Raw genomic sequence first — 72089 nt, forward strand, 5'->3', positions numbered from 1 at the left:
GGATAGACTATAGGCCTGTAAGGTAGTTCGGATAGACTGTAGGCCTGCAAGGCGGTCCGGATAGACTACAAACCTACAAGGCGGTCCAGTCATGCTGAAGGCCCGAAGAGCGATCCATATAGGTTGTAGGCCTACGAGGCGGTCCAGTCAGGCTAAAGGCTCATATATGCATGTTGTTATATGTTTGGTTGTGTGTGGTACTTTGGGGTAACTCACTTAGTTTTGGCTTACATTTTGATTATTATGGTTTCAGTTACCTCAGAGGACAAGGTCAAGGCGAAGGCTTGATGGTGCACATCATCTTGGAATTTATGAGATTATGATTTTGGGAATACTTTGATTCTTGTTTTATGACTTTTGAAAACTACGATTTCGTGATATTTGTGGTTTTTGGATTGGTTTAAAAATTAAGAAAATTGCCTTGATTTTGGGATGTTACAAGTTGGTATCAAAGCCCTAGTTTGAGAAAATTGGATGAGCATTCTTGTGAATACATACTCAAACTAAGGATTTGTAAAAGTTTTCAAATTTGTTTTCAAAAGTATCCAAGGAAGGATGAGATGTTTATGATCAACCAGATCAGGAAAGTATACTCCAAGATACCCACACTGTTATTTGCTTATGATGATTATTATAGAATTTCATGCTAGTTTGTATGCTAGGGATCCTCAGAAATTGCATGATAGAATTGCAAGTCGTATGATGCTTGATAGCCTAGAAGAATATCTTGTATGCTAGATGGAATTTACATAATTATTATTTAAATGCTTGAGGATATGTTGCGTTCTTGTATCATTGACTTTGGTGGGAGCTGGGACTTCTATCTCCCGTTGGCTGAATTTTCTTATAACAACATCCATCATACAGGTATTGTCATGCCTCCCTTTGAGTTGTTGTATAGGAGGAGGTGTCGGACTCCTATTTGTTGGGGCGAGGTCGGCCAGAGAGTCATGGGGAGCATGGAGGTAGTGCTCAAGATGACCAAGCTTATACAACAAGTCAGACATAAATTGTTGATGACCTAGAGCCGCCAGAAGAGTTATTCGGATCGGCGACGCTCTGAGCTAAAGTTCTAGGTGGGGGATTTGGTGCTTCTAAAGGTGTCACCCTGGAAGGGTTTTATCAGCTTCAGGAAGCAGGGCAATCTGGGCCCCAGGTTTATCGGCACGTTCAGAGTGTTGGCCGGTGTGGGCAAGGTGGATTGCCGGTTGGAGATATCGAAGGAGTTGAGATAGATTCATGATACTTTCCATGTTTCCTAGTTAAGGAGTGTATAGCTGACGAGACAATTGTGGTTCCTTTGGAGGATATTTAGGTTGATGATCACCTGAATTACATCGAGAAGCCTGTGGTAATTCTGGATAGGATCGTGAAGACCTTGAGAAACAAGGTAGTGAAGTTGGTCAAAGTTTAGTGGCAACACTAAAAAGACTCGGAGTAGACGTGGAGGACCAAGTCTGAGATGCATGAACATTACCCTGATCTATTTCCCGAGGAGGACTTCGAGGGCGAAGTTTGATTCTTGTGGGGGAGAATTGTAACATTCGATTATTAGGTACTTTCATTTTTAGCCCTTGTTATACTCTAAAGTTTGCATATTTTATCCCTTGTGGTTTAAGTTCCACATTTTAGCCCATGGATGAGTTTTATGAGCTTTTTGTCCCAAAGATTGGACCTTTATTAGTATGGAAGACTACATAATATATTAGTTGTCCTTTCATGCGTTTTAGGCCTTGTAGATTCATAAAAATGGGTGATTGATGGTCCCTTTCTAGCCATGCAAGATTTTAGTAGTGTTAAGTATGGATTAAGTTAGAGTTTTAAGGTTTAATCCCTTTTCAGCGATTGAAAGGCTTAAAGTTGTATACTTTATGGATTAAGACGTTCTAGGAATGTTAGATTTGTGTTTGGAGGCATGTCTTAATGATGAAAACCATTTTGGAGCGGTATTTGGGGTCAGTAAGAGTACCCCCTGCATATTAATGGATGCGCCCAACGTAGCCAGGTGAGATCCTAATACTGCCTGATTATCGAGTACGCCCTGCGTAGAAGGAGAGTACCCCCAACATACGCGTTGGGCAGTTGACTTTTGCTGAATTTTGACCTTTGGTCAATATTTTGGGTTTTGGACCATAGGAGGGGCAAAATGGTCTTTTTGCCTTTAAGAGGCTTAGTATGGGGTTTGGACTGGTGAATTGAGTTGAGGACCTTGATTATTAATTACAGTTAATTGTTGTGTTATTAGGTGGAGTCTAGTTCTGACAGTTCGAGTGTGTGATTCATCTTTCATCAGTATAGAGTGAGTCTCCTCACTTATTTTTACCTGTATGTTATAATAACTGTATTTGTGATGACCAGTTGGGTCTAACTATTATTTTGTATTATGATGTTTATGTGTGAATGAGACTGTGGATAGCCTCCAGGGTTACTTATAACCCATAGGGCGTGTTGTTGCCCACTGGGACTGTTGATAGTCCTCAAGGTTGCTGATAACCCATAGTTGTTTATTTATGTTGTGTTGTATGTGGTATCTTGTGGAAGTCACTAAGCTTCGCGCTTACAGTTTTTGATATATGTGTTTTAGGTACCTATGAGGATCGCGGGAAGGCGAAGGTCTGATTGCACACACTCACTGAGAGATTTACTACTGGGCAGTCTGTGACAATCTAATATTTTATGATGATAACTTGTATTTGACACTTATGTTTTCGGGTGACTTGGTTCATGAAAAATATTTTAATTTAAAAATGAAATTTTGGTTTAAAATTTGAGGTGTTACAGTAAAAGATCATTTTACCCCTTCCTTACTTGGCCTAATAATCGAGGCCCAATCCAATGGCTCCAAAAACCCAATATGGCCCAAAATCATAAATGATGACAAAATCCGATGGTAGGCCCAAATCCAGGAAGGCTTAAAGCCTAACAATGGCCCAAACTCAGAAATACTAGTGGCCCAACAAGGCCTAAAACCCTAATAGTCAAAAAATGGCCCAAAACTCAAAAGTCAACGATCGTTGAGTACGCCCGACGTACTCAGACTTACCCCAACGTATGCCATCTTTGGCCAGTACGCACTGTGTACAAGCTGGGTACATTGAACGTACTGTTGGATTAGTGTCTAAGTCCATAACTATTTTGGTATGTACTTGACCCGATGGTGCATGGTCCTTTTGGGTTGCCTTCACCAAAGCAACTTGATAGGATGAATTACGAAGAGAAAGGATTAAATATGATTTATTAATATATTATGAGAATAATATATTAAAGGAGAAATCATATTGTTTAATTAATATTAGTCAAGAATTAATTGGTAATTAGTTTTGTGACTAAAAGAGATTAATTAAACTTAAGGGACTGGAATTGTAATTATAAGATAATTGCAATTTGGGCCATGGAATGCCTTTTATTATAAGGTGGACGAATTCTATGGGGGAAGCCCATATGAAATCGTCCAAGGCCTTAAGGAAAGGGCTCCATGGGTTGCTTAGGGCTTAAGCATCCAAATCAGGGTTTCCTTGTTAGATAACCCTAATAGCCTCCTATATATAGATCCCTTAAGGACCAAAAACTTGGACGAGACTCCTCTAGGGTTTGTAGACGTTTTTGGGCAGCCTCCATCCTCTCTCCTCTTCATCCTCTTGCTTATGGTGTTTGTGAATCATTAGAGGAGTGACACTTGTGACTCTAAGCCTTCCAAAGTCAATACAAGGAGATTTGGGATTGTTATTGCTACATAACAATTAAGGTAATATCTTAAACCCATTCTCATTTTAATATGATTACTTGAATGCTAGAATTAGGGTTTATAGTCTTGGATAACTTGCATGTACAATAGAGAAACCTAGATCCAAGCATTAGGGTTTGTATGAGTACATAGGATGTCTTATGACCAAAACCCATCAGTGGTATCAGAGCCTAGATTTGTTTCTATTGTATTGATGTTTTGTATGTTGAAAAAATTCGATTTTTGTGCTTCAGGGGTCAAAAGTCGTCGAGTTTTTTAGATGAACTCGCCGAGTTCATGATGAACTCGATGAGTCCATGTCTGACTCGACGAGTCGGCTGGTCAGTGAGAGGGAAAACCAGGATTTCTTGCTGTTTTTGCTTAAGGATAGTTGCCTTATCATATTAGATCAATATAAATCCAATTTTATGATATATTTGACTATATTCTTGATCTAATTGAAGATATTTATCAATTAATAAAATATTTGTTTCCTTATGTGATAATTGATTAATTATTTTGATTAAATTGGTAAATTGTTTTGCAAGAAATCATTAAATAAATCAAACATGGATAATTATGTGATTAATTGTTAATTTAGATTATTTGTTGTTTGATCCTTGTGTTATGAAATGTTTCATATTTTCCCCTTTAGGTTTTATAGTTTAAATTTGAACCCAAAAGTTTTGTTGTTTTGAAATTTAAATAGTTTAAACCCTAATGTTTTGAAATGTTTCAAAACTTGCCCTCAAGTTTTGGAATTTAAAAGTTGATTAAAAGTTTAATTAGGAATGTTAAATTCTAAAACCCTAGTAATGTTTGAAAAGTTCAAATCACTCCCTTATGGTTTTATTAATTAATTAAGGTGTATAATTAAAAGAGGTTTGATAAATCCATAAAAGTTTAGGTTAACAATTTAATTGAATTAAAAGTATAATTGTTAAATTAAACCACCTAGCATTTTAAAAGTGTAAAATACACCCTATACTATATATAACATTAAAAGTCTAACATTATATATATGTATGAGTAAAAGTCAGTCTTACCGTTAGTAGGCCTCATTCACGAAGCTGGTCTATAAGGGGTGTTTAAGGAAATTGCCTATAAAATGGCGATTGAATGGGTATCCACTCTTACCCACCGCACTCTTGACTAGTGGAGGGTCGTTAGCCGAATGGGTAGGATAGGACGAAACCTTCCATTATAAGTATAATGAATTATTAAAGTAGCTAAATGTTTTCATAAAATTCCCAATCTTAGTTACTTAGGCAAAAGTGAATTGATGCAATTCCATGAAATTACACTTTGTGCCCTTGCAAAGACGTTAGTGGAGCGTGTGTGGTTTACCGACACACTATATGGTTCTAAGCAAAGGTAGCAAAGGGTGACTCAATGTTTGTCATAGTTTGGTGGAGTGTGTGTGGTTTACCGGCACATCGAATAGGTGACTGTAACATGTGAGGGCACCATGTAAGTTTGCATGGTTATTCACACCCACTTTGTGATCCTCGGCATCCCAGTCACAAACAAAAGGGGCATATCGAGAGGGGCATCTTTTTCGTTTTTCATGGTGGAAATTAGTGAATTGTCATTCACTTATCTTCAAATGTTCTACAATTTGGGTTACGACATCCCTCTCCCGAGTTGTAGAATATTGTGTTGGGTCCTAGCCTTAGTATTTCATTTGGGTGATTTACTAAGGACTCAATCAATCAACTAACTTGAATTCGTTTTCTCCCATTTTGTAGATGTCAAAGTTCGACAACTATGGTCTTCCCAAATCCCGTGGAACAAGCTTTCACATGAAGATGATATTCCACGATTCGATCGAGGAACAAGAAATCATGCTTCACCTCCTCCACCTCCTCCAATTATTCTCCCTAACCCACAAGTTCAAAGGCTTGAAAAGTTCAAGATCACTCAAGCCCTTTTGGCAAGTAAACATAAAGAAGGAAAGTCGGTGTGTGCACACGTCCTAAAGATGAAGTCACACATTGATAGGTTAAGAATGTCAGGATCCGTTGTCTGTGAGGAAATGGTTGTTGATTGGGTTCTTCAGTCACTTCCTAACTCATATAGTGAGTTCGTAATAGAGTACGATATGATGAACCACGACGTGACCCTTATAGATCTCACCTATATGCTTATTGCTGCTGAATCAGAAATGTTTTGGCGCAATAGAAAAGCAAAGTTGATTGGTGAATCTGCCTTCAAGACCTCTATGGATATAGACAATGGCAACGAAAGACATGCTATGATCGAAAAGTTTGATCATAAGAGAAAGGCAATGTCTGAAGTAGTTCCATGTGTTGTTCCAAAAGAGTCGATTTGCTTTTATTGCCAAGAGAAGGGGCATTGGAGACGAAGCTGCCCTATTTACCTAAGAGATCTAAGAGATGGGAGAGTCAAAACGTATGGCTCTACTTTAGGTAAAATCCATTAACTAGCTCTTTTAAGCTTCTATTCTAGATTCTTAATACATAATGTGATAAGATTACAATTGATGTTTTGTAGGATCGAAGAAAAGAAAGGAAGCGTAAGGGAAGAAGTGAGCAGAATCTAACCGTGAAAGAATGGATTTCGATTGCATTTCTCGAAGATTAGATTCTTGAACTACTACTTAGAGTTAGAATTGAATTGCTAAGAGATATGTATTAGTATAGTTTTTCAATGAATTGCATTGTAAGGACAGATTTTTCCGCAATAAAATAAATTTTGATTTTATTTATTTATTTATCGTTGCAATGGCGTGTATGAAAAATTGATGTTTGAATGGTTCTAATATTAGCAATAATGGATTTGTTTCTTAATTATGTTGTTTGTGGAAATGTCGAAAATTTACCAAATAGGGAGAGTTTCTCATCGCCCAAGTTTCAATTGGACAGAAACTTGGAATCATGCAACTTGGTTGCACGATGAATGAGAAATTTCATATTTGGAAATTAGACTAATTCATTGACAAAGTGTCAAGTGAAGGACTAGGAGATTGAGTACACAAAGTTGTGTGTTGATCAAGTCCACCATAAGAATAACAAAATATTCGTCATGATTTACTAAAGGCTTAGTAAATATGATTATACTTACAAGATTAAGTGTAATTGTGAATTGATTAAAAGGGTTTAAATCAATAGCAAAACGAATAAGAAGAATCAAGTAGGCAGAAAGATAAGAGTTTCTCCATTCTAAGAAGAAGGGAGAGTAGTTTTTATGCTTTATGATAGGTCTTAATGATTAATAACCATATCTCAATTGATCCTTTAAGTGAGTCTTAGTACAATTGTATGTTTAAGAAGAGGAATCAAGGAATGAAGAAATGGTTAAATCAAGAAGTCAATCATACTTCGTTCCAATAACAAGTCTTAAAGTTAAGATTGTGATATTGAGTGAAAAGTATTAAGAAGGTTTATAACATTCATCAAATGTGGAAAGTTGTGATGTCTTGGATAAGACAAAGAACAACTAGGACCAATTTATGAAGTGTTTTGATAAAAGCTACACTAACTCTTGAATATTTGTTTGTCAAGAAATGGCTATTGACAAAAGAATCTTATATGTCAAAGAGTCAGTGGGAGTCTTAATGGTCTTGAAAGGTTTCAAGAACAAATCAAATAGACCTTATCGGTCATCACTAGCACACGAGTTGAGGTTTACAACCCATCATGTTGACATTATTTTGTTTCTGTGTCGATCCAATCGAGTTAATTATGCATGTGAGTCCTATGAGTTCTCATTTGAATGCATAAAAGGCAAGGACCTTGATCAATGAAAAGTACATTGATAAGAAAAGGTGAGCTACTTAACTACTTGGAAAACGTGGTGGGCAGCTGTGTTGCCATAAGGCAAGAAATCGAGATTAAGAAAGTTCGGTCCATATGAGTTTGAATTTGTCGTAAACTTTGGTTTTGACAAATCCACATGGATAGGAACGCATACACCATTAAAATCTAAGTGTCATAAGATTTCCTCCTTCATGAAAATGATTGTGAGGAAATACTTTCACTAAGAAAGATTTTAAGAAGATAGTAATTGTAAAAAATTGCATTCTCGAATTCGATTATGGTTACGGTATCCCTTTCCATAATTTGAATTGTGAGGTTTGGCAATTAGTCTTAATTGTTTAGACACACATATGAACTATCTAAGGCAAAGGTGTATATGTTCAAAAAGCCTTGATAAAAGGTTATCAAAGCATTAAGTATTAGAAACATGGACTTAAGAAATTCAATAGGTATTGTTTTTCTGAAAGTTAAGATGTTTATGAATACATGTCGAAGCTAGTGGGAGCATAAGTATTATGTTTATAATAATCATCATGATAGTGGGAGCATAAATTTTATGATTGTATGATTATTAAGGCACGTATTGCAAATTAGCAATATTAATTATAGAAAACAAGAGTTATACCTTGCAAAGTCGTAAGGGTTGTAAAGTTGTTTTGCTATAATTAAGGGAGAGAATATTATGCTTCATTTCAAATCTAAAGGATTAGGTTGAGAAATGTTAACAAATTTAGTCAAGGGTACATAGTGTGTTCTTAAAATTTCGATTATGATTACGGCATTCCTCTTCACAATTTGAATTTTGAGAACATAGCAAATAAAACATTATGTGTCGTGTCCCATACGCTTCGGGTATAGGATCGATTGCAAATGCTTTAATGTTTGACCATTCTACAATTTTCCAAATTTCGAGCGCATTTAGAGGGAAAAGGGACTAGAATTGGTTTTGACTAAAATAATTAAACAACTATCAAAGGACAGTCCAAAGTTTGACGAGGATTGGTCGCTTGTGATTAGTTGGAAGCATGGTATTGAATGAACCATATCGTCATTATTATGAATAGAAAAGATTCTATTAAGAATGAGTTGTCATATGGAAATTATGGAAATGTTTCCATATTGGATGGACCATATCGACATCATTACGAATAGATAAGATTCTATTAAGAATGAGTTGTCATATGGAAAATATGGAAACGTGTCCATATTGAGAATTGGATATTGAAAATCTATGACTAGATTAGAAACTTTTATGCAAAAGGATGTTCAAAGGAATGTACTTTGAGTGAGAGACATCATATCTAAGGAATTGTCTTGTAACAATCTCCGTTAGAGGACTTTGTAATATCATTGACAATAGTCTTTGTGACTTGGTGCAGTGACATTACGAAAGGATCGTTGCATAGAATGTTAGAATCTAGCATATTCTATAAGTAGCAAGAATTTGATACTCTTTCACCTATGAAAAAGGATTTGGGGTTGTGAGATGAGAATGATTGGAAATGTGCTCAATTTGGTCTATTTCACAAAGTAAGAACCATAGGTTAACATTGTGTGCATGCTAAGAGCATGGGACAAGTGTAATAATTCAAGTAAGAAGTTGATTACCCGAAACGACAAATAATGAGTAATCGATATGGTGATAAATAAAAGGAGTTTTATTTATACTCAAAGGTTTGAGGCCATATGGGATTAGTATTATTCTTGTGTTTCACATTTGCATGTTTTGACTTCCAGAATAATTGAATTTATTAAGAATAATCGAATTATTCGAACGGGCCACAGTCGTTCATATGTTGGAAGTAGGTATGAATAAAAGATTGTTGTGAATTGGTGTGTGGATTGTCTAAATAGCATTAGACATAATCAAATGTTTGCTGCAATGTTCACGAGTGCTTATGAATATGAATTTGAGCATTGGACTAAACCCACGCTCACTTGGATCATTCCATGAATTGTATCACGAATGATTGGTGAGACGATAACATCTTATATTCTTGAAACCGAGATGTGTGAGTTGTATCTTGTAAATCGGTTGCACATTGATAATATGTAAACGCACTAGTAACTTGGTGTTATAAAACATATTGTTGTGTGTGATTCGGTGAGTAAGTGCAAGCAAGCATTGTATCAAAGTTTATCCGTTCCTTTTATCCAAGGTAGGATAAAAGCGATATCTTTGGGCCCCTTGATGGTTTAGTGATGACAAACGTAAATGCTCGGCCGGGCTAGGGCTAATTTGATTTGTTCAATTAGTCAGTCGTCATAAATCGGGAATCGAGATATAGTACAAAGAGAATGATTTGAAATCATATCTCATATGATATCTAAAATGGAGGAATATATGATCCCTTATCTAAGGACACGCGTATCTGATATGATCAGAGTTGACAGCGGCTTTGGAAAGCTACGATTGCAGATCAGGATCTGAAGTCATACGCATAATAGTTATTAGACTTATCCAAGTGGGAGACTGTTGGATTAGTGTCTAAGTCCATAACTATTTTGGTATGTACTTGACCCGATGGTGCATGGTCCTTTTGGGTTGCCTTCACCAAAGCAACTTGATAGGATGAATTACGAAGAGAAAGGATTAAATATGATTTATTAATATATTATGAGAATAATATATTAAAGGAGAAATCATATTGCTTAATTAATATTAGTCAAGAATTAATTGGTAATTAGTTTTGTGACTAAAAGAGATTAATTAAACTTAAGGGACTGGAATTGTAATTATAAGATAATTGCAATTTGGGCCATGGATTGCCTTTTATTATAAGGTGGACGAATTCTATGGGGGAATCCCATATGAAATCGTCCAAGGCCTTAAGGAAAGGGCTCCATGGGTTGCTTAGGGCTTAAGCATCCAAATTAGGGTTTCCTTGTTAGATAACCCTAATAGCCTCCTATATATAGATCCCTTAAGGACCAAAAACTTGGACGAGACTCCTCTAGGGTTTGTAGACGTTTTTGGGCAACCTCCATCCTCTCTCCTCTTCATCCTCTTGCTTATGGTGTTTGGTAACCATTAGAGGAGTGACACTTGTGACTCTAAGCCTTCCAAAGTCAATACAAGGAGATTTGGGATTGTTATTGCTACATAACAATTAAGGTAATATCTTAAACCCATTCTCATGTTAATATGATTACTTGAATGCTAGAATTAGGGTTTATAGTCTTGGATAACTTGCATGTACAATAGAGAAACCTAGACCCAAGCATTAGGGTTTGTATGAGCACATAGGATGTCTTATGACCAAAACCCATCACGTACTCCACAACCAACCCGTACCATAATTAAGTGCTTAATAAGTTAAGTCACCATGGTTAATTCGCAGATCTGATCCTAAATAATGTATTAACATGTAAAGTTGGAAACTTTACTCCTTTGCATGTCTTAATGGGGCCTAATACTCAATAAAATCCATAATAAGAACCTTAACTCATGCATGGTCCAATATAACTCATTAAGATTGCGTTTTTATGAACAAAGGACTTCAAAAATGCTAAGATCTATCATCCTTATCTTCTGGAGTAGCTCATACTCTCATGCATAACTTAAAGGACCATAAAAAGCACAAAAACATGCCATAACTAGATCTAACAAAATGAACCATCAAGTTTCGAGCTTTATACCTCAAAAAACTTTCCAGGTTGATGATGATTCTCGATCCACAAGCTCTAGCCATAAAAACGCGATCTTGGTCCCTTTCTTCCCTCCATATAAGAGTTATGAATTTTGGGTTGGTGTAATAAGTTAGGGTTTTGGTTTTTGGACTACTTCTAGCCATGAAAAGTCATAAAGTTGGAAACTTTATGCCTTAGAATGATATTTAGGACTAGATCTGAGTTTTGGATGTAAGGTCTTAATGGATTAAGCACTTAAAGAAGAATGTGCTATGGACGCAAGTACGTTGGGCGTACCTTAGGGTACGCAACGTGTACTGGTGGAGAGTCTCGTTTTCTGGGAAGGCATATCTATGTCACATGTATTGATTAAGTATGCAAGAGGTACTCAGTATGTGTTGACCTTTGATGTTGACCAAGTTTGACTTAGGGGCATTTTGGGTAATTTGAATAATAGTTTGATATTAGGTCCATGTTTATTGTATAGGTGACCGGTAGAGCAACATTTAGAGCAGTGATATATTCAACTATCTTTTCAGACTGTGAAGTGAGTTTACCTGTGGGTTGAAGGTACTAATGTCGGTCCACTGGATTATGTATCTTGGTATATTGGATAATGTTATGCTTGTTATGTGTTAGGGTGGTAGATTTGTATGATTACATATACTTGTTGGTTATTGATTGCTACCGTATATGTCGACATGTTATCGTTTGTTGGGTTGAGGCGGTCCTGATTTGTGCTAAAGGCCAAGATACCCTGGGTAGTCCGGATAGATTGTAGGTATGCGAGGCGGTCCAGTTAGGCCGAAGGCCCAGGGAGCGGTCCAGATAAGTCGTAGGCTTGCGAGACGGTCTAGTCAGGATAAAGGCTTGTATATGCATGTTGTTAGCTGTTTGGCTGTGTGTGGTACTTTGGGGAAATTCACTAAGTTTTGGCTTACAATTTGATTGTGATGGTTTCAGGTACCTCAAAGGACAGGGGCAATGCGAAAGCTTGATCGTTCACATCATCTTGGATTTTATGAGATTATGATTTTGGGAATACTCTGATTCTTGTCGTATGACTTTTGAAAACTATGATTTTGTGATATTTGTGGATTGGTTTAAAAATGAAAAATTTTTGCTTTGATTTTCGGATGTTACAAAATCAGTTTCGGTCCGATACCAACTTCATTGCGAAATCATTTTTGGTCAAATACCAATTCCATTCCAAAATCAGTTTCGGTCCGATACCAACTTCATTTTGAAATCATTTTTGGTCCGATATCATTTGCCCTTACTTTAAATGTTGAATAAACTTAAACAAGCGTGTAGCCCACACCTTACTTACTTGTTTAATATTCATCAATATATATTTTGGTCAACTAGTAAATCCATTACAATTAAATACAATTGCTAAAACAATTCACCAACATATTAGACGCTCAATATGATCTTTTGTTTTGGGGTTTCGTTGCTATTGGAGATCAGAATATGACTCTGTTACAATTTCAAAACAATAGCAATCCGATCAAAGAAAATATGGATGGCAAAAATAGATGATGACAAGTCTCTCTCTCTCTCTCTCTCTCTCTCTCTCTTTCTAGTTTCCTTGAAAGTAGTTCATATAAAAAGAAGAAGTCTAAGGCCTCATTTGTTTTTCTACAAAAGTACTTTTTGAGCACTTTTTCCTTCTGGTGGGTAGACGTTTCTCAAGTACACGTCTTCTTCCGCAAACATGAAAAAAGACAAAGAAACATTTAACCACTTTCAAAACAAACACCACCTAAGAATTTTTCCAACAATCGTTGGATCTTAAGATCTGACTAAGATTAAGGTCCGAGCTTAACAATGATATATATTAAAACTAGTTGTGATACTCATGTATTACATGAGTTAATTTAAGAAAAATTTAAATATAAATGTCTAAATATTTAAGAAGTTTGAATTTATATGAAAATAAGAAAAACAATGAATTATTATAATAGAAATATTTCTTATCTTTTAAATTTAAACAAATAATTTAAATAAATAAACAAAAAAAACTAATAAACTTTAATTTTGAGAATTTTAAAATTAAAATGTAAATTTATTAATGAAATTGATATTAATTTATTACTATATTTATTGCCATTATTACATTAAAATATTATGTAAAATTAAAAAAAAATAAAAAACTTATAAAATAACATGTAGAAAAAATATTAATTCAAAATAACCATAAATTTTATTAAAATAGAATAGGATTATATAAATTATAAAATAATTAAGTAAAAAAATATCAATTTTATTTCCTGTAAATTAAATAACTGATAATTTGTAACGGTCTAAAAACAACCCCCGGAGCAAAGATTTCAGACAGTGAAAACCCTATTCACGTGAAAACGAATGGGTTGAAATTTTAGGGCTCAGTTTCCCCCCTAAAACACACATTCGATTATCCCAAAATTCACTACTTTCCCCAAATTTCCCTCCAAAGAACGCTGATACCGCTCCCTCATCCCATCTCTTTCGCTAGACACGACTGAACAACTTTTCTGAGTCCAGGTAAGATAATATGGGTGATGATGCTAAGGGCGACAGTAAATCATCCGAATCGGATAGTAGTACTTGGGATTTCGGAGGAGAGGAGACTCAGATCGTTGATACTCAGTGTTTTGATTCTCCAACTTCATCGCCTGGTACGGAATGTATTTAAGTTAAATTGAACCCTTAATGCATATTTTTCGATTCTTTTTGGATGTGTAGATCATCATCCTCTATTGAATTAAAAATAAGGGTTTCTTAGAGTGCAGATATTTGATTAATGTTCAAGTGCGATTGTATTGTAAAAAACATTTAATTGGCTAGTCTGTTCATTCAATCTTGTAACATCCATTTCTTTGTGCATTTTGCTATATAGTATTTGGCGGTTATGAAATGTCGTTAGTTATCAAATCTACGGTGTGTAATGATATTTTCTAGTTTTTAGTCGAAATATTTTCATGACTGCTTTCTTTTTCTTGAACTAGGTAATAAGTGTAATGGTGATGATACTGAGCAGATGCACATTCTACAAAGTACTATTCCCTTTGATGACACCGCGGTTTTGGAAGATGATTTAGCAACCCAGTTGATGGACCCTGATGATGAAACCCAAGTGGTCAACTTCTATGATGATACCCAAGTGGTGAACTTAGAGACTGAAATTGAAGAGATGGATATTCTTGATTCTCTTGAAAGGAATGCAACTCAGTTATTCAATGATTCTGATACAGAAGAACTTGTAGATACTGATCTTGAAGATACTGAAAAGATTGAAGTAGTGGATGACTCTGATGAAGATTCAAGTAGGAGAGACTGCAAACATACTCAACATACTTCAGGTACTTGGTGCAAATACTGGATATCTTTTCTACATTTTGTCCCACAAGGATAAAAAGTGAGAATTGTGAGCTCCTTATAAGCCTTAAGTTGTGAGCTACCAATAACTTCTACCTTGGCTTTTAAGTTGAATCAAAGGTTATTGATGTTTTTCTCACATAGTTTACTGTAATTTAACATGACAGGAAGTAATTTCAGGAATTTTACCTCAATTCGTGCAGCATCTATTAGGGCCTCTGGCCTTGCAGCCCGCAACAAGGCTTCTCAAAGAAAGAAGTTGAATGATCAACCAGAAACTGGGAGTAGGTGTGGATTTGGTAGGTCAACTGCAAGGAAACTTTTTGCTGAGGAGACACTTCCTGAAACTAAAGAGGGAAATGACAATAATGACCTTTGTGGGAAAGCTAACTTGCCTTTGGAGACTGATTTGGCAGGGTTAAACTATCTTGATTCTCAAGAACCTGGAGAGGCATCACAACAAAACGCACTTGACTTTGTTGACAACTTTCTCAAAGTTAATATTGAGTGTAGTGATAAATGTGAAACTAACAAGTCCAGTGAACGCAAATCAAAACCTGTTTTAAGTGCTAAAGGGATTCAGACTTTGGCCAAAAGTTCTAATCTTATCAATGCAGTTGGTGAAATAGAGATTTTTGAATGGGATAACACTCGTGAAGATGAAGCAGGAGGAGAATTTATCAAAAGAAAAAGGGAATCATTGTTTACTTATGGAGGTCGAAAGCTGAAATCTTCCTCTTTTTCCAAAGGTGGAAGGAAATTGGAAGAGTCAAAAGGCAAAAAGCAAATGCATAGCCATGCGATAGTATCAGGGTTAGCTTCCTCTGACTCAAAATTGGTTTTGACTAATCGTAAACTAACTGATGTTCAAGAAACAACTGATGTAAGATTTGACACTCAAATGGCTGCTGAAGCCATGGAAGATCTATGCTTTGGATTGCATACAAACAGTGATGATTCCACTAAAGAGGGTGAAAATGGAACCAATAAGCAAAAGGGTTCTCATAAAAGTCATAAAGCTCCACCTTTGACTAATGGAGTTAGAACAAGACAGTCTAAGTTAAAGAGGAGTGATGAAAATGAAAGAGAAACACATGACACAGTGCCACTTAAAGAACCGAAGAGGGCTAAATCAGCTGCTAAAAAGAATGTTTCATCTGATGTTGGGAAAAGAGGAAAGTTGACTTTAAAAAGAAAAGAAGTTGATACAGAAGAAGGTCAACTTACATCTGTTGACCAAATCCCAGTCAAGAAACAATGCATTCAAAGTGTTATACCTGTAGCTCGTAGGACTAGGCAGTCAATGAGTGATAACAAGTCAGAAAAAGTCAAAGATGCTTCAAATAATCTCACAGAGGAGATAAATATATTCCATCCGAAAGGCAAACGGACTTCCCGAAACTTGTCATCTGTTTCTAGATTAACAAGGTCAACAGCTGCTGAAGGAGGAAAAGAAAGTCCAGGGGTAGAAGGGTCAGAAAGAGAAACAATTGAACCAATTGCTACAACATGTACTACTCCTGTAAATCATGCAACACCTTTAAAGGAATCATCTCCAATCTGCATGGGAGATGAATATCTTAAACAATCATGGAAGAAGAGCAGTTTAAGATCTTCAATTATCCAAGAACCTGATAGCTTAACACCTACAAGAGTGGAATTTTCATCTCCAATGAAAGATTTGAGAAAGAGGAGAGATTTGTCTATGATTCATGTTCTTTTTAGTCGCCACTTAGATGCAGACATAGTCAAGCAGCAAAAGAAGGTTACATATCTTTTTTGTCTCTTCTTTACTTAGAGTATCCACAAAGCTCCTATTATAAAATGCTCATAATCTTTTACATACATGGAGATGGAGTCCTTGATTTATCTTTCTAAACAATCATGATTTTTTTTATACAGATTTTATCACGTATTCATGCTTCAGAAGCATCTTCAATGTCAGAAGCAACACATTTTATAGCAGATGAATTTACACGTACAAGAAATATGTTGGAAGCAATTGCCCTTGGGAAACCAGTTGTTACACATTTATGGCTTGAGAGTTGCAGACAATCTCATTCTCATATTCATGAGAAAAATTTCATTTTGAGAGATTTTAAAAAGGAGACAGAATTAGGGTTTAATCTCCCATCTTCATTAACACGTGCACGAAAACATCCTCTTTTCAAGGTCATAACAACATATTATTATACTTTCATTCTTTTTCTTATTAAATTAATCTATTCAACTTTCTGTTATTAGGACATTATACTTTTACAAAATTATTCAATTTTTTATTTTTTATGCAGGGTCATAGAGTCTTGATTACCCCAAATACAAAGCCTGGGAAAGAGATATTAGCAAGCTTGGTCAAAGCAGTTGGTGGTGTGGTGCGTGATTTTTTTATCACATGGTTTTAGAATATCTTAAAAGAAATATTAAAAAAATTAATAATATCTTCAAAGGCAAAATGCTACTAGCCTACTAAACACCGACTTTGAAAGTCAAGTATATCCATGTTGACTGGTTTCTTTTCAGGTGGTTGAACGGTTGGGTAGAACTGCAGTGAAGGATGATAAAGTTCCTGAAGGATTGATTCTATCATGTGAAGAAGATTATGCACTCTGTTTGCCTTTCTTAGAAAAAGGTAATTTAATCTTTATTAGTTATATCAAATTGTTTTCTTCATCAAAAAAAAAAAATATAAAGTTATGTTGAACCTTCTTCCTATGTCCTACATTTATGCAGGAGCAGCAGTTTATAGCTCAGAGCTTCTACTCAATGGAATTGTTACCCAAAGATTGGAATACGAAAGGTTAGCTCTTGAGTCTTGATTGATTTGGTATGTGGATTTAGAAAGGAATGGAATGGTTCATTCCGTTGGAATTTAAAAAAAATAAAAAAAACTGTTTGTTTTGGACCTCATGGGATGGAATGAACCGTTCTTGATTTTGTATGATGAAAGTAGAGAAGGAATGGAATTGCTCGTTCCATTGAAAAGTATATCCAATTATAGCAGTGAAACGTGCTTTATATATTTGGATGGCATTTCTGTAATTTGGTAGATTTGTCAAAGAACAGTGTTATTTCTGGATTTGGTATGATGGAAGTGAGATGCTTTAACAAACTAATAATTGAAAGTGCATTGCTATTTCTTGCATTTAACCATTTCTCTATTTCTTGCAGACATCGCCTCTTTTTGGATAACATGAAGAGAACCCGTTCAAAAAATTGGCTGAATAAGCCCGTTAGTGAAGTGAAATAGATGTTAGTCTGAATAACACTTGTCACTTGGCTTTTTGACCTCTTTTTTTTGTATGTAGTTTTAGCATGTAAATGTGTGAAAAGAGTAGTTTTTTTTTTTTTTTTTTTTTATAGAAATGTGAGTTTGTTTATTGTTTTGGACTTCATGATGCCATGTTATTTGGAAGAATCAAAGAGGTAGTTTGAATGGAGCCTTAATACCTTTAAAATATTGACCAAATGGCTTTTTGACTTTATGACATCAATTAAGTTTTACATCCTTAGGCCTTGTTTGACATATATAGAAATAGAACACAGATTGATGTAAAAAAATGCATTTGTTGTAAATGTTTGTTGAAAAGACATAAATGCCCTATTTTTTAGCAAACAAAACCTTGTTGGCCAAATTGACCAACAATAGCATGGGCCAATTCTTTGATATGTTTTACAATTTAAATGATTTTGGTTGATTCGTTGTATAATTTTGATGGTTTGGTGTATTTTGTTTTTTTGTATTAGTTTAATAATCGAACATAAATGTTCAGCCAATATTAGTAGTGTATTTAAACTATTTCTAACTATATTTAAACTAGCGACATGCCTTTAGTGTCTGGTATTTTAGTGTATTGAAATGTCAAAGTAATGTATTTCTCTTTGTACGTAAAAACAGGCAAGTTTCTTTATTTTTTCTAGCTAAATAGCAATGTACTTTGTTTTTTTTTTTTTTGTGATCTGATTCAAAAAATGACAAGTTTGTTTTTTCTTGTGTTACATAGCAACGTACTTTACTATGTCTATTTTTGTGATTACAAAAAAAGCCAAATCCTTTTTTTTCATGCGAAATTGCAACGTACGTTCCTTTTTCTATTATTTTGTATCCGGTGCAAAAAAGGTTTTATTTTTTATTTTTATTTTTTTTTCTATATGTAATGGTATACATGCTATAAGGCTGTAAGTTGTCTAAAGTATATTTAGAAAATGTGCATGCATCACTAAGTTTTAATGTACATGAGGATGACATGTTAAGGTTATATAGCATAAATACTTATATTAGAAAAAAAATATTAAGGCTGTGTCTGGCGCGCCACAGCTAGCTGATAAGCTAGCTTATTTTTCGAGTTTTTTATGTTGTCGTGTTTGATAAGCTAAAATGTGGTTTATAAGCTAGCTTTTTAAAAAACTACTTAGACTAGCTTTTTAGGAGTTTTTTTTAAAATTTTCCAACTACACCCCTTAATTAATTATAGAAACACATTCTCTTACATGTCCTTTTATGTAATTTTATATATTTCAGCTAGTTTTGCCAAACGTTATTTTTTATCAGTTAGCTTTTCAGCTATCAACTAGCTTTTTATTTAACAACTAGCTTTTTAGCTAGTACGCCAAACATAGCCTAAATACACTGAAATAAAAATTTGATGCTATTGCATATTTACATCAATCTTTCAAAATGAAAAAGCCGTATATGCATTTAATTTAATTTTAGTCGGTGAGAATATGGTAAGTAAAAATGAAACATCTACTATAATAAATGAATGTTTTTGTTGCCACATGCACATTCTCATTCAATTTGCCAAATGTTATTTTTTTTGTTATTTTGAATTAATTTTTTTTCCACATGTTATTTTATGGGTTTATTTTATTTTATTAAATTCCACATAATATTTTAATGTAGTAATTACAATAAATGTAGTAATAAATAAATATCAATTTCATTATGGAATTATCTTCTAATTTCAAACTTTCTAAATTAAAGCTTATTAATTTCTTTTGTTTATTTATTTAATTTATTTGTTTAAATTTAAAATATAAAAAAATTTCAATTTTAATAATTTATTATTTTTCTTATTTTTTTTATAAATTTAAAGTTCTCAAATATTTAGACTTTTATATCTAACTTCTTTTAGATAAACCCATATAATACATGAGTCTTACAACTAGTATATTAAAAGGAGATGAGAAATAATTATGTTGGTTGTGCAACATTTAAAAATTACACAAATTGTTTAAATTTTAAACATAAAACTAATAAGTGGGTAATATTTCATGTAAAATGTCCGTATCAAAGCAAACGAAATTTCATTGCATATATGTAAATATAGTAGCCCTATTACTGCTGCCACAATGATTTTAATTTAAAAATTACACAAATTTATTGCAACATTTAAAAAGTACACAAATTGTTTCAATTTAAAACATAAAACTAATAAGTGGGCAATATTTTATGTAAAATGTGCATATCAAAGCAAATGAAATTTCTTTACATGTATGTAAATATAGTGGAATGGAAGAACTCAATAGCCCTATTACTGCTATCACAATGATCCAGAAAAAGTTAGAATAACTAAAATATACTCCATTTTAGATTTCCTTAAAACATCATTTTTTAATCTTCGTTTAAACAGATTTGTTCTAGATTTGCATCCACACGTCCCTTTATTTTATTTTTTTGTTCCAGCAGCAACCTACGAAAATTAATAGAATGAGTGACGATGATTGTTAGAACTTTATTTTGACAAAAGTTTAATAAAATATTTTGACAAAAGTTTAATCATATATTTTGGGCTCATCATATTTAATTTTTTATTTATTTATTTATAAAATTCATAAAAATATAATTAAAAAAGTGTTGGAATTGTTGGGTATTAATATTCAATCTCGATAAAATTAAGAACCATGGTATACACGATTATGCTATGTTGGATCAAGCCCTCTCTACTGCTATAAGTCTGCACACAAACCAAACAAAGAAATATAGGAAGGAAAAATGTATCTGTAAAAGTTACTCTTGTTATTCCTCAAGCATTCATGCGTAGGTGGCTATTTATAGCCAACATATGAGAAATTAATAAATTACTAATTCTTCCTAAAGACTAGGTGAATGGCTGACACCTTCTACCCAACTAGCTCCTAAAATTCGGTGATATTTTTTACCTAGTTTTATACTATTCAAAAAACTAAAAACGTGACAACCCAATTTAATCAAGATTACCCAACATGCTATTGAAGATTAAACAAAGAATACAAAAACATTTAACTTGGTTCATTTGATCGATGTGATCAAGCTATGTTAGAAAGATTCTTTTACTGATTTCAAAAGGATAGCCAAATACTATATATTTACTGCACTCACGATTATGCTATTGAAGATTAAACAAAGAACACAAGAAGATTTAATGTGGTTCACTTGATCGATGTGATCAAGCTACGTTGGAAAGATTCTTTTTATTTATTTCAAAAGGCTATACAAAAACTATGTATTTACTACACTCATGATGTCAACTCACATACACTTGTGTATCATTCTTATCACACCTCAGGCTTACAACAAAATGAGATGTGTTTATAAAGGCGTTAGCCTAGATTTCAGGGTTGGGCCAATGGGCCTTCTATAGGCTGGCATAAAGTCAAAACTTGATATCCAAGATTGTATAAATAGTACCGAAGCTTCGAGTTGCTTCGTTTACGCTTCAGACAAAAGCTTCTAGGAATACCGAAACATCACTACTCAAAAATTGGCTATAGAGTACACCCCCATCTAATACGGTTGTAAAAAAAACCCGTATTATAAAGGGATAAATAAATATAATACATACAATTGCAACATCTAATACGGTTAATTGGTTAATGAGATTTACTAGAAACAAAATCAAATAACTAAAAATACGCCCCCATTTTGATTAAGTACGACTAATACCTAAATTGAATACGCCTCCTCCTCCTCACATACTTAGCTTTCTCCTCCCACACTAATCGGTCCTTCATCTCCATCTCCCCTGTCGCAACATCATCATCATCGGCCAACCTCGCCTCGCCTGGCACCTCCAATAATTCAACCAACCTGAAAATCCCACCACTGGACCTGCGGTTCAAATTTAAAGGGTAAGAGCTTTGATTTCTGTTTTTGCAATAGACAAACACAGGTAGCGGTTCAAATTTAAAGGTAAGAGATTTGATTTCTGTTTTCGCAACAGAAAAACAAGAGCAGAAATACAAATACAAAGGAACTACAACTGTTCACGAAGGACAAGGAAGCGTTTTGGCTTTGATGGAGATGCAAAGTTTTCCTAGTGTGATGCCACTAATGGATTTATTTAAAATGTCTTGAGTTGAATGTTGATCAAATGACCAAAATGCCCTTTCATTCATGGTTTGGTTTGCTCACTTTCTTTCAGGTACATCAAAGAAGGATTAGAGAATTAAAAAGGACAATATGGTCATTTTGGCATATCTTCCTCTGAGGATTCCTGATCAACAGTCTCAAAAAATTCTTATAGTAATTGTTGATAGAATTTTGAGTCATGGAGTAGTTAAGCATCACAAACTGTTGGGATAACAATTCTTTTCTCAAACAGTAATTGGCTTTGCAGTTGTTAGATAGATGTGTTAATTGCTTTGCTTATTATATGTGTTGTGTTATTTGTTTCTGTTAGATGTTGTTATCTATACATAAAGAAACAACAAGCAAGGGCTATAGAAATTTCAACATATTCCTCTTCGGTCTTCATTTTGATATTGGGCTCTGTCAAAGTCGGTCAAAAAGTCAACAAATGGAAAGTCGGATGTTTTTTATTTATTTATTTATTTTTTATTTATGATCGGTGACTTAAATAATTAAACAATTGAATGTCTAAAGTATAAAAAGCTTATATTGTAAATGTAAAAACTTGAAAATCAAATGACTAGAAAATTAAAATTAACACTGCTGAGTGGAATCCATTTGCATTGTCCAGAAACACAAAATGACTGATTATTCACAAAACCATTATTCACAAAGGAATGGAATTGATAGGCGAATGGAATGACTGATTCCATTCCTGTCATAGAAAAGAAAAGAGAGGTACATAACAAAAGCATATAGAGATGTGCATCAAAAAAGTGTCCAGGTTTGTATGATGATATAAAAGTACAATTTTACCCTTGGGGTAATATATTTTTAATTTGACCATTTTGCCCCTTTATAGGCCATGAAAGCACGAATGGGCGATCTTGGACAGAGCTTAGGAATTACCCAAGGTTTAGGTAACCAATTCAAGCAATAATCGAATTCCCATTTTGCCCTCATCCTTTAGAAAGCTGCAGTTTTGTAGACTAACTGTGCCAAAAGGTCAATATTACCCCTCAATTTTTAATAATAATAATTGTAGTAGTTCTTGTTCAGTCACTTGACTATTTTCTGTATTTTATCCTTTTTTGTATTTTCATCCTAATTTTTATTTTTTATGATTTGTTTCATGTAAGAAGAATTGTGGGGTAACACAAGTGACTTTTTTTTATTTTTATTTTTATTTTTTATCATTTTAGGTTTGTTATCGGTTTTCAGATAAAAAAAAGCAGTTTGTTGAATGAAGAAAAGAAATCACAGGGACTACAGTTAGAAAAAAAACACTAAAATTTCATATTTAATCTTATCCAAGTCATGTTACTATACTAATGCTTTGATATATTCCATGTCGAGTACAAGGGAAGAAAATACCATGAGACAATTAAATTCAATAGGAGATTGTTATGAGTAAAAATACTTGAAATAAAAAATTAAATAACAAAGTTGTTCATTACGTTTATTTTAAAACTTAGACGGATGTTCGCAGGTACGTAAGAAATAGAGATTTTGACTTTCTTCAACGATGAATAAAATTCTCCAGCCCTATTACTTAGAGTTGTTTATACGAAACCTTAGCCTTCGGCCGACGACGCCTCCGCCTCTGGCCAATGACGCCTCTGCCTCCGGTCTCCGGTCGACGAGACAGACGAAGTCTCCTACTCCGACCTACAGCCGCTTCTGCCTCCTTCTTTCACGTTGTTTACAGGTACGCTCGGACTTTGGGTGTAGTTGATTTATTCGTTGATTAATGTTGTGTTTATGACAATGTCTTCTCTGTGTACGACATATTACTTCATATTTCTGGTTGATAACCCTAGAAAGCATCATCGACTCTATTTTGAACTTCATCTGCTGTTGCTCCAAAAAGAAAAAAATTGTCCTCTCCAACTTCCTTCCTGATTTCAACATTAGCCCCATCTAATGTTCCTATAATCAGGCATCCATTGAGTGCAAATTTCATATTACTTGTCCCATTAGCTTCCATTCCAGCTGTACTTATATGCCGTGACACCTCACTTCCTGGTATAAGAGGAACTGTATACACCAGTAGTGCTATAGTTATTCTGTAAATCCCATTATGCTAAGTTGTTGGATATAAATATAAAACTACTTCATCTATTATTAATGATTCAGTTCTTGGTTGCCAAACTTTCTAATTCTGTTCCAATCGAGTTAGTTGATAAGTTGTTAACTGATTTCAAGGTTACCACAATTTTGCCACTTATTGACACAAAATCACTATTTGCTGTGAAATTAGCTTTTTGTATGAAGGTTTGAAATTGAATAAGGAAATTTGAAATTGTTCAAGGTTGAACTTAAGCTACATTTTGCAAAGGATATAGTTGATTGCTGAAATTATTCTACTTGCAACATTTTCTTTATAAATTTACATAATTATTGTAAATATAAACACATTAGAATATTAGATACCCTTTCAAAAGAGTGTACTATGCATGCAATGAAAAGAGTGTAATATTTGATTTAGTCCAAGCCAGGGTGTGTTTGAAAACTTGTAAAAGGATATGACAGTTTTAATGCACTCTCAAACAGATGTCAACGCATATGAACACGTTACAAGGAATGAAAGTAAATGAAAGGGAATTATGATAGACCCTTGTTGAATCTATCATATACCCCAAGCATTCTAACAGATTCACACGAACAAAACCACTTAATAATACCAGAAAATTAAAGATAGATTTCCATTCATTCGAGAGGAATGGTCTCTCCAAGAAGAACAAAGTTCTTTACAGATTAATTCTTAGCTACCGACTCTCTAAAACAAAAGGACTATATATACTACCACTAGAGACAAGACAAAAGGGTATAACAGCCAACCCAATCAGGTGTTGTTCCCACTAACAAAACAGCCAATAACAACCATAATACCAAAAGGACCAAACTACCCCTACAGCCAAAAAGATAACAAAAATAACTCTACTAAAGCCAATCAACTAAAAGCACTCTAGGATTAGTTGGGCTTATCAAATTAGAAGTTTGGCAGCATCTTATTTTGTTCATTCTCTCTAACCTCTTTGGTGGAAAACCATCCATAGCATCATAAAACTTCAAACCTTCTTCAAGTTCTCCTATATTAAGTCCAAAAGGTAGGTGGTTTTGCTTCCATACTTTTATCTCTTTAATCTACAAGGTTTGAAATCACCATTCATGGTGAAAATCAACACACCTCCAAAAACCTTAGTTTCTTATTTGAAATTTTTTGGTTAGGGTTAAAGATTAAGCTTAGGGAAGAGCAGGTTGTGAGACAATCTAACTGCACTTAAACTAGTTACTTGTACCTCCTGCAGACCCACAAGTAGTTACTAGATACCTATTTTCTGCAGATGGAATTAATGCGTTTTACTTGTCTATTTTTAACCATTTTGTTATGATCTGATTAAGTTCAGGACTACAAAATCTGAGCCAACGTCTAGGAGTAATGCCCAAATTTCTTGTTTGGTCATATTGACACATAATCTACAAATCACTCTGCCTTTAAGACGTCACTGTGCAATTGTGCTACACCATTAACCTGTCAAAATAGATAAAAACAAATGGGCTGAATTGATGGGAGCCTAAACCTCACACAAATATTATATAAAATTAGTTGTCTTTCCTACATTTATAGCATTCAAACATCTTACTGTATGCCCAAAAACCTCACACAAATTTGCCATGCAGACAACTGCCTTTATTTGACAATTCTTGCAGTACCCATCAATATGGGCTGAATATAAATTGCATCATATTTGTTTTTTTCCATCAAATGTAATTCTTTTTTGCTGTATTTGATTATAAATTGCATCATATTTCTTTTGAGAGTGCCAATGGTAGCTATCTTGGTCCTTAAAAGCTTTCTCTTACAGTTTTGGTCCTTATTTTTATGTTATATAACCATCAAGGTCTCTATCACATTTTTTTGGTATGATTTTTTTTAATGTTTTGATCTACTATAAAAAACGTGTCATAATCTTCTCATTAGTTGGATTAAGTCATAATCTTTAACATATCTTTACCCTCATCATTTTCTATCATCATTTTTATGCTCATTTTCTTATAACCAGGTCTGAGGTTATACATCGGAAATTTTCCATTACATATGGATGAGGTACTAGTGAAAACAACCAAGAGCAGGAGGATCCGTATGGTAGAAAGAAAAACCAGAAAAAGAAGTGTTGGTAAACCCAAAACAAAACATCTTGAAGCCAGGTATAAACTTACCTTGGGTATCTTCAATTTTATATAAAATTTTGGTTTTTTTTGGTGTTCGAGACTCTTAGAATTAATTATACGAGTGTTTATGATTTTGTAGGAATACAATGGAACGCCCAGAAAAGAAAAAGAGAAGTGTGACATTGATCAGAGATCACTCCAAAGAATATCTATCAAATTTAACAGTTGAGTTCGATCACTTTGGTAGAGCTATTGGACCTAACCGCTTTAAGTTCACCAGTTATCGTGGAGTGACTACGAGGAAGATGATTTCTATCCTGATAGATAGGTTGGATTTAGTGGATCAATGTGACAAAGATCAATTGTGGTTAAACATAAAGGTAAAACTCAATTCAGCACACTTTTGATATCATTTAATACTAGCAATCACAATTTCCTGCCATGTTATTCTCTTCTATCATACAAGTTGTATCATATCATATACCTAAAAGTTGTTATCTTCTTTTTTTATTTAAAAAAGCAGAATTATTGGCATATACGAGATGATGATCATAAAGCACAAGTACTTAGAGATTGCAACACGCATTGGAAGGCCTACAAGTCGGAGCTTCTTAAGTTGTGGGACAATGGTGTCAATCCAATAAAAAAATACCCGTACCTTGACAAAGCAATGTGGAAAAATTTCCTTGTTCTAAAATCGACGGAAGAATTTGAGGTATGTTTGAGTTTATTCTTATTTATAATATTATTATGTTTTACTATTTCTAATGTTAGATATTTTTTTTTCATTTTTGTTTATTGTAATAAAGGCTCACCTTTGTTAAATAACAAATTTTTTATCTTAATTTGTTTGTAGAACATTTGGAAGGACAAAAAACTATTTTCTAGTGAGGAATTGGAGGAATGTGTTAAAACATGGATGAGAACTTTTGGTGATAAAGTGAAGCCTTTTTTGTAAGGTACACAAATTGTATTTCATGTTGTATTTGCTCATATTTTTTATGTTCTGGAGAAGTTTTCACCCTTGCATTGCTATAGATGAAGTTGTTAATGGCAGGAAGGTCCTATAATTTGAGTTTTCTTCGTTAAAAGTTATTTGAGATTTTGAATCCTAAGTTTTCTTGTTAATTTTTGTAGGCATACAATGAATCAACCACAAATGGGAAAGAGAGGTTAGAGGTGACAAAGGGGAAAGAGAGGTTAGAGATGTGACATAACAAATTTTTTTTCTGTTTAATGAACTAAGTTCATTGTAATTTTTTTTTTCTATTTCTGAAAATGAAAACATGATCAGTGATGTCCCACTTCTTATGGTTGGAATGGAATCATATAGTAGGTTTGTATTTTGTAGAGATTGATCCTTCGGTTACAATTCACATGGTAATCATATAGTAGCTTTGCAGAAATTGAAAAGTTTGTTTCAGTTGGAATGGTGATCCATGTGTTCCACAACATCCATGGACTGGAATTGGCTGTTTAATAAGGCTGGAGTGGAATTGTCTGTTTAATAAGGCTCTGGAATGCAAAGGGGATGTGAGACATCAAGTACGGTTGTTTATTGGTGTATTAAATGTGTTTATTGGTGTATTAGATGTGTATATATGGCGTATTAGATGATTGTATGCGATGGTTGTAAAAAGTAGATAGGATAATATAATACGGTCAAATAGCCGTACTCTATTATGCATGTAATCTAATACATCCCTCTACTAATACGCCCTTTATGTACGTACTATATTTACAATTTCAACCGTACTCTATTAACCTTTTTCTAGTAGTGCATGGACTATGCTTCAGAACTTGTGACTAAGACTACACTTCTGCTTGTACTTCACTTTTACCTATCATCTCTAATATTTACCAATACCAACTTTGAACTTCACTCTAAATTGAAGCCGTGACTGTGTTACAGGAAGAAGGCTAGACTGTATTATTCATTCTTAGTCTGCATCCCTTATCTTGATGTAAGAGACACATCCGAAGATCTTTAGATGAGCAAGGGATATCTCTCAACCTTGTCATTCCTCTTTTGAGATCTCGAACCATACGGGGATTGAAGGTCCTCTATTGATTAAGCGGGTTACAGTATTGACGACACCTTCCCATAACATCTTTAGTAATCTCGCTTGTAGTCTCATGCTCTTTGCCCTTTTGTTTAATGTCCTGTTCATTCTATCCACAAATGTAATATCTGATTTTATAAATTAGTAATAGTAATATAAGGGTGTTATTGTCTTCTGAAAAGAAATGGTTGTATGCTAATGACTCATGTAAATGCTAGTATGGTAGAGTAACGAGAAAGTTATGCTATTTTGAAAAAGGACATGTTAGTTTTGAAAGTTTTATCACCCGACAACCTATGTTTGAGGTTATGTAAGTTGGGCATAACTGCATCAAATGAATTAATTTTGAACCTAGAATGTAGTGAAGCTGATAAGGAACATAAAGAAAGATAAATCAGGCCAAATGGAGTATGTATGAGGAACTTATGGTCATTTGATGTTTAGGAAAAATGATGCTTGAGCTGTTGAAAGTGCACTGTCCAAATGGGCAGATCGGGAGGAAAACATGGACCATGTTTTTTAACACAGACAATTTAAGGTGGAAAACACAAAATATATAAATGTTTTGAAGTGAAATAAATCAAATAAAAGTTTAAGTCGTCTAATTATTATCTCAAAAAACATCTCAACCACTTTCAAAATGTTTTGAAGTTAGGGGAGAATGATCCTTTGAAGGGTCTTGAGCTTAAATTAGAGAAAACTAAGGAGAATCAAAGACAAAACACAATACTTGATTATTACCTATTTGAATTAAAGGCAAGATTCCTCTCTCTCATGCTAATTCCATGTTTTGGTGGATGAATTATAAGGAAACTCAAGAACACTAGTTTCTTCATATTATTGTATGTTGGAATATTTGACAGATAAGAATAATTAGTGTTAACAACTTGTTTACAAGATTAGAACACCAAAGTTAAAGCATGAAATCCATGGTATTATGGATTGAGAAGTGGTGGCTTAAACACTAAAATTTGTTAAATTGCTAGATACTTGAAAGTAAAAATGTATCTTCATAAATTAATGTATATTAAAAGTTCTGATGGATAAAAATGGATGAGATGAACTTAAATTTCAAACTCAAGCCTCGTAAGGATGAACTATTGATGAAGGTGGCTAGGGAGAATTATGAAGTTAAATAAGTATTAGAAGGATAGTTATAATGTTAAATTTTAATGCTCAAACATACTTTTTTGTTCTAACAAATTTGGGGAAATAAAATGGTGAAGAAGTACAAGAATTAGGAGATAATTTTCATGTAACTCCTGAAGGCGAGTAACTATGTTCCTTCCTTTATATTTAATAGTTGCTTATGTGTTTTTTTTTCCTGGAATTTGGTGGAACACGTTGATGGGACATAAATGGTGGGTTGTAGTAAGCCTTAGTGGCTAAGAACCATGACATGTATGAATCAATGTCATGGAAAGCCTCGGTGACTAAGAACCATGCTTATTAGGGTCTTAGTAAGCCTTGGGGGCTGAGAACCATGATCGAAAATTAGGTCTCGCTAAGTCCCATGGCTGAGAACCATGCTTGAAATCCTTTGATGGACTTGGTAAACCTTGGTGGCTAAGAATCATAGCCTTTATTTGTCGAAAATTTACGGTAAGCCTTAGTGGCTAAGAATCTTGTAGGTTGTAATAATAGGAAGGATTGTTGAGAACTGAACCATCTTAAAAGGCTTAATATGACTATATACATGATTATATTAGAAATAGTGTCCACAATCATTAACACTTTGATAATATTTTTAATAATAACATGATCCTTTTGAGTTGACCTCATAACACAATTAGCTATAAGGAAACATATAAAAATAAGTTATCATTTTATTAAGTAATTAATAAATTAACTAGAAATTATTTTGGAATTAATTAAATAGTTTTAATTAATAAAAGTGCTTAAATATAAATTAACTCTTAGAGATTAATTGTGTAACGTCCCAAAAATTAAGACTAAGAGTTTCGATTTTTAAATTGATAAAACCATTATCCAAAAAAACATCATGAAAACCATAATAAATCAGTGTTCAATAAAATTCCCAATACATCAGAGTAATATAAAATACAGAACAATATGGTGTGCGCACTGCAATCATCTCAAGCTCTTCCCCTTCGAACCAGAAGTACCTGAAACATAAACTGAAAACCGTAAGCACAAAGTTTAGCGAGTTCCCCAAAATACCACATACCATACATATTAAACATATAATGGGCCCCACCCGTCATCGGGCCCCGCTCATCTGTCAGTCATCAGGCCCCTCCCGATATACATACAGACATATAAACACATGCAAAAATCACAAAGATAAATAGCATACTATATAATCATCAGGCCCCGCCCGACTCTGGGGATCCATAAAGTTGGCAACTTTATGGAATTCCAACACTCCATTAAGTCCCAACATGAAGAATAAGGCTTAGAAACCTTGATCTATGCACAAAGAACTAAAAAGCATGGAACTTTAGGACTTACAAAAGTCTAGAAGATGCACAACAAGAAGATGAGAAGAGTCCCTTGCTAAATCCAAGCCCAAATGTCGCCTTCTTCTTCTTCTAATACCTAAAAATCAACACCAAAGGCTCAAAAGGAAAGTTGGAGGTTATGGTTTATTTAGAGGCTGAGAGTGTGACAACCGGCAAGCTTTTGATCAAGTCAAAGTCGAGTCAAGGTCAACGAGTCAACTTGGTCAACTCAACTAGTGTTATATGTTATGGATTTCCTTATGTTTACTAATGTACAACTATAAATCCTAATGCAAAGTAACACTTGAAAGTCCCAAATGTTTGAAATTTAAAACCCTAATTTGATTTAGGGAAGTATCAGCTCTATAAAGTACTATTGGGTACCCTTCGGGGGTGTATAACACTCAAAATGGGATGTAACTAAGTCTAACGTCCTTGCTCTATGAAGAAAAACATTAATAAGGGCTCCCAGCAAAGTCTCCCTCAATCTCTCCCACTATGACTTTATCTCTCCCAAATCTCTCCAAATATGTGAAATCTCTCCCAAATCTCTCCAAGTATGTGAAACCTCTCCCAAATCTCTCCAAGTATGTGAAATCTCTCCCAAATCTCTCCAAGTATGTGAAACCTCTCCCAAATCTCTCAAAGTATGTGAAACCTCTCCCAAATTCTCCAAGTATGTGAAACCTCTCCTAAATCTCTCCAAGTATGTGAAATCTCTCCCAAATCTCTCTAAGTATGTGAAATCCCTCCCAAATCTCTCCAAGTATGTGAAATCTTTCCCAAATCTCTCTATGAACATTCCTCAGTCGAAAACAGTCCAAAACCGAAGGAGAAAACCCAAAAGGACCCTCTTGGTTCGGAACCCTTTTGGTCCTGAACTTCTCGTCCGGAACCCTCTTGGTCCGGAATGCCTTCTAAGGAGCCAAGAGGACTCTCAATCTCGGAACCCCCCCTCTCTTCGGAACCTCTGAAGTGACTCCAGAAGACTTAAGACTTGCTCCGGAAGGACCTTGTACCGGACGATTTCGCACCTCGGAATGCCTAGATCCGGACAACCTCGCAGCTCCTGATGCTCCTTGCTTCGCTTCGGAAACCCTTGGCCGGACCGGACTTCGACTCCGAACTTCGCATATGACTCCGGAAATTGTAGGGAGAGCCTCAGAATGTGATTATTGACTCCGAAACTTTGAGGATGACTCCGAAAATTGAGGATGACCTTCGGAACTCCTAAAATGGCTCCGGAACTCACTTCTTGACTTCAGATTTTAGACCATTTCGCCACATGATTTCATCATTTTAAGGCATTTTGACGTCAGAAATCGCACCAAACTCATATTTTTCATATCTTAGACCCCCTTAAACCCCTATTTTATGCCAAAATCAATTATTTTAAACATATTTATATAAAATAATACCCAATATTTTTAAAGAGATTTTTAGAGGATAAAGAGGTCTGACTTTATGATGTGATGCAAATTCCTCTTTTCCCATGCAAATCCCAGTTAAACACACAAATACCCATGGATATAAGCATTGTACACCAGTCCTCCATGCAAGTGTCAAGTCACCCTTATTCTTCCCTTTAGATACGTGAAATCTTTTTCCTCTCCAAGTTCCACTTCTCTCATTCACATTCAGTGAACTCCCAAGAATACTCTCAACACCTTCAAGCTTCAAGTTCATCCTTTCAAAGCAAAGTCCTAGCTTTCCTTTTTGTAAGTATTTTCTTCTCTTTGAATAATTATTCTTCACATTATTCTAAGATTTCATTATATTTACACACAAAAATTATTCTTAGAATCCTCTAAAGATTTAAGAATCTTCCAAGTTTTGGAGCTTGGAAACTTCCTCATCACCCTCCAAATTACCCAGCAAGCTAACCAAGGTGAGCTTCATACCCCACCTTTTTCAATGTTTTAGTGTTTTTGGGGGAGAGTACAAATCAAATCTTGTATAAATACATGAATAATTGTATATATATATGTGTGTTTGGATGTGTGTGTGAAAGATTATTAAATTATTATTCTAGTAATTTTCTCATTTCACAACTTTATAAAGAACAGAGGGTACTTTGTGTACAATGAGCCTCCCAACTATTCGGTGTGTCCAACTTAACCCCTTTAACTATACTTTCATGTCCAAAGATAAAAGTTATTTAAAGGGACCTTGATTAGTTGACACTATTTCTGATGATTTTTCTAAAATGTGAACCTTGTGACTATTTTCAAACTATTAGGGAGTATTACGTAAATATTTAATATTCATATTTGCGGCAAGAAAATATACAAATTGAACCTTTATGACAGAAAAATTTGCATGTCATAAAGCTGCTGTCAAAACCTGCACTCATAAATTTACACCAATTATAATTGGCACTTTTCTCTTGATTGATATGGGATTGAGTCGATAATTTATAGAATGGAAGGTCTATTTTGTCAATTCCAATGATGTTGGGTCAGTTTGTTAAACGTTCAAAATGGCTTATTTTTCAATAAACGAAGTGGAACGAACACAAGGCACCCAGTTAACGAGCACGGTAAACGAGATGGAACGAGAACGATATTTCTATTAAATTAGTACGGAATTCATTATCTTATCTAACAAATAATGGATCTCAAGCGATTTCTCAAAAGGTTGTTAATATTCTAGTCAGACAAATCTCAAAAGTACCTAAATATAAAAATATTAGTGTACGCCTAAAATCCTATACGGAGTTATAGCTAGAGTTTCCTGGAGGGAGAGCGAGAATTTGTGTATAGATCTATATGGGGTTAACACCTCGCACCTTTTCTGTTCGCTACAGCTAGACCGACCAGTCTAGGGTGACAAATGTCTTGGAACAAAACGAGGGCGCCTGAGAAGCGCCAAAACAGGTTACCGTCATATCAGTATGGTTATAATGACTCACTAGAATATGTTATGTTATCTAGAAATTTTTGCAAGGAAACCTCATAAATAAATTTTGGCACGTTGTGTTGACTGTCCTACACATGGTAGTGGTGGTCCGCATTTGTTGCGTTGACTGTCCTTTTTCACTGCGTAGGGCGTCCATAATCGCCATGTTGATTCTTTCACTTAACAAGTATAGAGTCTTAATACTGCTATTTTTTTTACAAACCAGAAAACGTAGGACTTTATGGAAAACGTTTGTAAATGCTTTTGAAAACGATAAACTAACACACACATATGTAAGTATACACAGTTGAAAACAAAACTTACGAATATTTTATGGCAGAAAATATAGGATTTTCTGGAGAAAACGATTTTATACGATTTCGATAACGACAAACTAGAACGCACACTCAATTTTACTCGATAAGAAAAACAAGATGTCCAACTATATTCTCTTTTTGAAAATAGGGGATCTACTGAAAACGGTTGACCATTACTATACAAAAGAACTACTCTCGAACACAACTCGCCTTTACAAATTACACTACTTTTCAAAACACTCCTTATAAGGATGAACAGAAGTAATGACACGCGCCCATATATCCATGATTTTCAAAGCAAGGCTTCAAACGAATTCATAGAAAATATCAGATTTTCTGAAAGTGAAATGAGAATGATTCTAAACAAGTGTAAAACTATTTATACAAAAATGTTTATGAACTCACCAACTTTTTAGTTAATGCTTTTCAAAACGACTTATATTCTCAGGGATCTAGTAAGCAGGTAACAAGGGACGCAGATGCTGGACTATTTAGCTGTAGTTTGGAATTTTTCTGCTCATGTCTCTTTTGTGTAACTTGAAGAACAAATGCATTATGTAAACAATGTAAGTTTGATATCTCAATGTATGATATTTGGATTGTTCTGTTTCATTTATATTCAATTGTTATGATACTGTGCAACGAAGTCACCTGCCTTCGGACGTTTCCGCCGTTTGGTCCGGGTGTGTGACAGAGAGAGTGTGACGGAGGCTGAGGGTGAGCAACCCTAGCCATCACATTCCCTTAAATAGGGGCACAAACCCTGGAGATTAGGGTTTCTCATTTAACCACCATCACGTTATCGTTATAGGCCGCCACGTCGTGGCGGTCATTGAATACCTGTGATATAAATCGCTCTGCCACGTCATGGTGATGTTCCACCACGCCATGACCACCCCAATTTAGATTTATACATACAAGTTGATTTATACCTGGACCGGATGTTACACTAGTGCAGTCCATCCTTCTACTCTAGTCAATAATCAGGATGACATGACATCTATGCCTCAATCGTTGGATGACGCATCCACTTTACTTGTCTTTTCTAATAGTCATAAAAGCTATGAGTCCTCAAGTAAGGATTCTAATGTGTTTAGGAGGTCTAACAGAGAGTTTAGATTACAAACTAGATTCTGTGAGTTTATTATTGAAGGTAAACACAACTACAGTTTGAAAAAAAAATGTTTAATTACTCCTACTTAGATGTTGATAAGTATTTTTTTTGTTTCTAATCTTATAAGATTGTTGAACATCGTTGTTATAAAGATGTTTCATCTGATCCAAACTGGATTTCTACAATGAATGAAGAAATGAAAGCTTTATACAGAAATAGAACATGGGATATAACAAATCTTCATCCAAACCGTAATCCCATTGGTTATCGATGGGTTTACAAGATTAAATAGAAATGACGAGGTTGAGAGATATAAGGCTATGTTAGTTTCCAAAGGGTATAATCAACGTGAAGATGTTGATTATGGGAAGACTTTCTCACTTGTTAAAATGGTAACAATTGGGTAGTTTCTCTTATTGTTAATAATGAATGGGGTTTGTTTCAATTAGATGTATAATGATTTTTTGTATGGTAACTTGACGAGGAAGTGTTTATGAATAAGTTGTGTTAGGCATGCATAAGGTATTTTATTTATTGAGCTTAATGTAATGTATTGTTTGTTGAATCTACTAAAATAATTTTTTAAAAACCTATTTAAGGTAACTTATTGACAAGTTCATGATGTATTTTCCACAAGTGTTCCAAATATACCATTATATGCTCATTTTATCATATGCAGTGTTCATGATGTATTTTCCACTAGTGTTCCAAATATACCATTAAATGCTCATTTTATCGTATGCATTGTTCGGTTTCTTAGGCTAGGATGTGTTAGGCACACATAATCTAACTCATTTGTATTACTTGCTGAAACCATTAATATAGCTTATAAACTAATTTTTTAACAATATATAATATATGTAAGGTAGCTTATTGGTAAGCTCATTATGTTTTTTCCTAAGTTTTCCAAATATACCATTATATCTTCTTTTTCCCATACATCTAAATGCCACTTCACATTTGTCATCTAATTTATCAACTAGTTTTTACCAAACATATTAATTTATCAACTATCAATAAGCGTTTTTAGTCTGACAAATACAATCTCAAACATAAATATCATTAACCGAGAGCGAACAAAAAACAAAAATAAAAAAATCAAACTAGAACAAATCAACTAAAAATCTTAAAGCAAATAAGAAACAAGAGTCTCCAACAAGCAAACCTTACAAATGCAAATCAAAACAAATACATACCTCATAACAACATAAATCAAGCTCATTGATCCGATCAAGACAAAGTAGACTAAAATACAGTATCCAAATAGAAAGCATGAGGCGATGATGACAAGGAAACGAAAACTGGTTGGATCTTTTTCATTATGAAAAAGTATTACAACAGAAGAACACAAACACAACCTCCAAATATAGGCAATCCAATCCGGATACATTTTCCAAATCCGGGTAGGGTTTTTCTTCTAGTTTAAAAGCTAAGAGAAAGTTCCTAGAGAGGCTTATTCAAATATGCATACGAATGCCATATAAATATATGAACACGGGAATACAACTTCTAAACCTTATCATCGAACCATCAAGCGACTAAAAAGGAACTCGGGTCCTAATCCAAGGGCTCTCACATTCTCACAACAACAAAAGAGAAACAAGATCAATTGTTAAGTCAGTTTGTGGAATGACCATCACCACTGCCACCACTACCACCACTGCCGCCATGGGTGGTGGTGCTACTGCTACCGGCGGATTGAGAAATTTGATTCATTTTTGAGAAATTCGATGCGATTGAAGCTGAGGTGACTTCTGGCCTGAGTTCTGATGAAGATGATGATGGGGCTAAAGTGCCCATGTAGGACCCCACAGGGTAGGGTGCCACTGGCATATCAGCTAGTGAAGATGCTGATGGGCTATAACTTAGGGTTCCCATTGGGTGATCAAATTTGCATGAAGGCCCAAACTTACACACCCCATTTTGAGCATAATGTGAGCAAAGAGGCGCACCCTGAAACATTAACAAAATTCATTGGAGAAATTGCAAGTTATTTATTTTTTTAAGAAACAGGGTAGGGCTTACTGGACGGAGAGGTAGGCCCATTGGGCTAAGCCCAAAGTTTGACTTTGGTAGATTCCACTCAGGAGGATGGTGGTATCTACACGAGGAACCAAATTTACAATCTCCAGTCTTCATGTAAAACTGACATTCAGGTTCACCAGGTCTTTCTGGAAACACGTGTTGTTCCTTTTGACTTTTGGTCAAAGGGTAAGAAGGGGCAGAAGGAGATAATTGAGTCATTGCATAACCTCCTCCTGGCCCTGGTCCAATAATAGGTTGGCTACTAGGAGACCCTGATGGATGTAAAGATGCCTGCAAAATGTAAAGCAATAATTATTTACAGGGACCAAAAAAGCAAAAAAGATTCCATTTTTTACCAAACCCACAAAAGTACTATAGTTTAGGGACTAAAAATGCAAGTTACTCAAGAAAAAAAAACATATTGGAAATACCTGGTAAGGGTTCCAACCGGGAAACGGGACCATGCCCGGTGGCATGAGCACGGGCCCATAAGTTCCGGGCAGGTAACTGCCCGGAACAAGAGGCGGCCTTGCAACGGGCCAGTTGCCAGTCAACACCCCGTAAGCTTGAGAAGAGGCAACAGAAGGAGATTGCACATTTGGGTACATAGCAGAAGGCATGGCTGATAAAGGCACTGGTGATGCCACCATGCCAGCTGGCTGTGGATGGTGAAATTTACATGTGACCCCGAACTTACATTGCCCTGTTTTCACATAGTATGAACACTCTTTTTCACCCTGTGACAAAAAAAAATTCATTTTGAGGTAACAAGTTGAAGTAATAGCGTCAAATGGATGAAACAGTAAGACTGGGTGGGACTAGACAGGTTTGCTAACGCTATTTTTAAAGATAAAGACGAAAAGGGTATTTATGTCTTTTTCACATAAAAGAGATAGAGTTTGTCCCTGTCCCTATCACTGTCCCACCTTTTTGGGTGACACAAAAAATTGTTATTTTTGTCTCACCCAATCTGTCCTTGTCCCACAGATTTCGTCTTTATTTTCGATAATAAAGACAAAAAGGGCATGTACGTCTTTTCACAGAAAAGAGAGAGTTTGTCCTTGTCACACCTTTTGGGCGTTATTTTTGTCTCATTGACAGCCCAATCTTTGTCCTTGTCCCACATATTTCGTCTTTATTTTTTATAATAAAGACAAAAAGGGTATTTACGTCTTTTTCACAAAAAAGAGATAGAGTCTTGGTGAGACAAAAAATTGTTATTTTTGTCTCATTGGTCCTTGTCCCACATATTTTATCTTTATTTTCAATAATAAAGACGAAAAGGGTATTTACGTCTTTTTCATAGAAAAGAGATAGAGTCTGTCCTTGTCCCTGTCCCACCTTTTTGAGTGGGATACAAAATTGAAACTTTTGTCTCATTGACATTAGTCCAATGCACACCAAACACAGTATAACCTGTTCTGTTCTGTCATGCAAATAAGACGAAAAGGAAGGAAGGACTGACTGACCGGGCGAAGTGGATATCCAGATACATTTAGGGCCACAGAGCTTAATGATCCGACTCCCTGTCTTGGATGATGATATTTGCAAGATGCACCAAATTTGCACATTCCGGTTCTCATAAAGTACTGGATGCCATGTAGCATAGTCACCATTTTTACAATCATGTTCCATGTAAAATCATGCATTAATCAGGGTAAGAATTTGAAGTTCAAAAATGATTGCAAAGACCAAATTACAAAGAGAATGAAGTAGCAAATCTAAGTTCTTTGGCTCTTGACTATGAATCTAAAGAGAAAGTCATGTATTTTGATGTTAATCGTTTTCTAGAACAAAAGATTAGATAAGCTTGTGAAGCAATAAGATACAATAACGTTGGATACTTTTCCCAAAAGATAAACAAGCAAATAGAATAAGATTTCCCATATGGAAATAAAGAAAAAGACAAACTTATAGGATGATATGCATACAACATACTGACATTCTTTCAGCAAAAGGGGGTATTGTTAGAGCAACCCCTGGAGAGCATAATGTGAGATGTAAATCAAGTATACAGTGGCCCACTAACATAAGAATTAGCGCCCACAAGAAGCTCAATCCACATTGGAATTGAAACAGGTGAGATCCGAATCCTCACATGGATATGTAGGGGCAACACTCTTTGATCTATTTATAGCAAGAACATGCATTGAACAACTTCAAGTTTGGAAGATTTGAAAAAAGAGAAACTTTTCAGCTGCATAATGTGAGTATGAATTTCAATTCATCTAGCCCACAACATAAAAAATAAGAATCATCCAAATTGTAAGTATTTCAAACAAAGTACCTGACAAACAGGCTGACCAATACGCTCAGGATACTCCCCTCCACTAGCTCTCAGAGCTCCAATAACCTGCCATGGATTATGAACACATCTTTCATACAATGCATGAAAGGTTTGTGACTACATATCAATTTCCCTCAAAATCCATAGCTTTGAGCGCCCAAATTGGATATAAGAGCAATCAATTTGTAGACAAACTTCACTTTTGAGGCAATCAATACATGATCACATCAAAACAGACAAGAAATCGACAAATGCACATATATAAACACACAAATCACCATGGAATTTTAGAAAAAAAATTACCGAGCCACGGTCACGAGGATGGTTGAATCGACACCGAGAACCATACCCACAAAACCCCGTTCTCAAATAATAGATGCAATCAGCCTCATCAGGCCGTTCAGGATACGATTCAGACGCATCTCCTAACCCTAACTGCCACATAGGCTCTGCATTTTGCATCAAATCAAACAACGAAATTAGCATTATGACCCACAAATTCAAACCAAAATCCCAATTGAAATCTCAAATTGCAAATTGTACGTTACCTTCGAGCCCTATTTGACCACCAGAGGAGCTCCATTCTGTAACCGGATCGGACTGCGACATCTCCATTGTAGACGTAGATACAATATATATAAATAACTATACAAATATATGTATAAAATCTATCAACACTGTACACACAGATTCAAGGAGCTCAAAAGGGCGAAATCTTATAAATAAATGCTATTGGGTTTCCCGATCGAGCTTTATATAGCGCGAAAGAAGAGGTTTTTTGAGGGTTTCTCCCCTATATCTATTATCTTTGCAAGGGATCTTTATATATCGTTATTGTACACACTATGAGTCTGGTTTTGTGGCTTTCTCTCTCTACTTTCTCATTCTTTCTTCTTCTTTTTTTTCCTTTTTTTCTTTTTTTTTTTTTTTTTTTTTTTTCGATTTTGAGTTTTGCATTTACAAGATTTGTACTTTGTTTCTTATGTTAATTCGTATACGTACCAAATACTAGAGAGTGAGTTTCTCGACTTATTTTTCGACAATGCTGTTCCTTCATATATTTACACGTTCATAATCACAAAGACACCTTCATTATGCATCCCTCTACACATTACCCTATGTCTTGTAGTAAAAAAAGATCGGGAGTAAAACACCCATGGATGAGATAATGATCTACGTCCATTGACATCTTCCAATATAATTTAGAACAAATTACACGAATGGTCCTTAAGGTTTTATTTTTTTTTTCCCCAAAAATAGTTCCTACGAAACTTTTTTCCTTCAGATGGTACCTACGGACAAACCTTGCACAAAAAAGGCCCTTGTAACTAACTTTGCTAACAGATTCTGTTAAGTTTTGTTAAATGACAAAAATACCCTTTGTTTTATGCACACAGATGGTCCCTTGCCCTTTGTTTTATGCACATAGATGGTCCCCCCCTCTATCTCTCTCTCTCTCTCTCTCTCTCTCAACACCACCAGGTTATGATTTAGGGTTTTCACAATTGCTTCAAAAATGTAAAAGCCAAATTCAGAAATTTATGGGCAAACTGTGTTTTAGGCGTAACTAAGAACTTTGCACCATAGAAAGATCATCCAGACAAAAGATCAAACACTTGGTGGGCAATAAGATCAGACATGTTTCCCTTTGTTAATTGTAGCATTTTACAAACTTGAAAGTGAAGGGTTTTAAGCATTCTAACACTCCTATGGTGTACATGCAACCTTAAATACCTTGGATCTATGTTTTCTCAATTATACATGCAAACTTGAAATTCTTTCCAAGGTATTACCCTAACTAGCATACAATCTTTGATACTTGGGTAATATAAACAAGTTATAAGACATACCTTTTGATGGAGCTTGAAGTCTTGATCTTTAAGAGCTTAGCCCCAATAGTGTGGAAGCCTCAAGTGGAATCACAAATCACCAAAACCAACTTGGAATAACTAGAGAATAAGGATACTTTGGTTCCTCTTATGAAATCGGCCTTGCCCTCATTTCTATGCACTAGTGCCAATTTCTTGAACCAAGGACCTCTTTATATAGTGTGGAGGATTAGGATTACATTCATGTAAACCCTAATACCCATGACCTTTCATTTCCATATGATCCATGGGTTAAACACTCCATGGACTATCCATGAAAGCTTAGCCCAACCTAAATGAACTTGGTCCATCAAAACTTGGTCCACCACATATATATAAGAGTTCATATTTAATTAGTTCCTTTTGATCACTAGATAATTCTAAATTAATTCTTGATCACTACTAGTTAAATAATATGATTTCATATTAATATATTAGAACTTATAATATATTAATATAAATCACTAGTATCTTGTCTATCCAATTGTTTCGGTGAAGTGCAATCCAAATGGACCATGCCAAGTCGAGTCGAATACATACCAATAATATTTATGGGCTTAGACATCTAATCCAATAGAAAGAACACTTGAAAGCATAAAACATCGTTTCTACACCCATTTCCATTCTCATGCTCTTCACTTGCTCATAACCCATTAACCCCTATACAAAAAAAAACATAATTTTGAAACGAAGATCCAATCACGATGAACAACATGAAGCAGTTACATAAACAATCAAATGTAAATCAGAGGAGATATGAAGAAATGCAGACTAGTCAAACCCCACCTTACTCACTTAAATCCCTCACCGATATCTCCTAAGATTCATTAATTACATCCTCAAAGAACAACGTCTCCTCTTCACCCTAATCCGAATTTTGATCGGTTCCGCCTTCGTCATCCTCAGACCATCGTTTACCACCATCCGATACTAGTAGAGGATATGAAGTCCACCACATATATATAAGAGTTCATATTTAATTAGTTCCTTTTGATCACTAGATTAATTCTAAATTAATTCTTGATCACTACTAGTTAACTAATATGATTTCATATTAATATATTAGAACTTATAATATATTAATATAAATCACTAGTATCTTTTTTTTCTCATTTTGTCTATCCAATTGTTCCGGTGAAGTGCAATCCAAATGGACCATGCCAAGTCGAGTCGAATACATACCAATAATAGTTATGGGCTTAGACATCTAATCCAATAGAAAGAACACCTGAAAGCATAAACATCGTTTCTACACCCATTTCCATTCTCATGCTCTTCACTTGCTCATAACCCATTAACCCCTATACAAAAAAAACATAATTTTGAAACGAAGATCCAATCACGATGAACAACATGAAGCAGTTACATAAACAATCAAATGTAAATCAAAGGAGATATGAAGAAATGCAGACTAGTCAAACCCCACCTTACTCACTTAAATCCCTCACCGATATTTCCTAAGATTCATTAATTACATCCTCAAAGAACAACGTCTCCTCTTCACCCTAATCCAAATCTTGATCGGTTCCGCCTTCGTCATCCTCAGACCATCGTTTACTACCATCCGATACTAGTAGAGGATATGAAATCCTACATGCGCAATGGTAGAGAAAGTTCAAGAAGAAGATGTCATCTACCTGTAACTTCCTCGAACTTCGCTCCGGGAACGGGAATGACGATATGAACAGTTCTGTAACAAATGGCAATCCATGAAAAACTGATATTGTGCTTCTTGGTGAACCACACCTTCATCCAGATTCCTTTGTTCTTGATTCTTTTTACAGCCATAGATAAAAGAGGGAAACAATGTGTGTTGGAGAAGAAGATGTTTTAGGGGTGAGTTTTTTTTTTTTTTTTTTTTCTTTTTTTTACTTTTTCTTTACCGAGAGAGAGGACCATCTGTATGCATAAAACAAAGGGTATTTTTGTCCTTTAACAAAACTTAATAGAATCTGTTAGCAAAGTTAGTCATAGGCGCCTTTTGTGTGCAAGGTTTGCTCTGTAGGTACCATCTGAGGGAAAAAAGTTTCTTAGGGACTACTTTAGGGAAAAAACAAAACCTTAAGGATCATTCGTGTAATTTGTTCTATAATTTATGAAACCTCATTGTGTTTTCAAATGCAAAAGATTATTGTTGAGTCTAAGAGGTTGCATCATTGGGCTTAGCTCTTAGGTCCATTTGTATACTCGGTCTGGGCCTGTCCAGCCGTGTTTTGTTTTTAGGGTTTAGTATATATATAGTGCATGCATGCATTATATTAATGACGCTTCTTGATAATTATTTTACAGATCTTGTACTGTAACCCTAGCACACCTCTACAGTAGCAATTCTTATTGAATTCTTCTGAGGTGGAGCATATTAATCATTCGACACTCGTTTGATTTATCATGGTGTTTATCGTTTTCTATTACTTGTTATTGTCTTATTGATATCTGTTTGAATCTATCGATCTTAGAGAATATTATTCCCATCAATTGGTATCAGAGCAGACGACTGTGTAATACATACGCATCTCTTCTGTTGGAAGAATATTTTTAGGGTTTCCGCTTTTATCAAATCTATAGGAGTCGTTATATCTTCATTGACGTTGTTTCTTGCTTTTGATAAAGCCCTAATTCAATCTTTACAAGTTTGATTCTTAGCAGATATCTAAAAAAGGTCATCATGTCTCACAATGATTCACAAATCAATCCGATCAATATCTCCAATAGCATTGGATCCACAACCAAAATCCCAATTCTATACACTCAAGATTATAAAAGTTTGGACGCATCACTTTGAGGACTATGTTGTTGGTTCCGAAGACAATGGTTATTTTATCTGGGAAGCAATAACATTGGGTCCTTTTGTTCATTTTGGAACAAATAGAACCATTAATACTCAAAAGGAGTACAACAAACTCTTAACTGATGTAGAAAAGATTCCTCAAGACGAAAAAGATAAGTTGTTATGTAATGTTAAAGCCGTGAGAATGATCAGATTTGCTTTACAGTCCGATACTTTTCATTTGGTAAGCCCATGCACCACAGATGAAAAGATCTGGGATAGACTTAAAGAGTCGTATTCCACTGATGAGGACCTAGAACATTCTATCCAAACTCCATTGCTCTTTGAGTTCGGTGCTTTCCAACAAAAGCCAGATGAAAAACTTATTCAGGCATTCAATCGTTTCAACCATCTTTTTAGCAAGATGATCAAGCACTGTATTGGAAGAGAAGCGATCGAACAGAAGGTCACATTTCTGAATGGTTTAAGACCCGAATGGATGGTTGTGGTATCAATTGTGAAGGCTCACGAGCAGTTTAAAACTTATTCATTGGCGAAGATGGTGGGTATTCTCAAGTCTCATGAAAGTGTTGTGACAAAGGAAGAGAAAGTGGTGTCTAGTATGGGATCCTTGGCCCTTCTCTCTAAGGTGAAAATGTTAGAATGTGATCTGACAAGCGAAGAGTATGCAATGATGGTTTCCAACCCGAAGCGGTTTGCTCGCAAAAAGTTCCCTGTTGCCAAGAACCAAAACTGGAAGGGAAGCTATAGCTCAGAAAAGGCGAAAGAGAAGATAAAAAATAATCCTCAGAAAGAAGAAGAGAAGAATGAGAGCAAACTGGTAGGAGACTCCGGATACGATTGCAACTTCTTCCATGGCAAAAACCACTTTGCCAAAGATTGCATGTTAAGAAAGCTATTGGAGAAGAAGGAGGGTGAAGATGATGAAGAATACCATATACGCAAGCTGGAGGAGATAAAGAAGAAGAAAGCCTCTAACAATTCTATGAATCCTTTGATTGTGCAGGATAACGTTGTTGATGATGAGTTCGGTGGCGTAGAGGTCTGGTCTACAGACTCTAAAGATGAAGAAGTACGTAAACCCAAGCATGGAAAGGCATTTGTGGCGAAAGAAGATAGTACTGAGTTTGCTGGGAGATGCTTGATGGTGACAGCCGGAGTGTCACAAATGAGGGGCTACACAACCAAAGGCGAGTATGATGAGGTGAATCAGAAGGAAGATAAGTGCTTTGCTGCCAAACCTGTGAGCGAAAGGATCAACGATTGCGATCAGTTGATCAAGAAGGTACAACCCATTCTCGAATCACTTAAAATACCTGTAACAAACTATGAAAAGGAATTAAATGAATTGAAATTCAAATTTTCTAGTTTAAGTGGAAGTCTAATGCAAACATGCCTCACAAATGCTAACCTAACCGATCAAATTAGAAGGATGACATCCAAGAATGAGGAGTGAAGGATATGGATAGAGAAGACGGAGTTAGACTTAGTTAGAACGAGAAATGAGTTGATATATTTGCAACATGACAATTTGAAGTTTTTAAAACAAAGGAACATTTTTTTTGATTGCTAAACTTCTTTATAGTAATATTACTCAATTACATTTGAATTATGATATTGGCAAAAGGTTCACAAAATGATTTTGCCCTTTCTTGAATTAAAGGAGGATGAAGTCGACGTTGATTGCTATAATTATGAATCCATTGTATCCTCAGATGAGGTTTCGGATGCTTACAGGATTGGTCTAGACAAAATTGAGTCTTTTACTAAGTCCAAAGACCATAAGGACATGCTTAGGAATTTATTGGACGAAAATGACAAATTGAAAATAAAGACCGAAATGCACAAATTTCACTCATTGAGTACCAAATTAAGTTCAGAAATAAGATGAATGTGGAAAATTCTTCTGAATTTGATGAGGACAGTGATATGAGTGAAATTTTTGTAGAGGATGTGGTTGACTACTCTGAATTCCTCAAAAGCGAACCCAAACCGGAAAAACCACTCATATCTGAAAACTCAGTTGAGTTTGCTCGTATGTCCAAGGACACGTCCAAAGTCCTTAAAGAAAAGGCGGTTGTATATAAAAAAGTGCAAACAGTACCAAATCAAGTATATGCCACCACTGGTGTTACCAAGAAGCAAACAGTTGAGCTAACTACTTTGGTAGATGAAGACAACGCTGATGGGTGTGATAATTTTTTCTAGTCATCTCCCATTGACAATGCAGCCGAAACAGTAGGTCTGTCGGAGCAAACCTCATGTAGAGTCAAAGGTAGATATGTGGCTAAACCTCTTAACAAGCCTTTAAGCTTTGATAAGCCAAGTACAAGCGGTACTAAAGAAATTCAAGGCGAACCGGTAAAGGCATCAAGAGAATCATCTCCAAGCGAAGCTTGTGAAGATAAACCGAAACCAAAAGCAAACATTCACAAATCTAAAAAACAACTTGCTGAGCAAACACGTCAAAGGAACAGAAGGTACCAGAAGAATCTCAAAGAGAGAAAGCAGTTTTGGAATTCTCAAAACGCTAATCACGTTCACAAGGTATCAAATCCACAGGCGAAAGTAAGCCCTCAGACAAACAAAGGTCCATGCACTCACTGTCAGTCTTACAGTCAAACGAATCGAAGAAAAAGTTTTGGTGTCGAATCAAGCAGTGATAAGAACCGAAAGACCAGTTTCGGTCCTAAACTCCATCATCCTCATCAACAACCAAGCCGAACCCAGTCAAGCTAGTCTCGCACTCTGGAGTTCATGCCAAGAAGACGTCAGCTAACCCTAGGAATCTAAAGACTAGTTTAAATGAGAATCAAAACAAAATTAAAAAGTCTGATTCAAATAAACCAAAATAAGAAAACAATAAAATCAAGGTTTTTACCATCAAAAGAAAAGATGAAACCACTTTAATAAAAAGAACATATTTGGTTGATCTTTCTGCTGCAATTCCCTATCCTGTAAAAGGCTCACAAGGACCCAAGAAACTTTGGGTTCCTAAATCTACTTAATTTTTGCAGGTTATAGGTGACGAGCAGTTCGACAACGAATGGTACATTGATAGTGGCTGCTCACGTCACATGATAGGAAGGAGGGAAAAGCTAAGGGAGTTTCGGGCCCTTAAGGATGGTGGATGTGTTAAATACGGGAATAATTCATATGGCACAATCAAAGGCTACAGAATGATCACAAACGGTGAATTCTCAATCTGGAAGGTAGCATATGTAGAGGGATTACAACACAATCTCATCAGTGTCTCTCAACTGGTTGTGGGAACTGGCTTGAAGGTTTCGTTCGATGATGAAGGTTCGGAGAGTTTTGAAAAGAAGATGAAGATTGTCCTGTTAAAATCCAAGAAAAAAGGAGAAATGTATCCTCTAAATCTTAACCCAATTCGAGGAAAGCCAGTTGTATGCCTTTTAACAAAAGCACACTCTGATGAAAGTTAGCTGTGGCACCGAAGGCTCTCACATCTCAACTTTAAGGATGTCAACAAGTTGGTTATCGATAATCATGTACGAGGACTTCCACTACTCAAATTTGATAAGGAACACTTGTGCGCTGCATGCGAGATGGGAAAGCGAAGCCGAAAGAGTCATCCCACACATGTTAACACAAAGATCATCGAACCACTTGAACTTCTACACATCGATTTGTGTGGTCCTTCAACAATCGAAAGCATCGGTGGTAGTAAGTACATTTTAGTAATTGTTGATGACTTTTCATGTTTCACCTGAGTTTTCTTTCTTAAACAAAAATCAGAGGCGACTCCAAAGCTCAAAGCATATATAAAGCAAGTGGAACTTCAACTGCGAAAGGTGGTTAGAAATGTCCGAAGTGACAACGGGTTGGAATTCAAAAATCAAGAGTTTGAAGAATTTCTTGATGATAAGGGAGTGTCTCACAACTCTCTGCTCCCTACACTCCACAACAGAACGACATAGTTGAAAGGCGAAACCTCTCTTTGTGTGAAGCAGCCCGAACCATGCTCAGCTTCGCCTCCTTACCTTTGTACTTCTGGGCTGATGCAATAGCTGCTTCCTGCTATACCCAGAACCGATCCTTCCTCAATAAGCAATTTTCCATCACTCCATACAAAATCTTGAATAACTGCAAGCCAAATGTCAAGTTCTTCCATGTGTTTGGTTCAAGGTGCTTTATTTTCAACTCCAAAGAGAACCGAAAGAAGTTCGATGTAAAGGCAGATGAAGGGATTTTTCTTGGTTACTCGCTAACTTCAAAGGCATATAGGGTTCTGAATAAATGTTCAAAGAAAATTGAAGAAACCTACTATGTCACCTTTGATGATGATTACATGAAGAAACTTCAATCAAGCAAAGGACCAATAGAGGAAATCTTTCCAAAATCAGGTCAAGTCTCAGTTCTAATTTCCAATGTATTTGAAGAATACATGTTACTCTTTGATGAACCAGAGAGAGCAATTCATTCTGAGACAAAGGCAGTTGACAACAAGATCGACAACTTGAAGAAAATTATCGATGAAGCAGCAAAAGAAATGGAAAGTGAACATCATGGACCAACCTTCAAAAGAAAGTTCTATATTCTAGGGGGGGTTCATCCACATTAGATAACTCTGATTTGTCTTTCTAGGGGAAAAATCCATCACTAGCAAAGACCCATGAAGTTCCATTCGAGGGGGAGCATTCTGAACCTGATGTTGAAACCATCTCATCATTCAAGGGGGAGAATCATAGTACGAGTGATGATTCGGATACTCAATCAGAATTGGAAGAGGAAATAAATGCCGAACTGGATCCTGCCTATGAACCAAACTACCCTCCTCTCACAAAATGGACAAGAGATCATCCAAAAACTCAAGTAAGCGGTGAATCATCTAAGGGAGTTCTTACTCGGTCTCAAATAAAAGTGAAGCAAACTGCTCTGTTCTCTCAAGTAGATTTTTGCATGTTTAATTTGTTCGTCTCGAAAATAGAACCGAAAACGGTTAATATTGCACTCGATCACTCTGATTGGGTACAGGCAATGCAAGACAAACTCCATAAGTTTGAGCGAAATCGAGTTTGGAGATTAATTCCCACACCAAATGATGCATCTGTAGTTGGATAAAAATGGGTTTTTAGAAACAAAATGGACAAAGAAGGGAATGTGATTCATAATAAAGCAAGGTTGGTTGTGAAGGGATATTGTCAGGAAGAAGGTATAGACTATGAAGAAACCTTCGCTCCTGTAGCAAGGTTAGAATCAGTGCGAATCTTTCTGGCATATGTTGCACACAAAAACTTTGAAGTATTTCAAATGGATGTCAAGTGTGCCTTCCTAAATGGAGAACTAGAGGAGACTGTATATGTTGAGCAACCACCGGGTTTCATGAATGAAAGGTATCCTGATCATTGCTATATTCTGGATAAATCCGTATATGGTTTGAAGCAAGCTCCTAGAGCATGGTATGAAACCCTTACTCGATTTCTAAAAATGTCCAAGTTTAAACAAGGTTCGGTTGACCCAACCTTCTTTCGCAAGAAAGAGGGTGACCACTTAATGATCATCCAAATTTACGTCGATGACATCATCTTCGGTTCCACGAATCCCAGCCTAACAGCTGAATTCAGGAAGTTGATGGAGACTAAGTTTAAGATGAGCTCAATAGGTCCAATTAACTTTTTCCTTGGCTTGAATATTAGACAGGGTCCCGAAGGCATATTTATCAATCAAGAGGCTTACACGAAGACCCTACTGGCAAAGTTTGGCATGATGAGAGATTCCAAAGTAAAGGTTCCTATGGTATTTGGAACGAAGTTAACACCATCTTTGGAGAAACCGACTGTTGATATGACCCTCTATCGGCAAATGATAGGGTCTCTAATGTATCTAACAACTAGTAGACCATATATTATGTTTTCTGTTTGTTATTGTGCCAGGTTCCAAGATAATCCACATTGTAACATCCATAAATTTTACATCAAATTTAAACTTTTTCAATCATAAATAAAAACTATAAAGCATCGTTTACAAAAATGTTTTCAAATCAATTTCCATTAGAGTGTCCCAAAATCATGACATAAGGATGTGGAGCGGTACGGTCACGCCTTCGCCTTTCCATGGTCTCCTGAAGTACCTGAAACAATAAACTAAAAACTGTAAGCCCGAGGGCTTAATGAGCTACCCCCAAAATACCAATACCACACTGACAATACCATATCAATAATAATCAAGCAATCATCATATATACTGGGCCATCGGCCTGACTGGACCGCCCTACCGGGCCTACAGTCTGTCTGAATCTATCCCGAGCCTTCGTCATGACTGGTCCGCTACGTGGGCCTACAGTCTCCCCGGACCGCTCATAGGGTATGTTGGCCTTCAGCACAAAACAGGACCGCCTCAACCCATCCCAACAAGAAAATAACCATGTGCGCATAATTATCATATAATGACATATGCAGACATCAAGCATATCTATCTCACTGATCATAATCATAGAATTCTCCTGTAACTGGAGTACCGACCCATCAGGTCACTAACACACCAATCCCTACGGATCATAAAAGCATAACATACTGTCTACCTCGATTCCGAACTAACAAATCATAAACACGTGCAACGTACCATAACAATAACAACTAAAGGGCCGGCCTTGGTGCCGTATACCCTATCGATATAGTGAGGATAACTCACCTCACAGATGTCGCCACGAAAGGTAAACTCCAACTCTCGAATCACTTGACATAAGTTCCACCACCTATCATCATAGCACATCATATTTATAAGTTCTTAACCTTACAAGGTACTCCATAAACCACTAGTCAACCCCTGGTCAAAGTCGAAGTCCTCAATCAAGGTCAACAGTCCATGTTGACCTTAACTCACCGAGTACCCTTGGCTACTCCTCGAGTTCCCTAAAGTACATTCCAACTCGCCGAGTCATCGGAGTGACCCATCGAGTTCCTTTGATCCTCGATCAAACTTAAGGTCACACGTCGAGTTCCCTCCTTGAAACTCGACAGATTCACTCGCATACATAATCTAGGGAAAACTCATCCGACTCGCCGAGTTGTTCTTCAACTCGTCGATTCTTATGGTGATCTTCATCGGACTCGCCGAGTTGTTCATTCAACTCGTCGAGTCCACGACCATCTTCATATGAATCACCGATTCATCTTGCGACTCGCCGAGTCCATTCAGTTCCTTTTCCATACATACTTGATTTGAGCCATGCAGCAGCCCCAAATCATAGATCCAAGCTTCTAGGGCATACTTATCACGTAAAGTTGCAAACTTTACGTGCATGCATGGCTATAAAGGCTCTAAATGTCTGTTTTAAGTTCTTAATGAAGCTTCAGATCTAAGAGGGACCTCAATCACAGCCAATACAACAACTTTATGATTCTAGCATCCAAGGAGGGTCTAGATTTGAAGTTACAACCTCAGATCTAGCCCCTAGCTCATCCTTTGAACTTAATACTTCACCAAAACCCTAAAACTCAATAATGGAAGAGATTCACAAGAAGAAGGGCGATTTAGTTACCTACAGAAGATGATGATTGAGATAAGAGGTGATTTCCACACTCCACTTGCTCCAATACCCTTCTCCTCTAAGCCTTCTCTCTCCCAAAATCCTCTTTTCAAGTTTCAAACACACAATGGCACACACACACACGAATTAGGGTTTTAAGGGCTCTCAAAGACTGCAAGGAGGCCAAAGGAGGCTAAGGCTCCTTTAAATAGGGGTGCAAACCCTGGGATTTAGGGTTTCATCTGCCAGCTCCTACTCGCTGAGTCCCAAAGTGGAATCGTTGAGTAGGTCACTTAATACGCGGTCCCACCCCGCTGCTACTCGACGAGTAGGTCGACCGACTCGTCGAGTAGGGCCTCATCCAATAATTCTTATGAAATTAATACCTGAGAATCGGGGAGATACAACTCCCCCCCACTTGAACTAGACTTCGTCCTTGAAGTCCGCTGGAATAAACAATGTCGAGTAATGCTCGCGCATCTCCACCTCCGGCTCCCATGTCCACGTGGATCCCTTCCGATGTTCCCATTGTACCTTTACCAAAGGTATTTCCTTGTTCCACAGAATCTTCTTCTTCCTTTCCAAAATCACCAAGGCCTTTCCACATAGTTTAGGCGCTCATCGACTTGAATTTCATCCAACGATATCACTGCCTCCTGGTCCATAATGCATTTTCGCGATTGCGATACATGAAATGTGCTGTGGAAACGGCTAAGCTCCTCCGAAAGCTCTAGCCTATAAGCCACCCTGCTAACCCTGGCGATAATCCTGAACGACCCAATGGGAACCCAATTTTCCCCTCTTCCTGTAGCGGATCACACCCTTCCAGGGTGAGACCTTCAGAAGAGCCATGTCACCCACCTGAAATTCCAGCTCAGATCGGCGTCGGTCGGTATATCTTTTCTGCCAGCTCTGACTGGTCTGCAATCGCTGTCTAATCTGCTGTATCATTTTGGTAGTTTGTAGAACTACCTCTGTCCGACCCATCACTCTGTGCCCAACCTCGCCCCAACAAACTGGGGTCCTACACTTCCGCCCATACAACAGCTCGAAAGGCGGGGCGCCAATACTGGAATGATAGTTGTTATTATAGGCAAACTCTGCAAGCGGTAGGTGGGAATCCCAACTCCCACCGAAATCAATAACTCACGCCCTCAACATATCCTCGAGGGTCTAAATGGTCCACTCACTCTACCCACCAGTCTGCGGATGGAACGTTGTACTAAAATGCAGTCGTGTACCCAGTTCCTCATGGAACTTCTTCCAAAAAGGGAAGTAAACCTGACATCTCTATCAGAAACGATAGAAACTGGAACCCCATGGCGAGAGACAATCTCTCTGACGTACAGGTTGGCCAACTTTTCTGCCGAAGAACTCTCCCGTATGGCTAGGAAATGGGCACTCTTGGTCAATCGATCCACGATGACCCATATAGCATCGAACCCCCTTGTCGTCTTCGGAAACTTCATGATGAAATCCATCGCGATCCGTTCCCATTTCCACTCCAGAGGCTGCAACTTACCATGCGGCTTCTGATGCTCAGCCTTGACCATCCTACAGGTCAAGCATCTCTCAACAAACCAAGCGATATCTCGCTTCATGCCAGGCCACCAATAACTCGAACTCAAATCGCGGTACATCTTGGTGGCCCCCGGATGAATCGAAAAATGAGACTTATGAACCTCCTCCATCACTGTCTGCCAGACCCCTCCGGACATCGGAACCCAGACCCGACAGTAACGGGTCAACAATCCGCGGCTATCCTGAACAAACCGGTCTCTTTCGCCCTTAATCCTCTCCAACTTCCAGTTCTCTGGTATCATGCCCTCAATCTGAGCATCCCTGATCAAACCCACTAGTGGGGAATCCACGGCTATCCTCATACACCCGGCTGGGGTCGAGGACCCAGCTGACTTGCGGCTCAGAGCATCCGCAACCACATTCGCCTTACCAGGATGATAAAGGATCTCGCAATCATAGTCCTTGACCACATCCAGCCACCTGTGCTGCCTCATGTTCAGGTTCGGCTGATCCATAATGTGTCTCAAACTCTTGTAATCCGTGTATATAGTGCAACGAACCCTGCACAGATAGTACCTCCAAATTTTGAGAGCGAAAACCACTGCTCCCAACTCAAGATCGTGCGTGGGGTACCTCGTCTCATGCGGCTTCAGTTGCCGCGGTGCGTAGGCCACCACCCGTCCTCTCTGCATGAGGACTGCCCCCAAGCCAGTGATGGATGCATCACAAAATACCACAAAATCCTCCACTCCCTCGGGGAGTGTCAACACAGGCGCCTCGCATAAACACCGCTGGAGGGTCTCAAACGCCCTTTGCTGCTCAGGGCCCTACCGGAAATCCACTCCCTTCCTCGTCAGGCGAGTAAGGGGGTACGAAAACCTTGGAGAAATCACGAATGAATCTCCGATAGTACCTTGCTAAACCCAAGAAACTCCTGATATCAGAGGGAGATTTCAGGGTCTCCTACTTCATAACCGCCTCCACCTTGTCCGGATCGACCAGAATCCCCTCCTGGTTAACGAGGTGTCCGAGGAACTGGACCTCCCATAACCAAAACTCGCATTTCGAGAACTTGGCATACAACCATTCTCGCCTCAGCACTTCTAGCTGCTCCCTGAGATGCTCCTCATGCTGGTCTCGAGTCTTGGAGTACACCAAGATATCATCTATAAACACAATGATCGAGCGATCAAGCATCAGCTTGCATACTCGGTTCATCAGATCCATGAACATTGCTGGCGCGTTGGTGAGTCCAAACGGCATCACCATAAACTCGTAATAACCATAACGAGTCCGAAACGTGGTCTTCTCCATGTCTTCCTCTCTCACCCTGACCTGGTGATATCCTGATCTCAAATCAATCTAGGAAAACCAAGATGCACCCTGCAGCTGATCGAAAGGATCGTCTATCTTTGGAAGCGGATAACGGTTCTTCACTGTTAACTTGTTCAGCTCCCTATAGTCAATGCACATCCTATGTGAGCCGTCCTTCTTTCTGACAAAAAGGATCGGTGCTCCCCAGGGTGAACTACTCGGACAAATAAACTGCTTACCCAACAGTTCCTACAACTGAGATGACAACTCCTGCATCTCTGGCGGTGCCAGTCGGTACGACGCCTTAGCGATAGGGGCCTCACCTGGCACTAGATCAATCCTAAACTCAACCTGCCTCTCCGTAGGCACTCCGAGTAACTCCTCTGGAAACACATCAGCAAACTCCCTCACCACCGGAACCTCAGAAACTGAGAGCTTCTCTCTAACCCGTGTATCTATGACATACGCCAAATAACTGGCACACCCGTGCTGAATATACTGTCGAGCCCTGGCTGCCGAATAAAACCCTGATCCCAACCTGGTGCCCTCACCATATACTACAAGTTCTCCCCCACTTGGGGTTCGAACCACCACCCGCTGCCCCTCACAGTCGATCATGGTGCCAAAACGGCAAAGCCAATCCATCCCTATAATCACGCCTACATCCCTCATGGGAATAGGAATCAAATCTATTGGGAAGGACACCCCGAAAATCTCCAACTCGCATCCCCGAAAGACCGAAGAAGCAGAGACCCCGTGCTCGTTTGCGATCGAAACTCGCAACAGACACTCAATATCATCTATCGGCACACTGAACCCTATAGAGAAGATCTGAGATACAAACGATCTACTCGCCCCCGATTCAAATAATACCAAAGCGGGCAAAGAATTCACTAAAAACGTACCTAATCACATGTACAATCAATAAGCATAACACGAATACAATAACTGAGACAGAGAATAGGAAACGTACCAGCAACCACATCTGGTGCTGACTTGGCCTCCTCGGCCGTGAGCTGGAAGGCGCGACCCTGAGCCTTCGGAGGCTCCACCTTGACTGGCCTCCCATCTCCAATCCTCCCAGCAGCTAGCGCGAAACCCTGCGCCGGCTTGGCGGCGAGCTGCGAGTAGTTGGTCTTCACATGACCAATCTGATGACAATGGTAACAAATCCTCATATCTGCTGGAGGGGCGAACTGACGGCAGTCCCTGGCATAATGCCCCTCCTTGCCACATTTGTGGCACCCACCTCCTGCTCGACAAACCCCCAAATGAACCTTGCCACACTTTCCACAAGTGCGGATCTGATGACCCCCAGACCGTGTATCAGTGGTCTTAGACCACTTAGGCACCGGCTGAGACTGTGTCGGTGCCTGACGTTGCTCCTTCAGTTGCAGCTCTATCTCCAACTCACGCCGCCACGCGACTTCCTGAAGGTCCAGGAGGGTATCACATTGATGTGTAGACACAAACTGTTGAACATCAGTATTGAGCAAACTCAGATAACGAGTCATCTGAGACTGCTCTGAAGCAAACTCCGGGCAAAACATAGCCCTCTCCGTGAACATATGGGTAATCTCCATCACAGACTCCCCATCCTATCTCAATGTCAAAAACTCCTGAGCAAGCCGCTCCTGCTCAACGTGTTGAACGTAGCGGGTGCGGAACATATCTTTGAACTGCTCCCAAGTAACAGCATCCCGCTGATCATCAGTATATGACCCAGTCGTTAGCCTCCACTAGTCCTTTGCCCCAAGCCTCAGCAGGTTCAGGGTACACCTAACCTTTTGGTCAGCAGGACAGGAGCACGTGAAGAAACAACCCTCCACGCCAGATAACCATCTCATAGCCCTAATCGCATCCTGTGTACCATCAAACGTCGGGGGCTTCGTATTATCGAAGTCCTGGTACTGGAAAGCCCTGCCTGCTCCTCCTCCAATCCCTACCGCGGTTACAACCGAAGTGGCTGCAACGGCAGTTGTCTCTGCTAGAGCTGCATATCGCTCATCAAAATACTCAACCATCGCGGTCTTAATCAACCCAAACATCTCTGGCAGCTGCGCTCGAAACGCGGCAGCAATCTCGTCATGCATGATCTCCCTGGTCCTGGCATCCAACTCCTCGGTCCCTATCTGAACCACGGGCTCAGGTGCTACTGGCACCTCCAACCCTTCATCTCCCACCCTCGATCCTGATCCTGATCTTGATCCGGATCCCGAAACAACACATCTCGTCACCACCATACTGGAATATATATATATATATATATATATATATATATATATATATATATATATATATATATATACATACATACATACATACAAGTCATCAGATAAATAACATAATGTCGGGAGACCAAAAACCCTAAAAACCCCAGGGGTTGTGATTTCCTTGCTATGCGTATGGGTCCAATGCTTTCAGTAGTACGGGCCCACACTACCTTCCACACCTACCCATATTTATCTCAAGTATCATCAAAACGCCCTAACAATATCATCAACATAGGAATGCGCCCAACCCTCACTTCTAGGGGAATACCAAATGTCTCGCATCTAGCCTCACCACTTATCACAACCCTCAAATCCATGAAACTTCCATCATACCCTGCAGCGACGGTGCACGCTAGCTGCACGTAACGCTGGATCCCATAGACTTTCGAATATGTAATCCTACACTAAGGTTAAATTTCTCAGGCTATAAGATCTTGATTATACACAACCGCGATGCATACACCAAACATTTATAGTTATGATGTCAATTCCATATACAAGAAACCCTAGGCTAATAGGCATCATATAATCAGGCAAGACTATCATGCGATTCCTGAAGATCCCTAGCCTAGCACTAGCATGCTGTTCTAACATATCAGAATATCAAATAACCATATGGTATTTTGGGGTTCACTTACAGGCTCTGGCTGATCGTACCCTCTGCATCCTCCATCCTTACTTTGAAAACCATTTTAAAACTTATGTTCCGAAAATCTCCTTGATTTGAGACTGGATTCACACGAGTGTTCCTCCAGTTCACTCAAACCAATGATCTGATACCAACTTGTAACATCCATAACTTTTACACCAAATTTAAACTTTTTCAATCATAAATAAAAATTGTAAAGCATCGTTTACAAAAATGTTTTCAAATCAATTTCCATCAGAGTGTCCAAAAATCATGACATAAGGATGTGGAGCGGTACGGTCATGCCTTTGCCTTTCCATGGTCTCCTGAAGTACCTGAAACAATAAACTGAAAACTGTAAGCCCGAGGGCTTAGTGAGCTACCCCTAAAATACCAATACCACACTGACAATACCATATCAATAATAATCAAGCAATCATCATATATACTGGGCCATCGGCCTGACTGGACCGCCTTACCGGGCCTACAGTCTGTCTGAATCTATCCCGAGCCTTCGACATGACTGGTCTGCCACGTGGGCCTATAGTCTCCCCGGACCGCTCATAGGGTATGTTGGCCTTCAGCACAAAGCAGGACCGCCTCAACCCATCCTAAAAAGCAAATAACCATGTGCGCATAATTATCATATAATGACATATGCAGACATCAAGCATATCTATCTCACTGATCATAATCATAGAATTCTCCTATAACTAGAGTACCGACCCATCAGGTCACTAACACACCAATCCCTATGGATCATAAAAGCATAACATACTGTCTACCTCGATTCCGAACTAACAAATCATAACCACATGCAACGTACCATAACAATAACAACTAAAGGGCCGGCCTTGGTGCCGTATACCCTATTGATATAGTGAGGATAACTCACCTCACAGATGTCGCCACGAAAGGTAAACTCCAACTCTCGGATCACTTGACATAGGTTCCACCACCTATCATCATAGCACATCATACTTATAAGTTCTTAACCTTACAAGGTACTCCATAAACCACTAGTCAACCCTGGTCAAAGTCGAAGTCCTCAATCAAGGTCAACAGTCCATGTTGACCTTAACTCGCCGAGTACCCTTGGCTACTCCTCGAGTTCCCTGAAGTACATTCCAACTCGCCGAGTCATCGGAGTGACTCGTCGAGTTCCTTTGATCCTCGATCAAACTTAAGGTCACACGTCGAGTTCCCTCCTTGCAACTCGACAGATTCACTCGCATACATAATCTAGGGAAAACTCATCCGACACGCCGAGTTGTTCTTCAACTCGTCGAGTCTTATGGTGATCTTCATCGGAATCGCCGAGTTGTTCATTCAACTCGTCGAGTCCACGACCATCTTCATATGACTCACCGAGTCATCTTGCGACTCGCCGAGTCCATTCAGTTCCTTTTCCATACATACTTGATTTGAGCCATGCAGCGGCCCCAAATCATAGATCCAAGCTTCTAGGGCATACTTATCACGTAAATTTGCAAACTTTACGTGCATGCATGGCTATAAAGGCTCTAAATGTCTATTTTAAGTTCTTAATGAAGCTTCAGATCTAAGAGGGACCTCAATCACAGCCAATACAACAACTTTATGATTCTAGCATCCAAGGAGGGTCTAGATCTGAAGTTACAACCTCAGATCTAGCCCATAGCTCATCCTTTCAACTTAATACTTCACTAAAACCCTAAAACTCAATAATGGAAGAGATTCACAAGAAGAAGGGCGATTTGGTTACCTACAGAAGATGATGACTGAGATAAGAGCTGATTTCCACACTCCACTTGCTCCAATACCCTTCTCCTCTAAGCCTTCTCTCTCCCAAAATCCTCTTTTCAAGCTTCAAACACACAATGGCACACTGTGACAACCCGAAATTTCCATTCTGAACAAACCATATCAAACCAATAGAGGTTAGGATAGTTTCAGTGAAATTCCAGACTTCGGGTATAAGTTTGAGTACTTCAGGGTTTACATTTCAGGAAATATCAGGAGAGTGGATGGACTAGGGTTTTGTGCAACACTGTTATTCGAACACTCTGTTATATTAGAAATCATTTCAGGAATAAAAATATTTTCTGCTCGGAAATCTCAGGACTATATATAGAAATCTAAACCAAATAACTCATTAGTTACATTTCCAATTAGAGAAAAGCCAAATTCTCTCTCACGGATCTTTGGGTTTTTATCCCAAATCGTGAGTACTTCAATCTAGTTGTATTATATAGCTTAGATTGTGCTTAATAACACCAAAATAACAACAAAACAGCAAGATATGTGAGTTTACTCCCCAAGAACATCTTGGAGAGTAAACTCCTTTTCAAAAGCCAAATGATGCCTAGTCCTTCCTTAAGCCATGAAACTAGTTTGGACTTGTACACTAACGAGTTTAGGGACAGAAAACAAACTCAAAGCAACAAGATTTGAGAGTTTACTCCCCAAGAACATCTTGGAGAGTAAACTCCTTTTGGATAGTAAACTCCATTTGGAGAGTAAACTCCATTTTAAGGGCCAAAAGTGTCCCAATGTCCCTCAAAGCCTTGGAAATGAACCTTGAGACTACCCATGACATGTTTAGACATCCAAAAAAAATAGAATCAAGGGTTAAACGTGAGTTCACGGCCAAGGAAATTCTTGGGCCGTGAACTCCATTTTAGGGTGTCAAAATGCCCTAGATGCCACCCTTAAGCCAAGACACTAGCATAGCTTTTTACCTTGATGTGTCTAAGACCCAAAACAACCAAAATACCAACACCCACAAGTGTTTACGGCCGCAAACACATGAACAAATGGTCTATGGGCCGAAAACTCAAGTTAGGGGTGTTTTGGTGCCACAAACACTTCCTAAGGCTTAGGCATGAATTTAGAATGCTTCCTTATGACCTTTAAGACCCTCATAAACATATTTGGACATGAGTTTATGGTTGTAAACTCATTTGGGTCGTGAACACCCCAAAAGTGCCAAAAGAAGTGGTCTTTCTCATCCTAGGCTAAAGCTAATGTCCCTAAATCATTCCCTAGCTTTCATACATGCACTAACTCATGAGTAACCATGAGTTTACGGTCGTAAACTCCCTTGGGCCGTGAACTCATGGTAGTAAACTCATGTGAGTGCCTTTATACCTTTCTATGTTGAATCACATGTGATTCCAACAGTTGGTCAAGGTGTTACCTAGTCCCGGAAGGTGTTTCCTTTCATATAGATGTTATAAACACTATATTCATGTCAATATATGTCATTTAGGACTTATTGTGTCTCGGGACTTCATTCGTGGAACCTCTCATCCCTACACGCATACCCGCTAGAACCACTCACAACAGGTGAGTTCATACCCCTTAATCAATGTTTTAAATGATTTTAAATGCTTTAATGGGGGGGGGGGGGGGGGAATACAAGTAGAAAACAGTATGTTATTAAATCAATTGTATGTATTTTATAACTGTGTTTTCAATCAGTAGATTTCACATACTTCAAAAGGTGACACATGAAATGGTTTTCTATCTTAAAATACCTTGATAACGAAAGTATTAGTTTTGAAATGTTTATTAAAATGACATCAAGTCACTCTTAATTATTGTTCAAAACTCCTAGATATCTTGCAAAACCATTATTTTTACCTTCTAGAACAAAACTACACTTATACGCATATGTTCTTATATATATGTATTGATGTTATAGTTTCCGTCCTTTGTTCAATTTCCCACACCCTGGTGTATCGAGGGTGCATAAATCTACTTGAACAACCAATTACTTTCCAGTTAATTATCATAGGGATAGTTAGAAGAAACAAAACATTATTCCTATTACAAGGAATCACACAAGAGTCAGTTCATTCATGAGTCTATACCAGTACCTTACATGATACATGAGTACAATTACTTAGGATTACATGATACATGAGTACGTTTACATAGCTACATTTATCTGAATACCATACATGAGTACCGTTACTTAGATACATTATTCGGTATTCACTTACCTGGATACTTGTACCTACAATTATTAGGAAGATTTATTCGTACCTTCTGTGTAAATTTTCCTGCCTATCCCTGTTTGATGGGATGTCTAGACGGGGCTAACCATTCCGGAACCCAGCTGTTAGCAACACTGGGTGATGAACATCTACGGATGTCTAAGGTTATCACTATCATAAATAGACTGATATCGGAACTAACCATTCCTCCATCCTGCTGTTGCAACAGAGGATGAGATGAAAATCTTCGGATGATTGTTAGGTTAACGCTTGTATTAGGAGTCGCCACGAGACTAACCATTCCTCCATCCTGTTGTTGCAGCAGAAGATGAGATGAAAATCTTCGGATGATCATTAGGTTACCACTTATATTAGGAGTCGGCTACGGGACTAACCCTCCCTCCACCCATGCTGCCGCTACAGAGGATGAGTGGACAATCTTCGGATGTTCATTAGGGTATACCTTTCGCTTCGGCGATGTCGTGTTAATCCTGGTCACCTAGGGATAACACTTACATGATTATAGTTTTTCCTGTTTACTTTATTTTGTGATACTTTCACATAAACGAGGAGTTAGACTAAGTACTCTAGTACTAGTCAATAGAAAGGAAAAACTATCATTTTACTTACAAAACGTTCTGGTCTTGGTAGAAGACAATCATATACTTTTTCCTGTTTACTTTATTTTGTGATACTTTCACGTAAACGAGGAGTTAGACTAAGTACTATAGTACTAGTCAATAGAAAGGAAAATCTATCATTTTACTTACAAAACATTCGGGTCTTGGTAGAAGACTACATTATCATAACAAAACATTCGGGTCTTGGTAGAAGATTTACATTATCATAACAAAACATTCGGGTCTTGGTAGAAGACTACATTATCATAACAAAACATTCGGGTCTTGGTAGAAGACTACATTGTCATAACAAAACATTCGGGTCTTGGAGTAAGACTACATTTCATACTAGTAGGAAATAAGGGATTTCTTAGGGTTTTTCATACTTATATCAACTGTCTTACTTAAAGGTTTTACATAACTTTTAAACAGCTTTTCAAAGCAAGACAATGACACTTAAATGCTTATGAATTCACCAGCTTTAAAGCTGATAATCGCTTTCAAAATAACTTGTATTCTTAGGTCATCAGTTAGACAGGTGTGATGGCCATGTTTTTGAGAAGATGGAGCACAGACGAGACTCGCCTTACTTTGATTATTCATTTTATTGTCGTACTTTATGAAAGAACACACATGTATTAAAAATTTACTTTTAATGCAATGGATGATGTTGTTGCTTGTTTACTACTTTACACTGTTATGATACTTCACATGACGTCCTCCACCCCGGAACGTTTCCGTCGTTCTTGGTTTTGGGGTGTGACAGATTGGTATCAGAGCATTGTTTATAGTGAATTAAGTATATCAACCCACAAAAGATATACTAACTATAAACACATTGGGATTAAAGCACTCTGTCTAAGAGTTTATACTTTTAAATAATAAAACATTTAACAAATTATACGTGCCTGCATTCATACTAAATTTCGTGTCACAATGACAAGAACAAAAGTATTGAGATTGTTGAATATCACAGGTAAACTTGGGGATGTATGGTCAGTCTTGGGAGTGGCATAGCCTGATCAACTATGCTGTTCCGAGGAGTGATTAGAACATGCCCAAGAAAGGTTGTGATATGGCAACAAATCTAAAAACTTACCAACATTACCATAATGAGAACATTATAACAGAACCTAAGTCTAAAATACTATAGGGGTGTTTTGTGTTACTATAATTACTATATACTTGAGAACTAAAATGGAATCTTCATTCCTAAGTTGATAATTGCTAAGTGGATACGCTAAAGTTATATGTAACTAGGATGTTATAGACTTAGAATCGGTGAAATTTTTGCTTTACCCCTATTCCTTGTGAATTTGGAGTTAAGGTCACTTATTCGAAGGCTTATCCTGTGTTGATTACATATAACTGGTATGCACTTTACAAATAGCGATGGAACTAATGAAGATTTCCTAAATAATTATCTAGATAGTTCGTCTAATAATTATTTTCTTACTCCAAGTTCTCGCGTAGATAACATGGCTGGATTCCATCCCCACGACAACTTGTTCCTTCCGAACGTGGTTATTGCTGGATGGTTTGGAGAAGAACCAGATAATGATCATCCAATCCCTCTGAATGATCACCATGCTGAAGACCTTTCAGACAATGCCATCTCCGAACCCGAGGTTGAGGACCTACCCCAGGCAGCTCCTTTTCCAATTCCTAACCCTTGTCCGACTTTTCATGGCCTGACACCTGAGTGGGTGGAATTTTTGGAAACATGGAGCCAAGGACAAGATCAGCCCATGCCATTTAATGGTGACCGAAGCTTCTATGACCTGAGCAATGGGGGCTTAGCAGACAAAATCATGCCAATTCTGATCCGAAGAGTTGCCCGAAACAAAATTCAGAGCAGGACAGCTCTACAACGTATCACAGAAGTTGATACAAATGGAGGAATGCATATGCTTTGCACCAGTCGCCTTGAACATGCTCGTGAGAGGTCTGAGAGAGACCATGAAACCCTGCTGCAAGCACTGGCTGAATCACGAGCCGAAGTCATAGAACTTCGAGTACGCCAGAGAGTGTACGAAAGGCACCTACTTGATGTGGAACGCCAACTGGCTGAACTGAGAGTTCACCAAAGGGATGACCATCGCTAGTAGTAGATACTTTACTTTATATTCCTTGTTAGAAAGGAATCGTGTTCCTGTCTATGCCCGATGTGGCATTTTCTATGAAACTATCTTGTACTGTAAGTACTTTAGTTAGGTCTTTATACTGTCAGGAACTATCCTCTCTGGATATGATGTAAGACCTTTTTACAAGGTCATTTTCCCGAACTTGTACGTCACGAATATCAAGGATATTGACAGTCGGCTAACTTCTGTGTCGTTCTTTATTCGAATACTCTTATCATACTTTCATTACAGTCTATTTGAAACATGCTCTAGTCAAGTCATTGGACTACAACAATTTAACTCCGGAGACATCTCCAAGTCTCTTTTAATGGTTGGATCACGTTATTCGCCAACCAACGATACCTTGGCTAGAACGACAAACATCGTGAGACCATTGCATGAACTTACTTCCGATCTTTGCTAGGACTGCATCATAGGGATGTAGGTCAAACCTTCGTGAACATACTTCCATTCCATACTAGGACTGCATCATAGGGATGTAGGTCGAACCTTAGAGAACATACTTCTATTCTTTACATGAGCGATCGAACTACGTCTAGGTTCAACCATTCTCGCTCACAAATTCATTTTCTTTCGGTGTAACAGAATCATGTCACCCAAGAAAAACGATCAGCCCATCAACCAAACACCAACTCTTCAGATTGATGCAGCTACCTTTCAAGCTGCAGTCTTGGCTGCCGTGTCAGCTATTCTGACCCACCTGAACGCTAACAACGCAAGTGTTAGCAGGATTGTTAACAATCATTCCAATCCATGTAGCAAACGGAAGTCTTGAAATAAACCTAAGGACAAGTCACTTCGAAGGGCGAACAGGAAACAACCACCAGTAACAACCTTCATAGCCACGACATCAGCACCTCTAACTACCATCCCTTCGGGCATCCCAATGGTCCCTAAACCAGCCAAGCTTTATGCTGGAAATCTCCCAAAATGCATTAAATGCAGTTTTCACCACCATGGAACTTGTAGGGAGATGCAGTGCTCACACTGCAACGGGACGTTACACACGCGAACCTCATATGGTAGTTGCTAAGAACATCTTCAGATATTTGAAGCGAACCTCATCTCTCAGTCTGTGGTATCCTGCTAAATCATGATTTTTCGTTCAGGCATTCTCTGATGCTGATCTTGGAGGATGCGGTTTGGACCAAAAGAGCACTACAGTCAGATGTCAATTCCTCGATGGTAAACTCGTCAGTTGGCAGTCCAAGAAACAAACATGTGTTTCACTCTCTATAGACGAAGCTGAATATATTGTTGCAGCATCTTGCACTTCCCATGTCATTTGGATCCCAAGCCAATTTAGAGATTATGCCTTGAATATGAAGAAGATTCCTCTTTATTGCGATTCTGAAAGCGCCATCAGGATTTGTCATAATCCAGTGCAGCATGCCAAGACAAAACACATAGCACTGAGATATCACTTCATCAAGGATCACGTAGAAGATGGCAATGTTGAAATTCACTTCGTTCGGTCCTCTGATCAATTGGCTGGCATCTTTACTAAGGCCTTACTTGAAGCATCATTTAATAAAATACTACAAGGCTTAGGAATGATGGAAGCTGAGTTAGTTCCAAAACCACACTCATTTCGTTAAGTATAACTTTTGATTTCACTTTCTTAAAATTCTCTAACAACCGAAATGATCCGAACGAACGCTCGGTCTATCTCGGCTCCTGATTCTTTGGGAACCGGAATGAACCGAAGGCTCAGTCTATTTCACCTCTTATAATTTTTCAAAGCGAGCGATTGTTTCATCTTATGGTTTGGAACTTACATATCCTTTGTATACTATGTATTTCTTTTGCTTACTCTACTTTATGTCTTCAATTAATTTCCAAAATCCAAAAATATTTTTCTTTTCTGTTTTTCTTATTTTTCAAAATTTCTAAAATCAACAAAAATATTTTCTTTTTACTTAGTTTAATTATTTTTCTTTTCTTTTCTTGAATAATTCGAAAATTCCAAAATATTATACTTCAGTATCACAGATGCACTTACGTGATGGAGTTGGGGCAGGTATAACACTCTTTATCTATGTACTAGCTAAGTGTCCCTAGAAGCATGCTGCTGCATGTCGACCGAAGCCTCCAAGACTTTGAGTGAAGCCTTAATGATTCGATATATACAAATCGTTTCTTCCCAATTAGGCTCACAAAATCACTCAAGTCATGAGCTACCTTACTCTTCTCACATTGAGTTAAGAGTTATCTGCTTGGTCTGTCTTTAATAGCAGAGGTACTTTCGGTTCTTTAACCACCTATTCTTATTTCTCCATCTCATTTCGGTTCATAACCGTAACCCTTGAGACTCTCAACATTTACCACTGAGGTTTATGGTTAGACAACATCTGTGTTGATGATCTTAGTTTCGTTTCACCACGTGCTAAGTGAGACCTAAAATCCAATGCCTTAAACGAATTGACGGTGAACACTCCAAAGTTCTAGTTTTTCACCCATGAATTAACGAAACCACTTTGATGGTCTGTACCTTGAAATCTTTTTATTCTTGTATGATCTTTATGAATTTGTCTAACACCAAGACTTTTCTTCGCAAAAGATCCTGTTTTTTTTTCTAGGATTTCAACATAGATATCACCAAGTCACTGAATATATTATCTAACCTACTTGTTTAATAGGGTACATTGGTCTCACAAGTACTTTATCCAACTTTCGGTCTTATGTCAAGTATTGAAGTTCGGTTGAAGCAAAGCCACCCCTTATAGCTTAAATTTGAAAATATGACTTTCAATGTTTCTTAATAAACATTTGATCGTATTTCAATGGGAAACCACACAGACACTTCTAAGTCTCTCTTGACTTTGAAGGAAGCGATTCGTGCTCGGGATCCATAGTTTCGTGTCTAAATAGACATCACTTAAATCCCACAAATACTTGCTTTATTTCTTTTATATTGGCACACTCTTGCACGAAGATCTTTATGATTTTCCCAATTCTTGTTCATGGTACTAATGGCAATTTTTAGATTTGATGCTTTGGTTATAAATGCTATGGTGGAACACTATGTGAAGGCACGGACATTGCTAACCTTATATGAAGCGAAAGGGTTTTTCACAGTTTGAAAAGGAATTTGAAAAGTTTTCAAAGTTGAAAAGGCGGTAACAAGATAAGATTTCAAATCGAGTCATTGGATAAGATTTGCAACGGGCGCGTGAATTTGAAACGGTTCCTAACATCACGCCTAATGACGTCTTCCTAGGGAAACACAGTTGTCAAATCATGCTTTTTCAGGCGCCGATTCTGAAGATCATAGCATCATTACTACAAATTCTTTCTCTCTCCTGGAAATGGTATTTAAGGTCTTCTCACACCCCTTGTACCACTTTATCACTTCCAAACTCTCTCAAGAACACACCGGCAAATTTCTACTAATCATCTTTTTCCTTACACCTGCAACAATGGCTGAATCTTCATCCGTTCATGAACAAACTGCCTCATCCTCTCTGTTGTCCATAAAGCCCAACCAAAACCTGATTATCAATTTGAATCCCTATATGCTCCAAATGGTTGAATGCCTCAAATATTCACCACTTGTGTTCGCTATGACGCAAGTGGAATCAGTTCCGATGTCTTTGCTCTCTCAAGTCTATACAACGGCTTCTTATAACAAAAGTAAGGAACACATTTTATTTGCGATTTTCAATCACAAAACTTCCGTCGCCAATGTACGATTTTGCTCCCTGTTAGGGCTAGCATCTGATGATTCCTTGGTTAATACTGACTCCATATCTACGACTCAGCTTTTCACAATGTTTTATGATATGGGGTATACTGATCTTCTTACAATGGTGACCAAGTTCAAGAAATCTTGCCTTCCATCATAGTAGAACGAATTATTTACCCTTCTTTTCAAGGCATTTACTGAAAGGGTTGGTGGGTCAGATGGGGCTAGCAAGGCGTTCATGAACTTACTCTATGGTCTTTATCACGACATCAACTTGGACTATGGATCCATTTTATGGTCCCAATTGGTACAAAGCCTCAATTCCTCTTCTCAACACTCTAAAATCTCCTGTGACAGGTTTTGGACCCTTGTCACTCAACGGGCCATTAAGAAGTTTAATGTTCCTATCATGGATGATGCACTGAGATCGTCAATTGGCACCTTCCACACCACCACGATCATTGTCTTAGATCCAACCAAATTCTTGTTTGTTGGTTCCATTCTTGAATCAATGTATCGGTGTGTCTCTGCCGAAAGTAAGGTCATCAGGGAATACAAAAAGCTTCCTTCTTAAGGATCGAGACAACTCACTCTCGAGATACAGAAATCCCTTGATGAAGCTGACAGGCCAGCAAAACGTGGGTGAAAGGTGAAGAATATGGCGAGGAAACCGAAGGAATCTTTGCCTAGTGATTCAGATTATGTTCCTTCCGATCATTGTCAAGAAAAATCAGCCGAAGATGAAGATGTCACCTTGAAGGATCACCAAGAGGAGATACGCCTCCACATTCTCCATCTCCCAAGGTACCCCTTAATGACTCAATTCCAACTCCTCCTCCTTCTCCATTTCATACTACAGTACCTATTTCCATTGCACCACTTCCACCACCTGCTTCTTCTCAACCTACCTCCATTACACCTCTCCCTCCACCGATCTTCAATCAAGCTACTTCAATAATAACCAACACACCTGAACCTCCGGTACATGTCAACGTATCTGATATGGGGGCACCTACCTCAGGAACCAAAACCCTTGTCACTTCCAAACCTATTGTAACACCATAAAATTTGAACAATTTTTCACTTTTGAAAAACCATAAAATACCATTCACAATCATTTTAAAAACATTGTATCAACATTGTATCAGTACAAAACCCAAAGATCAGAATATATAAACTCCAATGTGCGTGTGTACGAATCATGTCGGCGCCTTCCCGCGCTCATCACTAGTACTTGAAACACATAACACAACAACTGTAAGCATAAATGCTTAGTGAGTTCCCCAAAATACCGCATACAACACATACTGTAACGACCGAAAAATTTAAACCAATTTAAACTTTTCAAAAACAACCCAATTTCATTAAATTAATACAAAAAGGTTTTCAATACAATTTATTTAGAGTATTCCCAGAATCACATCACAACATAAACATGAGAAGCGGTACGATCACGCCTTCGCCTTGCCACAATCTCCTAAAGAACCTGAAAAAAAACATTAAACCACAACTGTAAGCCCGAAAGCTTAGTGAGATATCCCCCAAATACCAACCACACATACGCCCTTCCAGGCTACGACCTTCCGGTCCAAATCATAATTCCTTCCGGCCCATATCATACATAACATAACATAACACAGAACAACCATGCACTTCGGGTCTACTGTGAGATTGGTCCGCCGCACCGGCCAACAGTCCACCTGGTCCACCCTCCGAGTCTAGCCATATACATCGAGTCTACAGTGTGATTGGTCCGCCCGAATCGGGCCTACAACCCACCTGGTCCACTCTCTGAGTCTACAGTATGACTGGTCCGCTCGCACCGGGCCTTAAGTCAGCCTGGTCCACTCTCCGAGCCTCATCACGTCTGGTCCGCCCTCTTGGGGCCTATAGCCTATCCGGATCGCTCGTTGGGCCTTCAGGACAACCGGTCCGCCCTGGGTATCTTGGCCTACAGCACAAAGCAGGACCTGCCTCAACCCAACTCCAGTCCAAACAACCATGTGCACATAAACATACGATCATATAAGAATTCACAGTCAACAAGCCGATCAAACAGATCACATAACATATCATCCTAACCAGGATACCGACCTAACCGGTCACTAGCATAGCATCACCCTACATATTAGGGAACCGACCTTAACCAGGTCTCTAACATATACCATCCTAGCTACCAGGATGCAAACATATCAAAGCAATAGCATAACAACAAATACCCGGATCTCAATCCGATAAAGGGCCAGCCTTGTTGCCTTAGACCCTGTCGATATAGTGAGGATAACTCACCTTGCACTGCCGAAACTCTGAACTGAAGAGCAGGTTCTCGAATCACCAACTCACCGCAAATCCCAAACTAGCCATCAACAAAATAAACATTAGGCCAAGCATACATCCACTTATCGGGCCAAGGCCAAAGTCCAAATCTTATACAAAGTCCAATATTTTCCCAATTTACCAAATTGGGCCCACCTCACCAAATGGGCCTAGATCCAAGGTCCATAACAATAATTGGGCCCAAAACACTCTATCCATAATTTCTAGACTTGGCCCATAAACCAACTACCCACAAATGGCCCAAACTCTAAGGCCCAATATAAAGGTCCAATCAGGGGGAGTACGCTGGGCGTACCCTCCTTGGTACGCGGGGCGTACACACTAAAACACAGCTGAGGATCGGGGCCCTGACCCGCTACGCGGGGCGTACAACCATGTTACGCGGGGCGTAACTTCGCTACTCAAAAAGTCCTTATAACCTCTTAATGGCTTAAGCTCTTAAGCCCAAACTTCAGATCCCTAGGCTAAATACGCCTAAGATTCATAAAGTCTCAAAGTTTATCACTTGGGATGCCCAAAAGCTCTTAATCTAAGGTCTTAATCCATTAAGACCTATATATCTCGCACATGGAGCAACTACAGCTCTTGGGACCTAATTTTTCTCACTCAAGACCTCTCCAAAGGTCTGAAAGGACAGATAATCTCGGCCAACACAAAGCATGAATCAAGATGAGAACTTTGGGACAAGAAAGATGCTAAAACTTCACAATACTTAGATCCATGCAAAATAAATGGCAAGCAAGAAGCTTTATACCTCAAATAAGCTCCAAAGGATGATATCTCTTTAGATCTACAAGCTCCAATCGTTCCTTTCCTTCCTTGACAACTTCTCCTTTCTTCTTCTAGCTTTTCTTTTGCCAAAAAGAGCTTTCCAAGGCCAACACACCCAACAATGGAGGAATACGGGCTTCTGAGGTTAAGAGAGAGCTTATGGAGGCTAGGGTATGCACCAACATGTTCCTTATATAGTGGCTGACCCTAAATTTAGGGTTTTAGAACTCTGAGAGTACGCTGGGTGTACTCAACCTTGCACCCGCGTCACTTACCCAATTACGCTGGGCGTAATCCCAGCTTATGTTGGGCGTACTCGGCAAGTCCCTAAGTTTCATACTTGCCCCTCACTTTCCATTTTTCCCACAAGATGACCAAAATATCATTTCTCTTAAATCCCGGGGACTCACAATTAGGTACTCTTAGGAACGGGGCGTTACAATTCCCCCCACTTAAATCAGGCTTCGCCCTCGAAGCCTTCGGCATCTCTACTCCAGAACTTCTCCCGCCACGCACCACCTGGCATTAACCCAACCAGGTTCCTCAAGACGCGACCATCGAAACCCGAAACTTACTTTCTCCTTTCTAGCGGTGTCCTGACTACCGCCTCAAGCCAGCCACCGGCTTCACCCTATGATAACCACACCTATCAAGCTCCACACTTATCAACCGAGTGCCACTCCATGGTACTTTCTCGATCCTGATCACCACAATCACTTGGCTCCTATGAGCTAGATATAACCTTGAACCACCGGGTTCCCGATCTGAGTCCAATTCTATCCACTCCATGCTGACAGAAGAACACATTCTTTAGTCTCCGAGCAACTCCCATGAGTTCTCCTCTAGCAATCGCATGCACATGCTGAACTAGCTCTAGTACCCTCAGAATGGGAAAACCCGCCACACTAACGACACCTCCAAACATCCCCTAGGATGAATCACCACTACATACACAATTCCTCAATCAGAATCAAATTGGAAATCCAAGACTCCCTCCCAGCATCCTTTCCGAGCCTCTTGGCTCTACCCTCGCGGAAATCCTTCCGCAACCTCAGTAGACATCCCATCCGGATGTGATTCCATACCCCTACCGCAATCATGCTGCTCAAAGACCCTAAATTTGGACCACTCCAAACATAACTCTGCACTGCTGCTTTCACTTCCGTGAACTTACACTCCCTCTCGGCACTACATTCCTCTCTCTTTCCTTACCAAGGAAATCCACTTGGCCGCCTCGTCACAACGACAAGTGCCACGGTGCTCGCCCGATGCTACACCACTCCCTTATAGCATAACCGCTATCCATGCAACACACATGCTCTGAATCTGCTCGCAAGGACTCTCGAGTCCAGGCACCATCTCCACTAATCGAGATCAATACCCGGGGCCAGACCTTCCAATGCTAACATATCGCGACATACTCAATCCATTTCCTCGAACCGATCTAACAATACCTGCAGAGTCTTCAGCATGACTGGACCGCCTTACCAGGCCTTCAGCCAATCT

The 72089-nt window shown here is 37.8% G+C and overlaps 3 protein-coding genes across 6 annotated transcripts; 2 read left to right on the forward strand and 1 right to left on the reverse strand.

Annotated features, from left to right (window-relative positions):
* Positions 1 to 13487: 13487 nt before the first annotated feature.
* LOC145052944 (BRCT domain-containing DNA repair protein) lies at positions 13488 to 17948 on the forward strand. The gene is made up of 8 exons (XM_079000877.1): positions 13488 to 13793; positions 14124 to 14477; positions 14661 to 16258; positions 16396 to 16665; positions 16785 to 16865; positions 17014 to 17122; positions 17224 to 17290; positions 17662 to 17948. The coding sequence occupies exons 1-8, from the start codon at positions 13670 to 13672 to the stop codon at positions 17738 to 17740; spliced, it is 2682 nt and encodes an 893-aa protein (XP_078857003.1). The 5' UTR covers positions 13488 to 13669; the 3' UTR covers positions 17741 to 17948.
* Positions 17949 to 21352: 3404 nt separating this feature from the next.
* Positions 21353 to 27797, forward strand: LOC145052945 (uncharacterized). 4 transcript variants are annotated; one of them, XM_079000878.1, is made up of 9 exons: positions 21353 to 21600; positions 21693 to 22604; positions 22683 to 22825; positions 23310 to 23528; positions 25888 to 26032; positions 26136 to 26376; positions 26520 to 26711; positions 26853 to 26955; positions 27134 to 27797. In XM_079000878.1, exons 5-8 carry the CDS (start codon positions 25923 to 25925, stop codon positions 26952 to 26954), a joined length of 645 nt encoding a protein of 214 aa, XP_078857004.1. In that variant the 5' UTR covers positions 21353 to 21600; positions 21693 to 22604; positions 22683 to 22825; positions 23310 to 23528; positions 25888 to 25922; the 3' UTR covers position 26955; positions 27134 to 27797. The 4 variants fall into 4 exon arrangements, with proteins under 4 accessions (XP_078857004.1, XP_078857005.1, XP_078857007.1 ...); XM_079000879.1 differs by having other exon boundaries at positions 22683 to 22740; XM_079000881.1 differs by having other exon boundaries at positions 21894 to 22604.
* An 8344-nt stretch (positions 27798 to 36141) lies between these two features.
* Positions 36142 to 40015, reverse strand: LOC145052946 (zinc finger CCCH domain-containing protein 32-like). Its single transcript, XM_079000882.1, has 7 exons — positions 39711 to 40015; positions 39466 to 39611; positions 39163 to 39228; positions 38345 to 38464; positions 37307 to 37612; positions 36876 to 37166; positions 36142 to 36803 (listed from the first exon to the last, which is right to left on the reverse strand). Exons 1-7 carry the CDS (start codon positions 39775 to 39777, stop codon positions 36468 to 36470), a joined length of 1332 nt encoding a protein of 443 aa, XP_078857008.1. The 5' UTR covers positions 39778 to 40015; the 3' UTR covers positions 36142 to 36467.
* Positions 40016 to 72089: the final 32074 nt, after the last annotated feature.

The sequence above is a fragment of the Lactuca serriola genome, chromosome 5, assembly GCF_051521515.1.
Source record: "Lactuca serriola cultivar US96UC23 chromosome 5, Lser_US96UC23_V15, whole genome shotgun sequence".
NCBI classification, from domain to species: domain Eukaryota; kingdom Viridiplantae; phylum Streptophyta; class Magnoliopsida; order Asterales; family Asteraceae; genus Lactuca; species Lactuca serriola.

Coding starts and splice junctions, on each gene's coding strand:
- LOC145052944 (XM_079000877.1), top strand. CDS start 13,670: ATGGGTGATGATGCTAAGGGCGACAGTAAATCATCCGAATCGGATAGT. Junction 16,866..17,013: donor TCAAAGCAGTTGGTGGTGTG/GTGCGTGATTTT, acceptor GTTTCTTTTCAG/GTGGTTGAACGGTTGGGTAG. Junction 17,123..17,223: donor TTTGCCTTTCTTAGAAAAAG/GTAATTTAATCT, acceptor ACATTTATGCAG/GAGCAGCAGTTTATAGCTCA.
- LOC145052945 (XM_079000880.1), top strand. CDS start 25,923: ATGGATGAGGTACTAGTGAAAACAACCAAGAGCAGGAGGATCCGTATG. Junction 26,377..26,519: donor AATTGTGGTTAAACATAAAG/GTAAAACTCAAT, acceptor TTAAAAAAGCAG/AATTATTGGCATATACGAGA. Junction 26,712..26,852: donor AATCGACGGAAGAATTTGAG/GTATGTTTGAGT, acceptor ATTTGTTTGTAG/AACATTTGGAAGGACAAAAA.
- LOC145052946 (XM_079000882.1), bottom strand. CDS start 39,777: ATGGAGATGTCGCAGTCCGATCCGGTTACAGAATGGAGCTCCTCTGGT. Junction 38,465..39,162: donor TTGGTCAGCCTGTTTGTCAG/GTACTTTGTTTG, acceptor CATGGCATCCAG/TACTTTATGAGAACCGGAAT. Junction 37,613..38,344: donor CTGGATATCCACTTCGCCCG/GTCAGTCAGTCC, acceptor TTTTTGTCACAG/GGTGAAAAAGAGTGTTCATA.